Below are 72,089 nucleotides of genomic sequence, written 5' to 3'. Positions count from 1 at the left end.
AACTCTGCTCCACAGAGCGGAGTTTTTTTGCTCGCGCGTGCTTGGCAACATCAAGTTGGTGAGCACGAGAGAGAAAAATCCACCTCCCAGCGAAAAATGTTCCTCATTTGCGATCATCAATGTCAAGTTGGCGAGCGTGAGTGTGGAAAATCAACCTCCCGGTGAGATTTCTCAAAGCGGGCGGTCGGATTTCTAACAGCAGGCAGTCAGATTTCTCATTGCGAGTGGTCGCGTCTGCTCATGACTGCTCGCATTGAGAAACTGTCAGTTCGTGTTGAGAAAGCTGCCGCTCAAGTAAAAAATCTACGTGAGCGGCAGAAAGGAAGCAGCGCCCGATCGAGCTGTGCATTGTGCCGTTTGCAATGAAATGTACAGTGCGGACAAACACTGGCACTGAAAGTCACCGCAAACTGCATTTATCTAAGCACTCGGCTGCTCGCAGAGCTCCGCATGGTGCGGCAGTCTTTTTTTGCACTTCGCTACCATCAGTGCGTGCAGTTGGAAGGTGGGAGCGGAGTCAAATTGCACTCCCAGTTTTCTTGCCACCTTTACCGTATCAGGTGGAGGTGACGTACCCTCTGGCCACCACTCGCCCGGCGAGAATGAGACCTCTTTCCCTAATGGTAAGATCTCAGTTTTATCAGTGTTGCACCTGAGGTGGTTATCCTTCATCCACTGGAGGACCTTGGTAAGGCATCTTTTGAAGTTGAGTTTGGCGTCCTTGGAGTTTTGATCTAGGGATAGGATCATTTGGGTATCGTCTGCGTAGGAAGTAACTTTGATCCCAAATGATGTTATTAATGAGATGAGTGGAGTCATGTAAATGTTAAATAACAGTGGGCTTAGCAAAGAGCCCTGTGGCACTTCTGTTGTGATGGTGCGCAGCACAGATAGGAAAGTTCCAAGGGACACAGCTTGTCTGCGCATGGAAAGGAAGGATTTTAGCCATTCCAAGGCGATGTTCGAGATACCGCTGGATTTGAGTCTTGATAGGAGAATACTGTGTGATATAGTATCAAATGCAGCTGATAGGTCAAGTAGGATCATCACAGCCTTCCTACCTCTGTCAGCTATCATTTTAAGAGTATCCGTAATTTCCAGGAGTGCAGACTCAGTGGAGTGCTTGGGGCGGAAACCGGATTGTTGAGGGTGGAGGATGTTTGCGGCTTCAATGAATTTAGTTAGCTCTCTATGAACACATTTTTTTGTACTTTTTCCTAATAAGGGAAGCAGTGATATGGGGCATAGGTTAGAGAGGAGCGATGGGTCAATATTTGGCTTCTTTTTCAAGGTTTCCACTATAGCTAACTTCCAATCCTCTGGCACTGTCCCTGAGCTTAATGAGGAGTTGACAATCTGGTTTATAATTGGGTTGACTATGTCAACAATCTGGTGAAGATTTGTGGGAGGACAGGCGTCTAGGGGAGAGCCGGATTTGCATGTTATGATTGCTTCGCAAGTTTGATCCAGTCATACTGGTTCGAATGAGCAGATGGAGTGTTTAATGGTGTCATAGTCGTCCTCTGAGGTGGCATGCGTAGAAAAGACAGGATCCATAATGCAGTCTTTTTGGATATCCATGATCTTTTCTTCAAAGAAGCTTGGTATTTGATCGCATAGCCTTTGTGAAGGGGGTAGTTCTTTTTGTAAAGCTTTGGGATTAGTAAAAGACTTTGCATTCTTTTTTGGCTAGTTTGATCTGTGTGTGGTAGAGCTTTCTGCTTATTTTAAATGCTTGCTTCTCTCCTGCATAATAATATTTTCTCCATTTACACTCTTGTTGCTTACATTGATTATGTGCTTGTTTAAGAGTGGGTGTAAACCAAGGGGCTTTCTGGGTTGTTTTCTTTCTATTTCTGTTGGGTTTATCTTGTGGGATGAGTTCATTGCTGACTGGCGTCATCCAACTATGGAAGAGACGTGAGTCTGCAGCAGTGTTCCCCGTAAGGGCAGGTATCTGCGCCTGGGCGGTAATAGCCAACTTGGGATTGCGGGCTAATTGTGTCCATTTACGTCTGGTCTGCTGGACAGTTGATTGTTTGTCAAGGCGATTCGTCAGTGGGAATCTGAGTGTGAGGGGGACTAGGTTATGGTCTGACCATATTTGAGGGGTAGGTGGATCTGCAGAGAGGAGGGTGAAGTTAGAGCAGACCCCATCCAGTTTGTGGCCAGCTCGGTGTGTAGGAGCATCCACCATCTGGGTCAGCCCTAATATTTCTGTTATTTGAAGCAAGTTGTCTACTCCTGGCTCTTTTTTGTCCTCTAGGTGCAGGTTAAAATAACCTAATAAGGTGAAGTTGGCGTATCTCAGTAGGAAGTGACTTAGGGTGTCTCCTAGTGATTCAATGAAAGTGGCACTGTGACCCGATGGGCGGTAGATCAGGGCTCCTGAAAAGGACACAGAGGCATTTAGTGAGATGCAGAAACCAAGACTTTCTGCTCCCTTGAGTGAATTCTAATTAAAAATTACTGCAGTGTAGTGTGTCCCGAAGGATAATGGCAAGACTCCGCCTCCAACGGTGGCAGTGCTACTGCGATATCCGGGTTGCACCACTCTTTCAGCCAGGTCTCGGTGATAAATAAGAAGTCTAGCTGTTGCTCTGTTATTAGATCTCTGATGTCTTGGCAGTGTTTGCACAGTGAGCGGGCGTTGATTAGTCCCCCTTTTAGTTGGGCCATGTTGGTAAGCGCGACTAGTTTGGGAATATTGACTGTGATTGGGATTTCTAATTTGCAGTAGTGACATGAACATGCCCCTTTTAACTTTTCAGGCGCTATCAGGCATTTGCCAGATCCCCCAGTATTAAGAATTTTCAGTGCTGCAGAAGAATACGCAATTTTCGGACCCTTTTGGGCAGCATTTCCTGCCCTTGTCGCGAACTTGGCGGCGACGGGCGCAGACGGGCTTGCCTTTGGCGCGCCTTTTGAGTGACAGCGGCACGCCCGCTGCACGCGTCCAACCCAGCATTGAATTAAAGTAGCTAGCCGGGTGTGGGAAAAGGCTGTGTTCCGGGTTCTCGACCGGAAGTCAGGCAGGTCAGGCCTGGGTGTGTGTCCGCTTCCCTCCAATCAATCGGCGTTAGCCGTGTTGGACCGGGGAAGCAGAGACTATGCTTGAAAGCCAGCCAGAGATAACGGCAGAGGTAATGCGCAAAGGTGCTGAATTTAAATTTTTAAAAGCAAAAATGTGCAATGGTGCTAATTTAAAATAGTTAAAAGCGCGATATACAATAAATCCAATACACGAAAGTGCAGCTAAAAAGTTTTAAATCGATTGTAGCTCAGAAGTCTCAAATGCTTGTTGCTCGGTGAGAGCTTGTCTCACCTCCAGTAAGGTCCAGGGAGGTCGTTGAACAACCGGCGACAACCCGGATCCAGGATCGAATCCTTCAGGCCCCACCGGCGCCGTGGCTGGAGCTAATGCCGTGGAACTCGATGGGGCCCCTTCCCACTTCACGGAGCCCGAGGGCTCACCAGCGGGGCCGTTCCACTCAAATACACAGCGCATGGCCTCGAAAATGTATTTTATTTGAGGGGGAGTCGCTCCGGCTTCTGGAAAGGGGGGGAGGCGCAAAGTTGACTCAGGCTCTAGCTCTGCGGAACCGTGCCTAGAGCGTCGGTGCTCCTTACCTCTCTCATCAACAGACGATAGCCAGGTGAAGATGAAGTCCGCTTGAACTTCTTCTTCTTCCCCAAGTGTCCAGAGGACATTGAGTGGGAAGAAGAGGTCCTAGGGTTCCGGGACTGGTCTAGCGACCTTCTCTTCTTTGATCCGGACCGGGACCTCCGTGGAGTCTCGCTGGTTGGTGTTGACTGCTAGGTCGTGAGAAGCTTTATCGCCAGCTCCCTCAAAGCCTTTGGAGCCATGGCCTGGCAGTCCCAGCATGACTTCGAGTCGTGGTCGTGCTCGAGACACCAGAGACAGATGAGGTGGGGATCAGTGACTGACATCATGCGGAGGCAGGGACGCATGGCTTGAAACCTGTCTTCCTCGAAGAAAACCCTCGCACACAAAGTGGAATTTTTTTTTAATTCAACAAAAGTCAAGAAAAAATCTGCCAAAAAGCGACAGAGGGCTTGGCGCTTAACTGGCATGGAAAGAAAATAACTGACGTCCGCGCGCCTGTGTGGCGCCTATATAGGCACTGCGAGGTCATAACCGACGCTACCGACACCGATGACATCACGCAGAGCCGAATGGAGCCCACCGACACTGCGCGCAAGTGGTATTGCTTAGCAAAACTTTCCCGATCCAGCCTGATGCCTAGGGAATTCAAAGGTAAGGAATGTGCAGTTAGAAGTCTCGATTAGATAGAAGCCTCGGAGCACTACCTTGTCTGGTAAGACGGTCAGGTAAGGAGGCTGAAAAGACAGTGCCTGCAACTTGCTCACCCTCCTGGCAGACGTTATTACCACTAAAATGTCTGCCTTGATGGTGAGCACCCGGAGGGGCCATTTGTGAAGTGGCTCGAATGGTGCATATATCAGATAAGTGAGAACCAAGTTAAGGTCCCACTGGGGCATGATGAAAGGGGAAGGGGGAAAACTAATGTGTACGCAACTTCAAAAATCTACGTACTATATGGCACTTACATAGTGACGGTTGGCCTGGCAGAAAGGGCCGAAAAGTAACCCTTCAAACTGCCCAGAGCAGAGTCCGGCTGGGAAAGAAACAGGGTGAAAAGGAGAATGTCAGAAAGGGAGGTAGACAAAGGGTGAATAGACAGTACTGAACAATATTTAAAAAAAATTGCCATCTGCAGGCATACATCGACTAAGTGGAGGGCTGCATGGCTGCCAGAATATATTCACAGACTTCAGGAGTAAGGTCTAATGCTGTCAATTGTCCCCACTTAATCTCTAGCAAGGAGGCGGAGGGTCGAGAGGTTCGGGTGGAGGACCCTCTTTTGCTGCAGCGACAGAAGATCCTGCGGAAGGGGCAGCCTGATCGGAGAATTTGCAGAAGTTAGGAATAACAAACACTCCGGGCCCAGTCCAGAGCCCCAAGAATGACTTATGCTCATTTGCTCCTGATCTTTTTGAGCCTTCTGGACAGGAGTAGTATGGGTGGAAAAGCATAAAGGAGGCCTGAGTTCCACTCAAGACAAAAAGCATCAACAAGCGAGTGACACCTTGGAAAATATATGGCGCAAAACTGCTGACATTGCCCGTTTTCGACGGAGGCAAGCAGATCTAATCATCACTGAAAGAGTCCTTGCACCACCTCCGGATGGAGATGCCACTCATGACCCTCTAGGTACCAACAATTGACTTTGTCCGCCCTGGGGTTCAGGAAACCTTCCAGGTGTTAAACCACCAGGGATATGCCCAGTTATTCTAGCCAAGTCCAGAGACACAGGACCTCTTAACAGAGGATCCACAACCCCACCCCACCCTGCTTGTTGCAGTACCGCATGGCAGTGGTGTTGTCCGTGTACACCTGAACTAGCCTTCCCTTGAGAGATGGTAAGAAGGCTTTCAATGCTAATCGGATCGCACAAAGCTCCAACAGGTTGATGTGGAGTCCGGCTTCCACCGGGGACCAGAGTCCTCTGATTTCCACCTCCCTCAAATGGCTGCCCCATCCCAGGAGTGATGCATCTTTCACCACTGTGAGATCTGGGTGAGGAAGGGATAGGGGTCTGCCTGTAACCCATTTGCAGTTTGTCAGCCACCACTGCAAATCCTGAGCAGTTTCCTATGAGATCGCGACCAGGTCAGTGAGATTTCCTTGCGCCCATTGGAACTTCAGATTCCACTGCAGTGCCCACATGTGCCATCTGCCATGATTCACTAGTAGGATGCAGGAGGCCATAAGGCCCAGCAGCCTCAGAGTCAATCTCACCGAAATCCAGGATAGAGTCTGAAACATCAGTATCGTAGCTTGAATATGCTGGACTCGCCGTTCAGGAGGATAGGCCCAAAACTGCACCATGTCCAGAACAGCTCTGATGAAAGGGAGCGTATGGGAAGGAGTCAAGAGCGACTTGGGCACTTTGATAGTGAACCCCAGCAAATGCAGAAGCTTTGCCGTAGTCAGGAGGTAGAAGGGGCAATAGGGGAAGACTGGAACCCCTGATCTTAGCAGATGAGCTGCCACCACCGCCATCACTTTTGTGAATACCCGAGGTGCATATGTGAGGCCGAAAGGGAGCACGGCAAACTAAAAGTGCTCATGGCCCACCATAAACCGCAGGTAGCATTGATGGGCAGGCAGGACGGGAATATGGAAGTAAGCATCCTGCAAGTCCAGCCCTATAATCCAGTCCTCTGGGTCCAGGACAGACAGAATCTGAACAAGAGTAAGCATTGTGAACTCCTCTTTTTTGAGGAAGTAGTTGAAGGCTCTGAGGTCGAGGATGGGACGAAGGCCTCCTTCCTTTTGTGGGACCAAAAATAGTGGGAATAGCAACTTCAGCCTACTTCTAGCACCAGAACCCTCTCTATGGCTCCCTTGGCAAAGTTGTGACTTCCTCTCAAAGTAAAGCAAGATGATCCTCCGTCAGCTGATCTTATGTAGGAGGCATGGAGGTAGGGGTAGTCTTGAAGGAGTAGTCCCTTCGGACTGTCTGTAGGACCGACTTGTCTGAGGTGATGTCACGCCAGTGGTGGAGGTGATGGCATATCCTCCCACCAACTGGAAGCTCATGATCTGGAAGGGAGGGAGGTTTGTGTCCTGACCTGACTTCTAGCTGCCTGACCCCCAGGATCAGTGCGAGTCGCACTCACGGGTGCGCAGAGGTGGCGGAACTTGCGCAGTACTCTCGCTTGTATAGGGCCGTGTGGCTGGAGCCCCTTCTGTAGCCACGAAAGGAGCAAAAGGCGGATGCTGGATGGGTTGACATAGAGAGGCCCAAGGACTTGCCCATAGCCCGCGATTCCTTGAAACACTCTAGTGCTGCATATGCCCTGTCTCCAAAGAGACGAGAGCCATCAAAGGCCATGTCCATAAGATTGGCTTGGACATCCCCAGAGAAGCCAGAAGTCCTCAGACAGGCATGGCACCTAACGGCCAGTGTCAAAGAAATCGCTCTGCCTAGTGAGTCTGTTGTGTCAAGGCTACAGCGTATAGTAAACTTTGCTGCATCCCTCCTGTCTGTACCAGCTTGGTAGAGGACAGCTCGGGCCTCCCCTGGGACTTGTGACAGCTCATGCGCAACTGTCTCCCACAGGGCATAGGAGTAATGGCCCAAGACTGCAGTATTTACTGACTGCAATGCTTAGCTGGTGGAAGAAGATAGTTTCTTTCCCAAGCTGTTCAGCATTTTGGATTTCCTATACCGGTGTGTGGAAGGAAATGTGCCACAGGAAGTAGAGGCTTGGACCACCAAGCCCTGTGAGGTTGGGTGGGTTGTGAGGAAGGCTGGGTCGTCCAGTGCAGGGCAGTAACAGCGGGCGATTGTTCCATTCACTGGAGCCCCTGTGCTGGGTTTGGACCAAGTCCCCAGAAGGACATCATAAAGGACTCTTTAAATGGCAGCAGGGGTTCCAAAGTGGAAACTCCAGGTCACAGGACCTCTGTTAAAACAATGTAATGTATGCTATTGTTTGTAATTGCCAAATGGTACACATAGAAAGTACCAAGAAGGCGCTTAAATTAAGAATACCGGAGCATTGTAGAGCTGTTAGATCAGGGTATGTCAGATCTCCCCTGGCTCAGCATATGAAGGATTGTTACCCTGAGAAACTAGCCTTCAAATTTCATGCTATCCAAAGAGTTACTAAGAACCTGAGAGGTGGAGATTTGGTTCTTAAATTCCTAATTATAAAAAAAATAGAAATATAGCAACTATTAGGTTAAATATCAAAGGAATCTGTAGTTACTAGGTCTTTTTCCAATAGGAATAATCTGTATCTTAATTTTTCTCAAAATATGATCCATTTTCCACTTGGACTTCAATGCGACATTGGTGTAAAGAAATACATTAGGTACGTTTATTAAATTAAATATATGACTTGAAGATGTGGTAACTTATTAATGTACTATTCACTAGAAAGGTGTTGCATATAACACTTTGTTTAGGTAGGGTAAATGATAAAAGCTTTTTTTTTCAATACAATTGGGGATTGGTGGATGTATATCTTTTTAATGGTGGAATTGTGTGTTATTAGGTTATAGGAAAACAATTTGCTTTTAATTTGTATTGTATGTAGAGGTGGTAGGATGAGCCTATGTGTGTAAGTTGTAACATTGTCTATACATTGTAAAGAATTAATGATTTATTTTGTATCATGTGTTTTTAGATATGTTTGTAAATGTACATATGTATATTTTCTTTCAATCAATCAATTAATGTTTTTTTGATGTATTGAAGAATAATAAAGAGAATTGTTTTGAGACTTCATACCACAGCTCTCATGTTACTCTGATACTAGAGAAGAGTATATTGATATTGACACCATTGAAGTATGTGTACTTCATGAAAGGAAGTAAGAAGAAACAAAGAGAACACACTCTACAATACAACTGTTGGAATCTTGAGGGACTCTCTTTTGTGGTTTTTTTCTGGTATAATGTATTTATGGTTTTGGAGCAGCTTGACCATTAGAGGGTGAGTGCAGACAACTATTATCTGGTGGAATTAGCACATTTGCAGCTGTCCTTAGTTAGAAGGATAAGTTACTTACCTGTAATCCTAGTTCTCCTCCAGGGGTATACTCATCAAAGTCATAAGCACTGAATGATCCCCGCCCACGTGCGGGACCACGGAGCATATACAGAAATACATATATATGTGTATGTTTAGAGCCCCAAGTACATAGTACTTCCAAAACATAAAACATACATTTATACATGTATATACACATAAATATGCAGCCTATTAAAGATCCAATAGACTAAAATGCCAAAAAACATGAATTTTTATTGCAAGAAAATAATATCACATGTGAATAGTGTAACATAGAACATATACTGCAGTAGTGTTCAATAACAACCCTTTATTTTCATAAAAGAAAAACAGGTAATAGCAGGTAATTTTTTCTTAGGCTGCATAGATGAATAATCATCACAGTATAATAAAAAACTGGCACCTTGCCTTTAAGGCTTCAGAGAACCTAGACACCGTGCCTTTAAGACCTCCAGGAGCCCCTTGCTCCCATCATGCACCACAGGTGACAGTTAGGTCAGTTCTTTTTGTACGGCGTACTAACATGTAGTAACGAGGATTTCAGATGCAAACAACACATTATCGTACTGTTAATGCTCATCCGGGGAGGCGGGAGGGTTGCTTATGACTTTGATGAGTATACCCCTGGAAGAGAACTAGGATTACAGGTAAGTAACTTATCCTTCTCTTCCATGGGGATACTTATCTGTTCCCATGAGGCACAGGGTCAAGACTGATTTGCATTTGGCCATGTCTGAACTGGGGTGGCGTGGTGAGCAAAATAACGATGGATTAAACCCAGATCTGTGACTGGGGGTGAATGTTTTGTCAATGTGCAACATTCCGTCCATCATCTTGTGTGTTTGCTGTTCGCCCTATGTGGGAAGGGTATGACCAGACGTGGGTCCCGTGCTCACTACGCCACCGGAGTCAAGCTATCCAGGCTGAAGAGGGGTGAAACCCCGAAACCGGTCCTAGGATGCTTGATTCCGGTCCAGGGAAGACATGGCTTGGCAGTTCGGGCTGCACTGTTCCCATGAGGCACAGGGTCAAGACTGATTTGCATATGGCCATGTCTGAACTGGGGTGGTGTGGTGAGCAAAATAACGATGGATTAAACCCAGATCTGTGACTGGGGGTGAATGTTTTGGCAATGTGCAACATTCCGTCCATCATCTTGTGTGTTTTGCTGTTCGTCCTATGTGGGAAGGGTATGCCAAGACGTGGGTCCCGTGCTCACTACACCACTGGAGTCAAGCTATCCTGGCTGAAGAGGGGTGAAACCCCAAAACTGGTCCTAGGATGCTTGATTCCGGTCCAGGGAAGACATGGCTTGGCAGTTCGGGCTGGACTGTTCCCATGAGGCACAGGCTCAAGACTGATTTGCATATGGCCATGTCTGAACTGGGGTGGCGTGGTGAGCAAAATAACGATGGATTAAACCCAGATCTGTGACTGGGGGTGAATGTTTTGCCAATGTGCAACATTCCGTCCATCATCTTGTGTGTGATACTTATTAATAGTCATAAGCACTGAATAGAGACGCAAGCCAATACCCACTTCCTCGCGGACGACCACACAATAACAAGAACATTTAACATAGCATCTAATATGTAATCATCCAAACAGATTTCTGAGTGAGGCTTCCCCGAATTGCGCATCCACCTGTGTATCAGAGTCCAAACAGTAAAGGCGCGTTAAAGTATGTACTGAGCGCCATGTGGCTGCTTTACAAATTTCTGCCAAATGCATGTTTCTAAGGAGAGCTGTGGTAGGACCCTTTCCCCTGGTGGAATGGGCCTTAGGCTTACCAAGGAGGACTTTATTGGCCAATTGATAGGACAAGGATATACAAGAGAATATCCACCTAAAGTTAGATCTTTTAGAAGCTGCAGAACCAGTAAATCCATAGTTTATAAACAGTCGGTCTGATTTCCGTTAGCTCTTTATCTTATCTAAGTAGAACTTCAGAACCCTCTTGAGGTCCAAAGAGTGGAGGGACCTTTCTGGAGGATTTGAAGGATTCGGATAGAATGTGGGGGGAATAATTGTCTGATTAATGTGGAAATCCGAGATTACTTTGGGTAAAAAACTTGGATGTGTTCTTAAAACCACTCTGTTTGCATAAAAAACAGTGTAGGGCTCTTTACAGCTTAGCGCCCGGATCTCACTCACTCTGTGAGCAGAGGTGATAGCCACTAGAAAAGTAGCTTTCCATGTCAAATGTTGTAAAGAAGCTCTGTGAATAGGCTTAAATGGGGCACCCATCAAATTCGTTAAAACAATGTTGAGCTCCCAGGGTGGAGAAGGAGCCCTAACTGGAGGATAAAACTTTCTTAATCCCTCGAGAAAATCTTTGCCCACAGGGATTTTGAAGAATGAAATCTGATTTGGGGATTTTCTATACGCTGTTATAGCTACAAGATGAACCTTAATAGAGGAAAATTTAAGGCCAGATTTGGCCAAATGCAGTAAATATGGTAAAAGCACCTGTTCCTGGCCCCAGACGCGATCATCTCCATTGTTAGTGCACCATAAGTAACAACGCTTCCACTTAAAAGCATAGGACTGTCTAGTGGAAGGTCTCTTGGCCTCTTTAAGAATGTTCAGACATTCCGGAGTCAAATCTAGGTGCCGTATTGAAGGACTTCAGGAGCCATGCCATCAATCGTAGGGATGGGAGATTGGGCTGAAACACCTTCCCTTCATTCTTGGATAATAGATCTCGACGGCATGGTAACCTCCTGTGCGGGACTTCCGATAGCTGACGGAGATCCGGATACCACCACTGACGAGGCCATTCCGGGGCTATCAGAATCATTCTGAAATTGGTCCTGTAAAACTTGTTGATCAATGTGGGAATCAACGGAATTAGTGGAAAGGCGTACAGTAATGTCTGTGACCATTTAATCAAAAAGGCATTGCCCCGAGATCCTGGTTGGGGAAACCTGGATGCGAAGACAGGGCATGTTGCATTTACCGCGTCTGCAAACAGGTCGATGTCTGGTGTTCCCCAGTTTCGGAAGATGCTTTGAGTGACTTTGTCGTTTAGAAACCAGTCATGACCTTCGACGTATTTTCTCCTTAAGGTGTCTGCCTGGACATTGAGAGTCCCCGGGAGATGCATTGCCAGAATGTTTAAGTCTCTTGCGAGAAGCCACTTCCAGATGCTCTGAGACTCTAGAGAAAGAGGTCTTGATCGGGTACCCCCCTGTTTGTTTAAGTAATGCATGGTGGTGGTGTTGTCCGTTTGGAGCAGAAGTTACTGAGACTGGAGTGAAGGATACAACGATTTGAGAGCCAAGTGTACTGCTCTCAACTCTAAGAGATTGATATAGTAACTTTGTTCTGTCTCCGACCACAGGCCCTGAACTTGCAAAGCACCCATGTGAGCACCTTATCCCTGGAGTGAAGCATCCGTGACAAGCGTCTGGGTAGGAGGCTCCAGGTGAAAGGGAACTCCCTTCATCAGATTGGATCTCTTAATCCACCATTTGATGGGTTCCTTGGCCGATTGGGAGAGAAGCACCTGATCCTCCCAGCGCCCCGATATCTGCATCCATTGGTCCTCCAGAGATTGCTGCAAAGGACGCATGTTTAATCTGGCGTTTGGTACGATGAAGATGCATGATGCCATTTGTCCCAGCAGTGATGACACTTGCCTGACTGTGGGATACTGTGTGAGAAGAAGGTTGTGAAATTTCTCGGGAATTGAGGATAACCTGTCCTCCGAAGGACACATGCTTGCTTTTGCGGTATCCAGTGAGGAACCCAGGTAGTGGATCTTTTGAGATGGGTTGAAGATTGATTTGTTGTAGTTTACATGGAGACCCAACCTGTTCAGTGGTTGCAGACAGTACGAGAGATGAGTCTGAAGCAGAGCAGGTGACGAGCTCTTCAGGAGACAGTCGTCCAGGTAAGCATATATGAATATCCTTTGCTTCTGAAGAAAAGCTGCCACCTCTGCCATGCACTTCGAAAAAGTTTGGGGGGCTGATTTGAGCCCGAACAGGAGAACCTTGAACTGAAAGTGTTGGGATGGCACTTGGAACTGTAGAAATTTGCGATGTTTTATGGACACTGGAACATGAAAGTATGCGTCCTGTAGGTCTATAGCACACATCCAGTCTCCCTGATGGAGCTGAGGGAATATTTGATGTAAAGCCAACATTCGAAACTTCTCTTTGCAAATGTATTTGTTCCGCAGTCTCAAGTCGAGTATTGGTCTGTATTCTCTGGTAGGACCTCTTTTCTGCACCAGAAAATAGCGAGAATAAATCCCCTGCTCTCTTTGTAGAATAGGGACCTTTTCTAAGGCATGTTTTTGTAGAAGAACGTTTACTTCTGCATGTAACTAGTGGTGTCTTTGAAGAGGCTTTTGCCGCGGAGGAACTGATGGTGGTGGGTATTTGAACCTGAGCAGCCATTCTGCACAATATTCAGAACCCACTTGTCCTTTGTTAGTTTATCCCACTCCTCCAGGTGTAACATAACACTTCCTCCCTCTGGAGTGGTCAATGGGCATGGAGGAAACCATCCATCATTGTTTCGCTGGTTGCTTAGGAGCATTACACTGCTGTTTTCTAGATCCTCTTCCTCATCCAGGTCTTCTTTGCTGGTAATGGGACCTGGATTGATCTTTACCTTGATTTGCCATGTTCCAATGAGGGTTTGAACCCTCTTTTGAAAGGAACGTCGATCATTGGGACTGAACCTACGCCTAAACTCTTTCCGTTTCTCTAAGCCAACAGCTTTCAGTGTCCAAGTCATTCTTCATTTTGAACATTTTGTCATCCGCATGGGAACCCTAACAGAGAGGATCCATTGAATGGAAGGTTCGTGATTTTTCTTTGTTTATCCGGTAAGACGAAGCCATGCTGAAAGTCTCGAGCAAATACCATGCTAGTATCCGTGGGTAGCCAAGTCAGATGTATCCGCGGCTGCACTGATGATCTGATTAGCTACCAGTCCGCCTTCTTGCAGTAGCTTCTCTGTAAATCTCGCCAAAGAGTCCCAGAGAGACATATAGTACCGACCCAGCAGGGCGGAAGCACTAGCCACCTTCATTACCGAAGCAGATGTATTGCACATTCGTTTACCTAGAGAATCCATATTTTCGCTGTCCTTCTCTGGTGGGGCAGTAGAGGAAGATGCAGCCGAATGTGCCTTTCTGGCTGCAGCCACTATGACTTAGTCTGGAAGTAGGTCAGCACGAAGAAAAAGCGGGTCCTGTTCTGGAGCCTTATATTTTTTGGATATCCGTGTGGGAGCTGAACCCACCGTGGCCGGATTCAGGAAGGTCTGCATTGCTGGCTCTAGCAGACCTGGAACCAAGGGAAGCAGAGGCCTTGCTGAACACCTATGATGAAGGGTGTTAAAGATGACTGACGTTGAAACTGGAGGTGGAAACATAGTGATGTTAGTCTTGTTGGCACCCCTGCAGAGAACTTCATTAAAAGTTCCGATATTGTCAATCGGAGACACCCTGGATGGGGGTGTCGTGGATAAAACAGGCAAGTAATCTCTAATGGAAGACCTTGTAGACGTGGTTGATGATGGAGATCTACATCTTCATTTAGGAGTAGGAGAGCGGTGAGATTGTGAGCGCCCTCTTGATCTTGAACGCTGTTTCACTGGGGACCTAGACCCTCTTGGGGACCTGCGTGGAGGGGGTCCCCCAGAGACTCTGGATGGCGAAAGAGACTTGGAGATTTCCGAGCCTGGAACTCTAGGTGGCACTTTTACAGTGTCGTATACTTTCTAGCCATCATGGAGATATGTTAGTAGGAGGAGACATCTCTCCAGGGGCCGGAGATCCCTCCGGTGTGATCTGCATAATGTTGATTCCAGGAGAAGATGACACTTCTCTCGACGTCGACTGCTGTGTTCTCAACGTCGATCTTGGTTCTCTGGTGCGTCTCCTGAGGTGGCGATAAATCTCTCCCTCGACGTCGAGCGATGCCCACGACGACGACCCGGACAATGCCACCACCGACTTCAACTGCTGTGGAGACACACTTGAAGATTCGTGTCTCCGATGTGATGCTCTCGGCGTCGGTCTCTTCGACGGCGACCGTCTTCTCGACATCGAACGCCGGGAAGTGTGTGGTAACTTCGACGCTGACTTCCTCGCCGGTGATCGGGCCCTCGACGTTGACTGCCTGTGGGTCGGAGAGGGAGTCATCGTCGCCGATCCTCTCGATGCTGACCTTCGTGAAGGAGGCTGAGATCTCAACGTCGACCGACGTCTCATCGTCGACGGGTGCTTCTACGTCAACTTTGGTCTGTTTAGTCACCCATATACTTCAAGCCCAAAGTATGCCTCGACGTCTACTTACTTTTTGTCGACGGAGGTTCTCGTCACTTTGACAGCGGTCTGTCCGTGGAGGTCGTAGAGTGACCTTCTCGTTTTCCTGATGCCGATTTTGATGCCGACAGCGAGCACTCTGGAATCTGCTTTCTTCTGGAAGCCCGGAAAGCAGGACGACACCTCTTCTGCTTTCCATGAGAGGAGGGCTTCTTGGGATTTGGGATTACTCTCAAGGCCACTTTTGGTTTTTCCTCTCTCCATTGACGCATGAAGTCTGATCTTTTTTCTGTCACGCAGAGTTCTCTTTGAAAATTGTTGGCAATATTAACACTTCTGTGGTTTGTGTGAAGATGGCATACACATAATACACACAGAGTGAGGGTCAGATTTAGCCATTTTCTTCCCACAGGAAGGACATTTGTTAAATAAAGCTGGCATTTCTGACATAAAAAGATTGTAAAATTGTCAGAAAAGAGTTAGAAAATAATACCAGCAGGGAAAATGTTGAATAAAGTTGTAGAAAACCAATTTCTGACTAGAAAAAGTAAAAAAAGACCGAGTTCAAGCTCCAGGATACTCACAGAAGGAGCCGGAAAAAAGAACTGACCTAACTGTCACCTGTGGTGCATGATGGGAGCAAGGGGCTCCTGGAGGTCTTAAAGGCATGGTGTCTAGGTTCTCTGATGTCTTAAAGGCAAGATGCAATTTTTTCTTTATACTGTGAATATTATTCATCTATGCAGCCTAAGAACAAATTGCCTGCTATTAGCTGTTTTTCTTTTATGAAAATAAAGGGTTGTTGTTGAACACTACTGTAGTATATGTTCTATGTTACACTATTTACATATTATAATATTTTCTTGCAATAGAAATCCATGTAATTTTGGCATTTTAGTCTATTGGATCCATGATAGGCTGCATATTTATGTGTATATACATGTATATATGTATGTTTTGGCAGTACTATGTACTTGTGGTTCTAAACATACACATATATATGTATTTTTGTATATGCTCCGGGGTCCCGTACGTCGGCGGGGATTATTCAGTGCTTATGACTTTGATGAGTATCCCCTGGAAGAGAACTACTCTTACTTCGGGATTATCTGTCAAGACATTGGTCTTGACTGCCACAGGAGGAAGCTGCTGGTTCAAGACATCCGCAGGCCTACGCACCACCATGGCAAAGGACGCTCCCTCCTCTGTAGCCAGGTTAGTAGGGGAAAGCATGCCGGGCTCTGGAAAGGTATCCATGCAACTGGCATCACTCATACCAGTCCATTTCTTCTGTATAAGGCAGGATTTCTAAGGGGGCCTGTTTTCCCTCCCAATCTTCCTCCAATCCTAGCTCATCTGAATATGGCAGAGAATACAACATAGAAACCAAAGGCTCTGTCGGTGCCAGTCTCGGCATTGGTGGATGCCTGGCTGGCTCTGTGACGACAGGAATAAGAATAAGGCAGACCCAGCCGGTAGGCGCCGGTGAAGTCGGGAGTCTCGGCGTTGGATGCGGCGTTGGGAAAGGTCGAGTGGGTACGACTGGCGTCGGACCGGATCCAGGGGTAGGAGCCATGGGCTCAGTGGCCGGAGCCGATGGGGCAGATTTTAATGTGACTCCTTCTGCTGAGCCCGTGGGGTCCAAAGGCGCACCGACGGGGTCTGGCCACCCAAATATGGCGCACATGGCATCATAAAACTCCTTTAACTGGGTTGGGGTTGCTTCTGGTCCCGGATAGGAGGAAAGGCAGAGCTGACCCAGGCAAATGCTCCATAGAATGAGGCCTTGAACAACGGTACGCCTCCACTGCATCGGGTGACCGACAGGGCGAAGTCAAAGCACGCTTTGACATCTTGTGCTTCTTTTGGTGCTTCTTACTTGACCCCTTTGAGGATTTCAAATGGGAGGATGAAGACTTGGAGCCACTGGAGCAGTGCTCGGACCTTCTTCTTGACCGTGAGAGGGAACGATAGCTACGAGGAGACCTCAGAGGTGCCTGACGCTGGGCCGCAAGCAGCTTCAGGGACTGCCCACTCAAAGCTTTAGGAGCCATGGCCCGGCAGTCGGAGCACGACTTCAAGTCGTGGTGGCGCTCCAGGCACCAAAGACACACGAGGTGGGGACCTGTGACCGACATGGCACAGTTACAGGTGTCGCACAGTTTAAAACTCAAAGCCTTTTTAGACATGATGGAATCCTACACCCTGAAAATAATGTTGACAAAAAGTCTGTCAAAAAATGACAGGGGGTAGCTCTCTTCAATGAATCTGCGCTCACTGGCCCGTAAAGATAATTATGTCAGCGCACTGAGGTAGCACCTATGTTGAGGACTCGGATGTCACAATGATGATGCAGACGATATCACGCGGAGTCGACCTATGCCACCTACCAGCGTGCAGGGGTACTGCTCAGGAAAAAATCTTAAGGATCCAGTTTGACACCTGGGAAGTTCAAAGGTAAGGAATCTGTGGCTAGATGTCTCTGTCAGATTCTACTATTTCTATGAGGCACAAAAGCTACTGACTAATAACATGCATAGTTTTTTCAAAGTATACACTATCGCTGCTTTAATTACAATATACAATTTTGTTACAATTATAATAATGAAATTATATTCTAACAGAGTTTATGTTTGCCCAAAGGAGCATTGCTGCTCTCATTGGGCATGCCTTCTTATTAGAGTGATTAAAAGGTTTAAGACTCAAAACAGTTTTTGGAATAAAGATCATTCCCTGTAAAAGAAACTAATTGCATTAAATATGACAGTTTTCCCACTGGTAGTGTAGATTTTGCTACCATTATTCTTTTCTCTTACCTGTTCCATTTGCGATTTATGATTACCATGCTGATCGCTGTCCATGGAAGTTCCCTTATGTTTGGAATGCCGGTCATCTTTTAGTCCCAAGAAGTCAGGTGATTTCTGCTGTAAAATAAAACAACAGCAACGTTAGGCTGCATTTCTGTTGTGGAGGCGTAATCATGAACTGCTCAAACAGAAAACTATAAAATCTCATCGCTCGTTTGACAGATAGGGAGAAACAATAAACCTCTATAAAATTGTATTTTTAAACCAATACAAATAGGTTCTACCAGATCGCCTTCCTGTAACTCCCTGTCTGAGTATTTTCAGAATATTAGAACATCGGAATGTTGAGAGCACCACTGAAGACAGTGGAGCAGGAACGGCCTATCTAAATTGATATAGGCCGGCTGCTTTCAACATTTTAATGTTCTAATACACAGCCTTTGCGTTTCTCTTTCATTTGCTTCTCCAAAATATAGAGAGTGGGCAGTGGAAAGTGAATGGCATAGGCTGTGCTGCAGGTAACATTGAAGCTTTCCAATTCCCTCCTCACATAGCTCACAGAATCACTTGAGCCTTGGAAGGAGGGAAGGGGAATGCTGCTCAGCTAATGGATCTTCCTTAGCCAGATGAACGAGAAAAAGCAGTTTAGCCAAGCCCAAGGAGAACCAGGGGCTGACTTCAGCCCTGTGTCACAGATATTGCCGTGAAGGAACAATAGCTAACAGCTGTGACCCTGCAAGTGGCTGTAGGCTGTTGAACAATCACAGCAACAGCTGTGAAACAGAGGCTTTGGAACCTCTGGCATTTCAACCCCCTCGAGCGCCAAGGGACCTTTGTTTTCATAAATAGGACATTCTGCTATATCCACCAATAAAGGCCCACTACCTTGTCACCATTTTGTAATTTCATGCCTGAGTATGTTCGGATTGTTAATTTATCAAACGGCAGAACAAATTCCTTCTAACAATAAGACACAATATAGCGTGGAGAACAAACCAGGACTCTCTTGGGGGCATATTATCAAGGACTGCGTTAAAAATTATCGCCGGTTTAGCGGCAGAAAACTGCCGCTAAAGCGGCGATAATGGGCTTCATAATATGCCCTGGAAAATTCCAATAGAAGGCCATGTTCACACCAGAACATGGGCTTCTATTGGAATTTTCCAGGGCATATTATCAAGTCCATTATCGCCGCTTTAGCAGCAGTTTTCTGGCGATAATTGTAACGCCGAAAAAACTCTGGTTTAAGCACTTCAGCCTTAATCTGTAGCTTTCACTTTTCAATAATGTATTGCCGCAGTGAGTGTGCAAGGAGAATGTGACATCAGGTTTGCCATATTTTTATTTTTATTTTTTTACAAAAGAGATAGGCAACTTACTTCCCATAGGAGGTCGCAGTAGGAAAGGTTGGGAAACATTAATCATACTAAGCGAAATTGTATTAAACAAAAATGCTTTAAAAATAACAATTTGATTTCTTACCATTATTTTGTTTTAAACTGCGCACTTCACTTCTGACTTACTGTCTAATGAGGATGAACTAAAGTCAAATAATCTGGTAAACTTGGAAAACTCTTTAAAAAGAACAAGATGTTGAACCTCTTCACTTGCACCAAGTTAAATGGAAATACAGAAGTGCTGATACTCACCATTCAGAGAACCAATTGTTGAGAAGTGCGGGTACTCGCTCATTAAAAGTATTGCAGCAGAACTGAAAAGTGCAGGTGCTTTTCCTTTCAAATTAAAAAAGTGCAGGTACTCAGTAGTACATAACCATTTAAAGCATTGGCTGTATTCCTGAACTCTCTCTCTGAAAATTCCTTTTTTACAAAACTCAAACAGTACCATGAAAATCCAATGGACAAACTGTAAAGAAGGGGCTAGATGAAGGGTGGGACTTTAATCTATCTAGAGTTTAATTAGAATAGGGGTTTGCCATGACCTAGCACTTGATATAATTTTACAGCACTAGGACGTAAAAAACAAGTTACTTGTCTGTACACTGTGGTTCTCCAGTACTGATATCTTTTATAGGGTCACATGCTTGAATCTTTCCCGTCGTCATGGTGGGAGTCCCACGGTAACAGTAAAATGGAGTGTCAGAGTTTAAAAACTTAGGGGCATATTCTTTAGGATCCATTGCTGAATTATCTGCACTTTAGCACAGCCAAAGTTGCGATAAATCTATCGCCCCATTTATAAGCCGGTGCAAACAGCCGAAATCACCAGTTTTCCGGAGATAGCATCCTCCAAAAACATCGTCACGGATGCCCCCGGCAACTATCGCCAATGAAATGCAGAGTAGGCATTCCCGAGCAAAAATCCGCGACAGCACCACCCCGAAACATTCTCAACGACCAGCCAGATAGGCGATAAGATCACAAAAGGCGCGCTAGCATTAGGAAATTAACACTTGCTCTGACCTGGTCGACAACCGGCACCAGAAAAGGGAGCCCAGCCCAGAGCCACACCTGAAGAACACCAGATGCCATGGAGCTACTCATCATGCAGCTCGGAGCCCCAACAGGGCCACAACAACCACCACCACCACCGCCAGGACCGCCACCCCTCCCCTCGGGACCACCACAGAGGCAGCACAGACAAAGACAGCGGACCTTCAGGAAACGCACCAGCCTCACAAACTTAACATCAGAACATGTCATTACCCACTACAGACTCAAAATGACAACCATCCTGCGCATCCTGAACATCATTGCCCACAGGCTGACGGCACCAACACAGTGGACAGCAAACATCCCTCCGCAGAAAAATCTGCTGGCTGTGCTGCACCTGTTGGCCTCTGGGACTTTCCAACCAACAACCACCAGAGTCGGAGGAGTCTCACAGCCAGCCCTATCAAAGTTCCTCAAACCAGTCCTGGATGCCATCCTCAGCTTGGTACCCCAGTACCTATACTTCCCCCACACTGCGCAGGAAAAGCTGGAGACCAAGCAAGGCTTCTACGCCACAGCTGCATTCCCGCACGTGTTGGGGCAATTGACTGCACACATGTCCTACTTGTGCTCCCTGCCGACACTGCACACAACTACCGCAACAGAAAGCAAATGCATTGCATCAATGTGCAGGCAATAGTGGACCACCGGGGACTCTTCACCAATGTCGTCGCCAACTACCCAGGGAGTGTGCATGACTCATACATCTTCCAACAGTCGTTCATCAACCGGCGCTTCTAGGATGGCACCTACGGAAAAGCAGTGCTTGTTGGTAAGTACCAAATAAACACAACACACACCTCCAATCCACAATCATGCAACTCACAACTCTGGCAATACACACGTTACAAACCCACATACAACATGCCAAACAACATGCCCACCCACCAGACAAAACAGCACAACTTACTGTGGCAACCTGGCCTAGCCTAGTACATGAGCCATCAACGGCATGGCACCTCAGCCACACAATAGCAGAATGTGGGGAGAGGTGGGAACCAGGCATGTGCGAAGGAAGCAACTGGCCCATGATTGAGACTGTACACAATGCCAAGTGTGGCGTGGATGTGCTGGACAGACTGCAGTCTGCAGACCACAGACATATCCATGTTGACATATAATGCTGTTGTTGGTAGTGTTGTGGACAGTGGACCCAACCATTTCACCACAGCGAGTGGGGAAGATCACAGAAATGTAGCTTGTTACGTCCCCTCTGTAAGCATGTGCAGAGTGGGCTGGCCCGGCATATGCCAGGCTAGCATAGGGGTGTGAATAAAAACCATGTATCTCTGGGTGTGGTTCTTTTCCGGAATGCCCAACGTGTCTGCCAGGGCAGCGCCTCTCACCCACAAGGCCGACGCCGTTTGCGGCCATGCCTGCGATCCTGGGCGCCTGCCGCAGCCCGGGCCCCTGCTCCCAGGACCAGTCTTGTCTGCCCCTGCGCATTCCAGGCCTCACTGTTCACCTGCCGACACCAGCGTGTCTCCAAGATTGCCCACCACGTGCCTGTGCTAGCTCCAAGCCAGAGGCCCCTGACCATGGCAGCCTCCTCAGACCATCACGGCCTCCGCGAGCAAGGCCCGCAGTACTCCTTTTCCATTGACGTACTCCACCCGCATACACAGCGGAAAAGTAGGTTACACATTTGGAACTGAGTTTTGATTACACTATGGCAGAGTATATATTTAAGGCATAATTTAAATCCCTATACTCCCTTTGATATGGTGCCACCAACTCTGTGCATAGCATTCCGACAACACGTGTCTGTGGGCCCCTGAGTACTTCTGCCTTAGGCCTACACACCGGTCCAGCAGGCCTTAGACAAATCCAATCAAGTCCGTCCCAGGCAGGACACAGCATCGTCGCAGGGTGCACACCCGCTCAGCTCTGGTGCCCCCACCTCCGTCAACCAGGAATCTACTCCACATGCCATTCCAACGGCATGTGTTAGATATTCAGGAGGACCTGGCTGCACAGCGGTTGCCCCATGCTGACCGCTGCCTCCGGCACACACTGCGGTCAAGTAGGACACACAATTGGAACTGAGTATTGATTTGTCCATTGCAGAGTTTATATAATCGTACAGGCCTCATCGCAGACTGCATCTCCTCCAGCTCTGGTGCCACTGACTCTGTGCCACGGGAGTCATGGGCACTCTTCAGTTGAACTTTGTTGGCGTCTGAGTCCATGGCCTGGGGGTTGTATTCATCGTGTAGCTGATACTGAAATGGTGGGAAAAAAGGAGACTGTAGCATTCAACTCCTCTATATTGCCTGTCTCTGCTTGCTTCTGCCCTCTGCATCATGCTCTGGATGGACACCCTCCACTGTCCTCCATGACACTCCGCGACATTCTCCTTGGACATCAACGAGGACCAGCTCAGCACTCATGACCCTATCTCAGTGCACCACAAGTCACCGTCCCTTGCGGGTGTGCCTTTGCCGGTTGCAGGGCATCCGGGACCACTAACTCTGTGCAGCTCACGTCATGGACCCTTGCTGTTTGTACTTTAAACTTATGATTGTCTGATCACTGTTGTAGTTGTTGCCAGCACAACCAACCCCTGAGGGGTTGCTTACACTACCCAACACCCATCCAGCACAGGAGTCACTGGACGTGTGACCCTGGCAATGAAAGGGGGGGCGCACGTGCCCATAGCCAGTTCCACAAATTATCTCATTGTGTCCGTGTGGTCATTATGTATGCATGAGGGCCCCTGGCCATACTGTGAGAAGGTGGCCTGATATATGCTGTCCACTAGTTCTAGTGGGCACCTTGTATCAGTCCAAACAACCCCTTATGGTGATAGGTTAAAGACGACCTTTATTGAAAGCTATCCTAGTGGTAGCTATAGAGAGCAGCCTTCAGGCTAAATCTTGAAGGAATGTAAAGCAGCTTGTTTTACCAGTCTATAATCTATTGAATGATCAAATGAAAAGACAACCACACCAGGTATATATTCAAAATATATGTATTTAAGATAAAACACACCCCTCAGGTCGCTTTATGAGACTGGAGTTCGAAGTACTTAGTTTACAAGTTAGCAATTATCACTAATAGCACAAATACACGTTTGGGCCCTAGGGGCGTACCAAACCATATACCAAAAAAGTGGTACAAGAACCACGACTGGGATAGACACTAGGCCTATAGTCTGTAGAATCACTGGGGCCCCAAGGAACCACCCAAGGTAGTGACACAGGGGACCCACGGGGACTGTATGCAGTGTGTAAACACAACCATGGGTTCCCGTTATCTTCTATGGGCAATGTCGCGGTTGGAAATGTAAAGATTATGAACACTTCCAATAGAGTCAGGACCAAACCCTTTTGGACTTAGGAAGTTCTAGGACTAGCACCCACGAGAGCACCGGAGTACTCGAGTTACCTCACCCAGGGAAGCCAGGTGCATAGGTGTCTTTTGGTGTCGGGTCGCGTTGTCGATTTCAATGGGAGCCTGCAAAGAACTGCTGCTGCCGTGAAGAGGAGAAGTGTCCGTAGAGATCCAAGCCTGGATCTAGGATGGAAGAAACCTGAAAGCAGAGGGAACAGAGTCTCGGTCACTAGCCAGTGATCAAGGGCAGGATGGACCAATGCCCACAGATGTTGGGTGCTTCAGGTGAGTTGATGGGTGTCTTGACTCTTCAGCCACGAGGTCCAGGAGGCGTCCACGAAGTCCATGAGCCGGATTCAAGCTGCCCCACAATGTCTGTGGAGTGCTGCGGTGTCGGCGACCAGAATGGACCCAACAAGCCTTGGCAACGACAAGTCACTGGAATTCAGAGAAATGACTGCGGTGCAGACCAGCAAGGTCTGAGGGACTCACCCAGCAAGGGTAAGTCAGGGCACGTCTGGAGCAACCAGGGAAGCCCAATCAGAAAAGGAGTTGCCTTTGTGGGGACCTGCTAGCCAACAGGCTAGTGATCGCGAAGGAGCCTTGAGCGGTCGCACTTGAAGCTGGCCCATGGGTCACTCGTGGAGTGGAGGCCAACAATCTTCGGTGCAGGAGGTGCTCATGGCTGGGGCTACTCGGAGCCCAAAGCACAACTTCGAGAAGGACCAGGAAGATAGTGTTGCTGCAAAAGTTCACAGTGTCAAGGGGTCACCGTTCCACATCACCCACGATAGCCACGGACCTCAGCTTTGCTGTGGACTCAGGGTAGCCTCGGGGAAGTCTGGAAATCTACCTCTGGTGATGCAAAGACTTCGGCGTCCGGCGGGAGCTTCAGCGATGCAGACCGGTCAGTTGCTTCTTTGGTGCCTGCCAAGCAGGGAAGTCACTCCTTGACCCCAAGGGAGATTTCTTCAGTCTTCTAGTCAGGATAGAATGTCGAAGGTCCAGGATATATGTTGCAGAGTTTCGTCCAGGGTAATCTAAAGTCCTAGGGACTGAATTGCTATACTTATAGTAAGTTTAGGGGATGGACTAACTCTAAGTCCCCACCTATGGGTGGGCCTGGAAAGAGGGGTGGTTACACCCATTTCCTTTGTCTAGTTTCGCGCCAGAGCAGGGGCAGGTAGCCCCTGCAACCGGTTTGAACTGGGCTATGCACAGGGACAGCAAACGTGCACCCAGTGCAGGACTTCAAAGCACCAGAGAGTGCTCCCGCCCAGCCCCAATACACATCTGCCTGTCTGGGGAGGTGGTCACACCTCCCTTCGAAAGGGAAGCCTATTGTCCAGGCCTCCCCTGCCGGAGTTTCGGTCAACAACAGGAGGCCAGACCCGTGTCTGTGGCAGAGGCATCCATTTTGTGATACCAGGGCTCAGGAAAGTCCTACCGGGTTTAGCCAGTGTGAACATGTCTCTCCCTCTAGAAGGGTGTAATACTACCCCTGCCACCAGAACTGGCGGGTGGGGGGTAGTATTCCAAAGCGTTTGACACCAAACACGACATGTTTTGATGCAGCCATTCCAAAGTTAGCATTTACTGTGAGGTTATAATGCACTTAAGAGTATATGGTATGGCTGTATCACAGAACATCCATAAGGAAGTATTTCCAAAAGCTGCAGAGGGGCTCAGCTCATGCTTGGGCACCCTCTCACATAAAACCAAGCACTCTGCCTTCAGGATTGTCAAGGCCTGCCATAGGAGTGGCTTATAGGTTTATATGTGTCTGTATATATGTGTGGATATAGGTAGCCTATACCACTGTAAGGGGTGCAAGCACACCCTTACCCAGGCTGCAGTAGCAAACCTGTGGTGCCGTTTTGGATTGCTTCCCAGGGGTGGAATAATATATGCTGCAGCCCCTGGTAGGCCTCTGAGGTACCTATGCCCTAGGTACATAGTATACCATATAGTAGGGGCTTATAAGGCACGCCAGAATCCAATTAGATATGTACCTAATGTACATGGAAACCATTTTAGAGAGGAAGCAGCTAGGCTGTGGTCCTGATTAGCAGGGCCACAGCCAGACTAAGTTCGAAAAACAGTGAAACACCAGCAAAAAGTGGGGGTACCCATGTGAAGCAGATCCTACTCACCTACACATACCACATCACATTGTGCTGTGTACAGCATGCACAACCATGCCACCTCAGGCAGTGGGGTAGACCTGGGACATGTAGCTGTGCTGGACCCCCCTGTGAGTGTAAGTGAGTGGACCGGCGTATGGCAGTATGGCGTAGGGGTGTGGTCATTCGACATGTGACTCTGGGCGTGGTTGAGTTTGGGTCTTGACAAGGAGGTAACTGATGCATGTGTCTGTGGTGTAGTGTCTGCGCCAGCCGTCACGCAATGTGCAATGTTGCCATGTAGCATGCCCACGGATTTTGGCTCGGCCAAGGAGTACATAAGGTTGAGCAAGCCTGCCCGGGGTCCGGGATCATACATGCCAACGTCTGTGTGTGTCGCTATTTCCGCAGCATAAGCCAAAGGTCTACCCTCAACCGCAGGGCGAGTTCAGCCAGGCATGAACTCTACATCTGTGTCCGCCCTGCCCTTACGATAGGCCTACACACACGTGGCCGCCCACCTTCAGTGCACAACATCACTGTGTCGTAGTCAGGCTTGTGGACATGCGCAGACACGCATGACAATGGTGTGCCGTAGGAGTGCAAGTGATGCAACCCCACTGCGCAGACTGGTGAATTGGCTCAGGGGAGAGAGGGGCAGCAGTGAGGCTACATAATACACATTAATGCCGCTCGTCATACGGGAATCACAAGGTCACACATATCACACACCAATGAACCAGTGAGCCTGCCAACACATCATGCATAACCAACTTTTGACTCATGTCTCTCTGCACAGGTGACCAAGGATATGCACTCTGCACTTGGATGATGATGCCCCTCCGAGCCCCGAACACACAAGCCCAGAGGCAATACAATGCGGCCCACAAATGCACCAGGGGGATTGTAGAACGCACATTTGGTGTGTTGAAGTCATGTTTCAGGTGCCTGGACATCACAGGTGGAAGGATCCTGTACAGCCCTGACATCATGTGCAAGATGATCGTTGCATGTTGTGTGTTGCACAACATATGTGTACACAGCAAGGTACCATGGATACCAGTTCCAGAGGCACCAGACGATGATGATGAAGATGAGGCAGGTGGACTACAGCCCACTGCAGCCGCAGCAGGAATAGCCCGCAGGGACACCATCATTGCATATTTCTTCTGATGAACACGTCCCATTGTGACAGTGCTTGGCAATCATGGGACAGTACAGGATAACCACAGGCACAGCATGTGCAAATAAATGCATTCCAAAAAAACATTCCCTAAGTGCATGCCACTCATCTGTTCGGGCACATCACTCAGACATGTGTGAGTGCGACATGTGTTGATGACGATTTTAGGATGTGTTCATGGATGGTGGGTGTGTCACCTCTGTGCGGAGGGGCTGTTTGAGGTGTCACGTATTCAAACTGCCGGTTCTGTGTGTCACAGTTAGTGGGTATCCCACTCTTCGGTGTTCCACGTGTGTCTGGGATCATTTCACTTAGGCTGCCATTTGTGACCTACAGGTGACAACAGGGCTGCTTTTGGGGTCAGTTATGTACCACCATGATGCAGGGATGCCCCCTGTGACTCACGTCCCACAACATGTGCAACATGTACGTAAGCGGGAGTCACTGCTCCTACATTCGTCCACGCTGTCATTATTGATTGATCATGGCAATGCCACGTCTGTGTGAAGGGGGGGTTGCTTGTCCCTCTGCAATGTGAAAGGGCGATGCAGTTTCACTGTGTGTTCCATGCATGTGTTTGCATTGGCGCAGTTTACATGCAGACTACATGTCAATGTACGTTGTGACTGTGAGGAGATGCCTATGTAATGCGGGACAATGGTCATTTGTTATACGTCAAGGATGTGGGGTTGTGCTCGTACATTGTCATCTCACCGTTTTTGTACGCTGCTTTTATGGTGCCTTTTTCCCACATGACGCATGGGAATTGTAGGCCTATTGCTGCTTATCGCTGATTTTTGTATCACGATTGGCATCATCGCAGCTTTTTTTGCATTCGTGTTTCGCATTTTTGCAGCATCGCATTGGTTTTAACGCGGTCATTTGACGTGTTGTGGTGGGTCTATTGCATGGTGCCGCCCTGTTGCGAATCCGATTACTTGACAAGCCAGGATTGTTCTTGATGATTTCAGGTTGACTTGAAAATGAGTATCTGATGATTTCATAACATGAGATTTTTGCTGAAGTACCTGATTACTCCACAAGATGGGATGATTCTAGATGATTTGAAGAAAATCTGAAAATGCTTACTTCACAAGCACTAACACGGTGACATGCTTCCTGGTGTTTTGAGGATTATGTACTAATTACCTGAAGACCATGACTAAGGTTTTGGTTTCACTTTTGTTAGAACATTTTAACCTGTTGGATGGATTCAGAATTATTTGCAGATAACTGCACAATGAAAACCATTTAGGTGGTATATATGTTTTCTGCTATATGCAAATAAGCAACAAATATGCTTCAGAAATCAGAGTGTAAGGTTAATCATTTTATTGGCTTGCATGCACTTTTTTTAACGAAACCTTTGATTTTACATGGGTTGCAAATTGTGTTTGCACCCAATTTAAAGACAGGATGTAGTGAATGAAAATTGTGCTAACTATTCCCTAACAGGCACATGCATCAAAAAGAGAATTTGCGAGTCCTTATTTGCGATTTTTAAGGAATCGCAAATAAAGACTCTCAAAACACGATGCAACAAAAACAATCAGCCTCATGCATCAACCCAAAATCCAGTCGGTAAAATACCGAATCGATAATAGCTCCCGGTATTAAGTTAAAAATACCCAATCCCAATGCATCAACCCAAAAGCAAAAATCGCTATTTAAGGAATCCTTAAATAGCGATTCTTTAAATAGGGATTCCTTAAATACCGATTCCTTAAATAGGGATTCCTTAAATACTGATTCCTTAAATAGCGATTGCATTTAAGGAATCCCAAAGTGAGATTCCTTAAATGCAATGCATCAAAGTTAAAAAATTAGCGATTTCGCTAATAGGGGGAGCAAATTACCATGAAGATGAACTGCATGGTAATTTGCAAAAACTTTGAAAAATGCACTTTTGTGCATTTTTCAAAGTTTCATGTTGCGCACACACATGCCCTTAGAGCATGTGTGTGTGCAACATATGTGCACATATCATTTTCAGGGGTGCTATAGGGTGTCATTTTGACACCCTTGCACCCTTGAAATTGCATGAGCAATTTGCGAGAACCTACTGGTACTCGCTATTTGCTCATGCAATCTCCGATTCATTCCTATGGGCCTGGAGGCCCATAGGAATGATTGGGACGGCATTCCTTAATTGCTACTCGCTATTTGCTAGTAGCAATTAAGGAAAGTTAAGGAATCGCTATTTGAATAGCGATTCCTACATGCATAGCCTTTTGCTATTCCTTATTAGCGAATCCTTATTTTTCGCTAATAAGGAATCGCAAATGCTAATGTTGATGCATATGCCCCAATGCGAGAATATTGCGAATCGCTAAAAATCGCTAAATAAATTGCGATTTCGGCATTTGCGAACTCGCTATTAGCGATTTTGCAATTAGCGAAATCGCAAATACCGAAGTCGCTTTTTGATGCATCCTGATGACATCACAACCAGGAAGTGAGCAGCACCAGCCTCATTTCCAGTGCACAGTGTCAGGGAGAGGAGGGAGCTGGCTCTGGGAGCTGAACAGGAGTGTGACAGAGACAGAAGAACAACTTTTGATATCAAATGGAAGCCTCACAAACAGCAGAGGAGAGCCAAACAGGCAGGAAACGCAAAATTAAATTTGCAGAAAAAGAAATTGACACCCTCATTGAGGGAGTAGTCCACAGCCATGACAAGCTGTTTGGAAAGGCATCATTGAAAGTGGCAGAGCAGGAGAAAAGGAAAATCTGGCTCCGGATCCAAAACAGGGTCAATGCCATTGGGGTGACACACCGCACCATTGAAGAACTCAAAAAACGATGGTACGACTTGCGCAGTCGGGCTAAGGTGCGCATAGCTGACCGCCTGAAGGAGGCAAAGAAGACAGGAGGGGGAACACCAACAGACACTGGGAACACTCCCATGGAGGACTTGATTGAATCCACCATCCAGCCAGAAGCTGTTGTTGGTGTGACCCAGCTGGACACGTCCGGAGCAGCAAACACATCTGAAGGTAAGATGAATGTATGTTTCCTTAGTTTTACAAAATGTAAAGGTAGAACTCGACCACAGTACAGCCCAAGTGCAGACCCTGAACATCCAGTACACAATGCATTCAGTAGGTGAGGGGCATTATGGGAGATGTAGTCAGGTCAAGCAGTTACAATGTCAAATCTCAGAGTAACAACCCAAAAAAGCTTAATAGAGTATAAAATCATTTACAAAGGCAGAAATTTATTACTGTGCAATTAATATCACAGACATGAAATAATACAGTGTTGCACTGTTTCACCTCACAGATGCGCAACGTGTAGAAGATGTGGATAGCGATTCCCCAGACATGCAGGACACCAGCGCAGGTGAACAGATAGACACACCCGTGGTGCAAATAAATCCCTCACGTCCAACAAAGTCACGCAGGGCTACTGTTCCATCCCTAGTCACCATGGAGTGTGATGATGAGGCTGATGCAACACCAGGTGGCAGCCATGGCCAGACAACTTCCATCACACAACCACAACCACAGGTCCCCAGAACTAATCACAGAGCCCGGCGTAGGAGAGGAAGAGCACTCAGGACACAGCAGGAGGAGCAACCAAGTGATGTCTGGGGTGGTCTTGAGGGACAGATGCTCCGTATGCAGCGCCTGCAGACAAAAAACACACGATTAGTACAATTGCAAGTTGGCAAGATGGCTAGCAACATAGCAGTACTGTCAGAAAGTGTGCAGCAACTGAGCAAGGTGATGCATGAGGGAAATGTATCCCAGAAGAGACAGCATCGTCAACTAATGCTGCAATTGAAAATGTTTGCTAAATCAAACAATAGATTGGCCACGACAACTGCACTGCTGGCACGTAGGTCTGTGACCATGCAAACTGAAATGTGCCATTGGAGCGGCGATGTGGCTAAAGCACTGGACCAGGTCACCAATGCAGTTGATTTGCTAAATGCTTCCACAATTGCGGTCAACAATTCCACGCCCGAAGAGGGTAGTGAGGGTGGCTCAAGCCTAAGTAGTGTGGCAGTTCCAGTCCGCACTGCAGGAAGACGCAACACACGCAGCAGTACCCCCGCCGCTTCCAACATAACGGATGACAATGCTGGGTCTGACAGGCGTCTGGGTGTTCGTGGGAAAAAGCGCTAGACTGGCATGTACAAGTGCATTCCACTATGGTGACGTAACCATTTATTTGGATTTGACTTTTCACAGAGTGACAAGTGAATTGACATTTGCAAACCACTTATGTCCATTGCACTGCTCAGATTACAAGTGTGCTTGAACACTCATGGCAATTTTATTTAATTAAAGAATACTTTGATAGCAATATTCAGTTTCTGTGTCATCATTACTCACCTCAGAAATAATTTTGTGTGATGTCAAATCTTCTCCTACGCCCTTCTGCTGCGCTTGCCCCTTGTGCTGCATGGTGTTGTGGCACTTGCTGGTTCCCATCCTCCGAATCGCTGTCAGACACCTCGATGTCCATTCCTCCCCTTGTCGCTATATTGTGCAGCATGGCACATGCCGCTACTATCTTGCAGCATTGTTCAGGGTTGTACTTCAGTGCTCCACCGGTCTTATGTAGACATCTGAATCGGCTCTTCAACAGCCCAAATGTGCGCTCTATGATGTTCCTTGTCGAAATATGTGCTGCATTGTACCTCTGTTGATTGGCAGTTGTGGGATTGAGGTAAGGCGTCATTAGGTAATTACGCAAGGCGTATGCGCTGTCACCTACATGTAATGGAGCAAAGAGTCAGTGGCAGCTTCACATTGACATACGTACAATGACAGTGATAAACTATAACACATATTTACCAAGCAGATGTCCCTCTCCAAATTCTCCCCTGACAAGACGGGTGTGTATGCCACTTTGCCTGAAGATATAAGAGTCATGTGCACTCCCTGGAAATTGCGCAACAATGTCAGTGATAATGTTTTTGGCATTGCAAACAACCTGAATATTGAGGGAATGGTAACATTTCCTATTTCTATATAAATATTCCTGTGTTGCAGGGGGACATATTGCAACGTGGGTGCAATCAATACAACCCAAAACATGTGGGAAACGAGCTATCTGGTAGAACTCCTGTTTGGTTTTTGCAAGGTCAAGCGCGGTGGTAGGGAACTTGATATGAGACCCGATCACGGCCATCATGGCATCAAGGAATGCTTTCAATATTCGTGAAAGTGCGCTTTGTGACACACCTCCCGCAACAGCAATGACCCCCTGAAAACTGCCTGACGCCAGGAGGTGTAGGCAACATAGGACCTGCGCATGCATTGGGATGGCATTGGTCCTACGTGTCTGTCGTTGCATTATGGGGTCCAATTCATTGATTAGGTCATGGATCATTGCTGCATTGAGCCTATACTTGTCGTATATCTCATCCTCTTGCTGGCCTAGCAAAGTTATGCGGACTCTGAAGATGCGCTCATTCATTCGCCTTCGTCTCTGTGCGGCAGCCTGCAGCCTCATCCTCCTCGCCATCAGGTAAATCCCTGCCATTGTGAACAGTGCTGGCTCATTCTGGGTGTGTTTAAATGGGTTTCAGTTGGTTTTCACCTGTCTGTGATTTGCACTCATGATTACCACCTGGTTGTGATCCTTCTTATTTAGCGATCGCTAAATTGCGATTTTCATGGAAATCGCTATTTGCGATTTGTCATGCATCCATTTAGCGAATCGTTGTTTGCGATTCGCTAATTGGGAGACGCTAATACCGATTCGCTATTTGATTCGCAGAATGTTTTGCGATTCCTTATATTTGCGAAAAAATGGTTTTTCGCAAATATACACTTGATGCATTTCAACACTGACTTTTGCGATCGCAAACGGCCTAATTTTGCGATTCGCACCGTTTGCGATCGCAAAAAGGTTTGATGCATGTGCCTGTAAGTGTTTACCAGGTTGCTTGGTCCAAGGTAGCTCAGTAGGTTGATTCCCATACTGCATAGAACTAACTGCAGGCTACTGGTTTGCATATCGACATGGATAGGACCCTTTTATACTTCATTGCACAAAGCGGTTAAAATCAGAACCTTTGGACAATGATAGCGTTTATAACGGCCGCTAAAATTATGGGTATGAAGACCTAAATTCTGTAGCAGGAATGAATATATTATGCAGCAAGCAATGGCAAAAGATGCAACACTTTGTGGCACATTCTGTGGCTATCATTGTTTTGACATTATAACACACATTGATACAGACGGGACCCCAACACTACATAAAATACAAAGATTGTGTAATGAAAGTATAAATATTAAGCAGATCACATTCAAAATATTATACACCAACAAATAATGGTTTTGTCTTTCACAGAACCATTGAAACACCCTTTTATTTACACTTTCATTTTAGCTTCAAGGATACAAAAGGTTCAGTAATACGAAGACAAGCCACTAGTACACTCTTCCTGTACTACTACAACGTGTACCTTTTCTAATCCTGCACAGCTCATATTTTAATTCTCTGTACTTCTATTTCTGATCTATTTGTATCCACCATACCATACAGGACAACATTGTTTAATATATATGTATAATGTGTATGTCTCACTATAAGCACTGTTGGGCTCATATTTACTACTGCTTTGCGCTGGGTTTCCGTCACTTTTGAGATGCAAACCTGGCACAAAATGTTGGGGATAAGATTTAACTTTCAACACAAACCATTGTGTTGGAAATGTTTCCAAAGTAATACACATTTTCACTGTATGTTACTCTGCATGTTATGGAACTTTTGTATGCAAGGTATTCAATTGCAGCTAATTTTCATGAAACATTTACCAGCCAAAGTTATTTTGTGCAGTTTTCATGAAAAGTATGTGAATGGGGAAAAAAAATCATAAGTGCCTAGTGGGTATGAGCGGTGTTTTAAGGACCATAACCCGCGATAGCATTTGTGGGTACTTAGGGAAAGCTATTCAGGCACATAGAAGATCATTTTCTAGGTTACACTGTCTGATGTTGGAAACGGTATCCCTAAAGGAGTTGTTTCTTTAAAGCAAAAGTAGACACCATTGAACATCTGAGTGATATGTAAATATTCCCATTGTCTACACATGTTAACATTTTGGAATGCATAAGAATCGAATTTAGAAAAAATAAGGGTGGGTAGTTAATTTTCTCCTAAACTAGAATGGAGTCAAATAAAGTTTTAAGCTGGAGAAAGCTAAAATATTGCTATTAACTGCAGCAAAAATCAGGAGTCTCCTACCAAAATGTGGAGTGTTCACATAAATGTTTAGCAGATTATGGAGATAGTGCCTACTGCAGTGATGTGTGAGTGTCTGCAAGCTACTTTGTATTTGAAACAAAGAAAATGAACATCTTTGCGCTGAATAAGCATAACATTTAAGCGCTCTGAGCAACTCTGATAAAATATTTAACATTAAGAAAATATCTGAGAAATAGACTATGAAATAGACTTAAAAATAGAAGTCAATCATGCTTTCTGATAAAAATGTGCAACATCTACACTAGCAGGGTGTCCTCATAGACAGTTGTTACCCCGTCAGCCATCTACAACAGCGGTCTTCAAACTTTTTAATGCTACACCCCCCCCATTAAGAAGAAAATAATCAGGCACTCCCATCATTTTTCATAATTAGTAAATTAAATTGTCAATGTTTAAATATGTCAATGGCCACTGAAATTATGCAATTTTGCAGCCGCAGTGTTTTCCAGCATAATTATGGATCTGTCACATTTGCCACGTAATCCATAATCTGCAGATTTTAGCTAAAAAGATATTTTGTTTCTAGTTTAAACAGTTCAGAGTTACCTAAAATGCAGTGACACGAGTTGCCGTGCAGAAGAAGGTCCTTTGCAATAGTTAACTGGTCATCCTTCTGTAGTTTATCGCTATTTTTGGGTGTTGAAACGGTACTAATTAGGTGAAACCTATGTCCCACAGTGAAAACAAGTGTAAAACTGCCAAAATAATTGAGTAATACTATTAGAAAATAAGCTGCATTATGCCGTATAATTTGGCCTTTCTTCACACATAATTTACTCAACCCTGCCACATAATTTGGCTCTCCCCTGCCACATAATTCCAGTGGCTCTGAATATGTCTTAACATATTGAACGCAAAAAGAACAATTGATGGTCAGAATGCAGAACAATGCCATACATTCACCCCAGTACTGATTTGGGCCTAAATCCATTGTTTTTTTGCTCCCCATGCCATTCCAGTTTGAATCCAGCCACATGCAAATCAGTCCTGACCCTGCGCCCAATAAGAACAGTCCAGCCCGAACTGCCAGGACAGGTCCTCTTTGGACTGGAAACAAGCATCCTTGGACCGGCTTCGGAGTTTCACCCCTCATTAGCCAGGATAGATTGACTCCAATGTTATGGAGAGCACAGGACCCACGTCGGGGCATACCCGTCCCACTCGGGGTGGCAAATGCAAAAATTGAGGGACAGAATGCAGAACAATGTCATACATTCACCTCAGTCCAGAGATCTGGGCCTAAATCCATCGTTTTTTCGCTCACCATGTAATCCAGTTCTAACCCAGCCATATGCAAATCAGTCTTGACCCTGTGCCCAATGGAAACAGTCCAGCCCGAACTGCCAGGCCAGGTCCTCCCTGGACTGGAAACAAGCATCCTAAGACCGGTTTCAGGGTTTCACCCCTCATCAGCTTGACTCCAGTGGCATGGATTGCATGGGAACCATGTCTGGGCATACGCATCCCACTCGGGGTAACAAACGCAAAAATAACAATTGATGGACAGAATGCAGAACAATGTCATACATTCACCCCAGTACAGAGATTGGGGCCTAAATCTATAGTTTTATTGCTCCCCATGCCATTCTAGTTTGAACCCAGCCATATGCAAATTAGTCTGCGCCCAATGGGAACAGTCCTGCCCAAACTGCCAGCCAGGTCCTCAGTGGTCTGAAAACAAGCATCCTAGGACCGGTTTTGGAGTTTCAGCCAGGATAGCTTGACTACAGTGGCATGGACAGCACGGGACCCATGTCTGGGCATGCCCGACGCACTTAGGACGAGAAAGCAAAAGACACACAAATGATGAGTGGAATGCAGAACAAATCAAAACATTCACCTCCAGTCAAGAGATCTGGGTTAAAGCCATTGTTCTTTTGCTTACTATGCCAGCCAAGTTTAGACCCAGCAATATGCAAATCAGTCTTGACCCTGTGCCTCATGGGAACAGTCCAGCACGAACTTCCAAGCCAGGTCCTCCTTGGAACGGAAACCAGCATCCTAGGACCAATTTCAGGGTTTTACCCCTCATCAGCCAGGATAGCTTGAATCCAGTGGCACAGTGAGCTCGGGACCCACATGGCTGAGTCTAAATTGGGGTGGAATGGTGAGCAAAAGAACTTCGGGCAGATTTACGAGCCCCGTACGCCATATTTGCCCCACCGTTGCGTCACTTTTGTGACGCAGAGGCGGCGCAAAGCCAGCGCCATGCTGTGGGGTATTTACAACATGACGCATCTACGGAGATGCGTCACATTGTAAAGCCCTGCGCCACATGTGGGCGTTCCGGCGCAGGGGGGGGGGGGCGTTCCGGCGCAGGAACGCCTCCTAAAAGTGGCTGAGTGAAATCTACAAGATTTCACTTAGTCACTTTTACGGCCATGCTGCGTCAAAACCCTGCGCCTGCTTGAAGCAGGCATAAGGATTGACGCAGCATGTTAGGCATAGGGGCACCCCGAGCCTTACTGGAGCTGCGTCGCGCTTGCGACGCAACTCCAGCAATGCGTCACTTTTACGGCAGCAGATGCATCACGCATCTGTCTATTCCTACCCCATGGTGCGCTGCATTGTAAATGCAGCGCATCCATGGTGGCACAAGAGGTGTCTGCCGTGACGCAAAATAACTGGTGCATCCCTACTGATATGCAGGGATGCGCCAGTTATTGTATATCTGCCCCTACGTCTTTAACCCGGATATCTTGACTGGGGATGAATGTTTTGATTTTTTCTGCATTCCGTCCATCATTTGTGTGTCTTAACCATATTTAATTGTACACTTAAATTCTGTTATTCCTTTTAAAAATGCAAAGAAATACATGATTGCCAAACATACTGTTCTGGTCCGCCATGCCTTAGTAAGAGCAAAAGTCCCTTTGCCTTTGACACCTCCTCCAAGTCAGAATATAAATGAGAAAATATGTTAGTTCTGGCCCATTACAGAGTAGCTTACAGCCACTCATTGTTTCATTTAAAACAAAGAACTGTTATCAGCATAATGCCTATCTTGGCCAATGTCTGGCGCCCCAGGGGAGGCCTGTCCCCTAGTTGGAAGACCTGATCTACAACAACGTGCCCTAGAGCAAGTCAATGCTCAGCAACAAACACGAGTTTCTTTTCTGAGGCTCTCCCATTTAGCTTTTCACAACTCTTCGCAGTGTGAATGCTCTGCCAGCATGGAGCTAGCACCACACATGCCCCGCGCCTCCCCTTCTCTTGTGGCAACAACCAAGCATTTTGTTTCACAAAATAATTTTGGCATCAGAACTGTGGGCTAAACTAAAGTCAGGAAAAAAAGGGACATTCTTACAGATTTATATAAGTAAATAAAATAGTGTACACTGCTGTAAAATCTCCCTGGGCCCACGTCTCTAGGTCCGTTCAGCCCGGGTTGGAACCCACTGACACAGCCGACTATTGGCATTTGTGTCATCTGCACTTTGACCTGGAGCAGCCAGGCGTCCTTTAATTATTACCTCGGGCTGCACCCAGCCCTCGGGATACGTGTAATGCACGTAGTGCGTATTGCGGCCGGGTGGCTCACTACATCCCTGGCAACCTTTCTGGAGCCTTTGACTATGCTCAACAGGTGAGTTACTGGCCCTGGTAAAGACACTAAAAAACGGCAAGGCACCAGGAAAGGACAGAATAGCCAACCAAGCCATCAAGATGCTCCCAGATGCTGCAGTGGATCATCTTGCTGAGATATTCAACGTGTGTATGCAGCACCAGTATTTCCCGAATGCCTGGAAAGAAGCAAGAGTCATTGTATTCCCCAAGGCTGGCAAACCACTACGAGATCCTGCAAATTACCGCCCTATAAGTCTGCTATCTGGCCTATCAAAGCTCTTTGAAAAAGTTATCCTTGCCTGTCTTGTGGACTTTGCGACAAGCGAAAACCTCCTCGCCAAAGAACAGTTTGGGTTCCGGAAAGACCACTCAACCAATCACCAACTCTTCAGAATTTGGAACATCATCAGCCATGGATTCAACATCAACAAGTCTACTGGAGTAGTCTTTCTGGATGTAGCCAAAGCATTCGACCGAGTATGGCATGAGGGACTGCTTTACAAACTTATCAAGCTCAAGTTTCCAAGCTACCTGATTAAACTGCTGTCTAGGTACTTGTCAAAACGGACCTTTCACGTGGCGGTACGAGACGAATGCTCAACGTCACGCCCAATCCTTGCTGGAGTGCCTCAGGGATCAATCCTAGGACCATTCCTCTTTAATATATTCACAAACGACATCCCCACGGACCTAAAGAAGACTGATCTTGCTCTTTACGCCGATGATGTTGCAGTCCTCTCCCAATCCTTCAGCGAAAAGGAAGTGGCTAAGAAACTTGGGACATCACTCAGCAGACTCTCCGAATGGTACAGCGACTGGCAGATCACCCTGAACACAAGCAAAACCACAGCAACATTATTCACCAGGAAGCTGAACAGAAAACACCCACCGATCCTCCTCAATGGGGATGAGATCAAATGGGAAAACAGCAGCTCCTACCTGGGGGTGACTCTGGACTCTAAACTCACATGGAGAAACCACATAGAGAAGACCTGCCAGAAAGAAGCAACAAAACTGTCTGCATTATACCCACTCCTGAAGACCAAGTCGATGCCCTTGCAGAGCAAGGTGCGAGTAATCACCGCAATAATTCGACCAACCATGACGTACGCTTCACCAGTTTGGAGTGGCTGCCGCCCGCAGCATCGGAAAGACCTGCAGAGACTACAGAGCAGGGCCTTACGGATTGCAGCAGGTGCTCCAATCTTCACAAGAACAGCAGACCTCCACAGAGACCTAGGCGTTGAGATGTTGAACGACCATCTCCGCAATCTCAACAGGACATTCTACAAAGGATTGGATCAAAAAGATAACCCACTGATCAGGAAACTTGCAGACATTTCTACAAACCCATTTGACCGCTAACCGAGGCCCATCGAAGCGCTAACCTTGTGAAACTGAAACAGCAACACAGCATCCAAAAACTCATCACTGCCTGAGAGCAAATTGCCCCGGCAGGTACCCAAAACTCATCACTGTCAGAAGGCAACCACCGCGGCAGCTATCAAAAGCTCATCACCGCCAGAAGACATTTGGCAGACGAATACAAGACTGCGATAAAACTTGCTGACACTTCCGCAAACCAAATTGACCGCAACCCGCAGCCTATCACAGTGCTGAGCTTGTGATCCAACCTCAACTGTGACAAAGCATCATACATCAATAAGACAACCTAAACAGTGACTAAAAAACTCAAAATGAATGTGGAGTAATGAGGCTATCGCCTCGGTATCCCAAAACTCACCACTGTCAGATGGAATCTGACAGACGAAAACAAGACACACAGATGAGCCTTTGACTAGGGCGAAGGTTTTCCCAGAGGAGGTAGGGAGGGGTAGCCCCTGCTGTTGGCACTTTCATTCCGTCTCGACTGGCTGCCACCCTCTTTCCCTGCAGCCTGCCCTCTATTGTTCGGAGCTTCTGCATCTCTGCAGTTTGGACCTTTCCTCGACGGACTCGGAGCTCCCTCCTGATGGGGAATGTTTATACTTCTGCCGGCTTTCCACTCGGGTTCACCTTTGACACTTTCGTCTGATCCATTGCTGGGCAGTTTCCGGAACTAGGAGACGTTCCTTGACACTTCAGTGGTGCCTCTTTTTGCTGTCACCATGGTCCCTTTTATTCGCACCTCTGCCCAGGCTTCTCTCTCAAATGGGTTCTGGAACTTCCGCCCTGGGTGGAGATCCTTTATTACCAAGTGATCACCAACTTGTAGGGAAGGGCTCAATACACTCCAATCACAGCTCGCTCTCATATTGTTGGCCTTTCTTCGCTCTTGAGCACCTTGTTCATCAAGAGCCGTGGGTTGCCAGTAGGGCCAACAGGCAAGACATCTCGCACTGTATTGCTTTGGGGTGTTTGTCGATAGGCACGTGGGAATTGGTGTAGACTACACTGAGGATTTTCACCCCGCTCTATTCCTATTGGCAAAGCCTTCTTTCGGGTCTTCATGAAATGCTCCACCTTTCCATTTGCCTGTGGCCAGACTGGAGTGATGCAGTGATGCCTGATGTTAAGCTGGTGAAGGTAATCACAGAATCCTTGACCTTGGAAAGGAAGGCTGTAGTCAGTCTGGATCTCTTCTGACAGTCCTAGTAATATAAATATTTTCTCCAGAGTGGATCAGATATAATTGAATGCCATCGAGCAGACCACCTCTATTGCGTGAAATTTGGAGTAACTGTCCATTATGACTAAGGTCATCCTGTTATCAGGAAAACTGCTAAAGTCCATACTGAGTGATCACCACGACTGGGTACAGACCTCCTCGGGGTTAACTAGGGGCAACGGGAGGTCCCCCCCATTATAAAACATGATTGGCAAGTCCTGGGTCTATTTTCGACCAATCGATCCATGCTAGGGAACCGCACCTTGCTTCTTAGCCTTGCTGTTGTTTTGGCAATGCCTTGGTGCCCCTGATGCGCTAGCTCAACTGTCCTGCCCATAAGCTGACGGGGAATGACCATTTGAGGACCCCACAGCACAAGTCCTTCCTTGCTCCCACTGACCTCCTCGCGACATCCCCACAGTTGGGTTAGCGCCTCTTTTTCCTTGTTTGTCAGCCCCCGTGCCCCATCAAGAAAATTCCGCCACCAATGTCCCTTTAAAGCAGCTTTCAACTTCTGTAAGCACCTGTCAGCCTAGATATGTTCCACTATTTCGGACAATGTGAGTGCATGGTACATGCAATCCCCGTAACCACCTTCATGAAATCCTTGGTCCCCAGGTAATCCCCTTGGTCTGATTCTGTCTTTGCCATTACTGGACGTCTCAACAGGTAGTCTGCTGGGTTGTTGATTCCAGGGCGGTAGATCCCCTCAAAGGGGTACTGCTGTAATTGGACAGCCCATCTCTATATTCGTGGAAGACCATTACGGGCTGTTCCCGCAAACAGCGGCACTAGGGGTTTGCGTTCCGTAACTACTTGAAACTCCTGCCCGCAGAGGTAGAGATGGAAATGTTTGCAGGCCCATCAAATGGATAGAGCTTCTCTTTCAATTTGTGCATACAGAGTTTCCACATCCGTCAGGGCCATGCTCGCGTATGCTATGTGGCCCCACTTGTTTTTATTTTTCCTCTGTAGTAGGATGACTCCAAACCCTTCAGGGCTCGTTTCCACTATCAGCTCAGTTGTTCTTGGCTGATCGAGGTAAGCCATAGTGGCATTGTGTAGAAGGGCTTCCTTGACATCAACAAAGGCTATTCCATTCCCATTGGAAATCCTTTTTTGTGAGTACCATCAGAGGCTCTGGGAGTGTGGCAAGCCCGGGAATGATTGGGCGTCCCAAGAAAACTGTGCTCTTCCGAAGGGCTGCCTGGGACAGCAGCTGTCTTGAGGGCCTCGATTTTGCTGGGATCTTCTCGGAGTCCTTCTACCAAGAACCTATAGGCTAAGAATTAAATTTCATTAGTGTAAACTAGCCATTTGCGCCTGTGCAGGGTCAAGCCACAGTCAGATAACGCAAAGTGGCTCTGAGCCGTGTGTGATGACCTTCTATGGTACTGGAGAAGATGAATGTTGTCACTGACATTGATCACACCCAAACCAAACCAGATAGTCTTTCTCTGATCATTTCCTAAAAGACCTCAGCTACTGAGGAAATTTCGAAGCTGAGTCACTTGAAGTAGCGAAGCCCCATATGTGTGGAGAAAGTAGTTCTGTACCGGCTCGACTCCTCCAGTGAAAGTTGGTGCTATCTGGAGTTCAAGTCCAAATTAAAGAACCATTTTGCACCATTTAAATCAGCTACGATCTCATCAATGGTAGGTGGTCTCGGTGAATGGCCTTGTTGGGCAGTCTGATAGCAATGCAAAGTCTTATGGCCCCTGGCTGTTTGAGTTTTGGGACAATTACCATTAGCGATACCCAGGGTGTCGGGCCAGTTACCTTCCCTATTACACCCTCCTTTCTAGCCTGTCCTGTTCCCTCTCCACTTGTGGCCTTAGATGAAACGGCACTCGCCGGTGACGCAGGGTTACTGGCCTTATGGTGTCATTGATGTGAAGTTTCACATATACCCCTTTTCAAGACCCTAGCCCTTGAAAGAGTTGTGGGAATTCGGTGAGTATATTGTCTGCATAGGATTGATGGGCTTGCTTTGCAAAAAATACTAGCCCCAAATCCTCAGCATTGTGACACCCTTGCAGGGTTCCGATGCTGTCTGGAGTTACATGAAATTTGATCTTTGTCTTCACATCACCACTGTTCTTTTCCACTTCAATGACCCCTTGCAGCAGAATGGGATTTGTGCCAACATATGTATATACCCTGACCTTTGTTGGGAGAATCGCAGGTTGTGGGCTCAGCTTCAGGAATTGTTCAAAGTCAATAACATTAACTGAGGCTCCTGTGTCGATGAGAGCTGATATCAGCACCCCATTTACATTGGCTTGGCACATAGGCAGTCTCCTTCTTCTCTGGTTGTTGAGCCTCCTGAACGATATGGTGAACAAGTCTTCGTCCTCATCATCCTCTAGCTGGCCCCCTTCAACTTTTTGATAGGGAGCTGGATTTTCTTCTTGGTCCTCTAGGGACAGGTGATTTATGTTCAGTGTCTTCTTCCCACTGATACATGCGCCAGTTCGGGTAGTGAGAGTGTGACGGACTTTAAAGAAATGGTTGGACCCACTGCACTTCAGACATACTTTTACTTGCACCCAGCACCCTTGTGCCGGGTGGCGGATCAACCATTAACTTCCACACGATCTTTCATTCGTCTTGGGGATTACATTTCCTCTTGACTTTGCGAGGTGCCACCCTATAGTCGCCACTTGTTCTTCCTTGACTTTGGCCGCTCCGTCGGTTGCAAATGTTTTTGAATTGCGAACCAATGGCAACTCAGTTGTGCCTGCACTGTTGTCTGCTGGCTCATGAGATCTTGATATTATGAGCATTTCATCCAACGTGCTACCTGGTAGGCATAGTATTAGCTTATGAAGGTTAGAAGATTTACACCCCTGGATTAGTTGCTGTAGGAAGCTGGGTTTCTGTTGCAGTAACCCCACCACTTTTTGCCAGACTACTGATGCACTTTGACTTGATATGCCATAGGTCCATGCCAATCAGGTTCCCAGGGCCTGTGTTCTTTCCCCAAAGCTGTACCTTGTACCCCCAATTGGGACCTATCTGGCCACATGTCAGTCCCTTGCAAAAGGTGCCATGTGTAGCAAGGGCACTCTGGCCAGGGAAGGCCCCTAAGGGATGCAGCACTTATTGTGCCACCCTTAGAGGCCCTGTACCTTTACATACACACACTGCCATTGCCGGCTGCGTGTTTTGGTGCAGAACAAAGTGAAGAGTCGACATTGGACACATGCGGACGACACATAATTAATCCTCCAGATTGATAACTCCCCTCAAGCCCATGCCCGTGTGCAAAACATACTCAAACACACGGTCAACTGGATGACAGCTAATTCGCCAAAAATCAACCTTGATAAAACTGAGGTCCTCATCATTTCCTCCAAAAGCTATCCCTGGTATGACCTGTTCTGGCCACAAGAGCTTGGCTCCACCCCAACGCCAGTTTCAGTTGTAAAAAGCTTAGGCATCAAGATCGATGCCAACCTCTCCATGGCAAACCAAGTCTCTGTTGTGGTCCGAACATGTGTGGGCTTAATGGGACTGTGGTAAATATTCTTTTTACCTTGACTGAATTTCATACTGAATCTGAAATAAAGTAGAATAGCTCAAAATAACAAGAGGCAGAATCCGTGGTATAAGAGATTTTCTGAATGGGCTTTATTCCAAAATGGCCGACTCGAGTGGCGGCCTTCAGGTTCCGTCACCACGAGGGTTCAGGAAGTGAAGTACAATACTTTATTGACAAGAAGTAACTTTTATAGGTCATACATTATAATGAAATGAATGCAAAAGGCGTAACAATTGATAAGAGGAATGACATAGTGGTACGTAATCGAAACTAGGCGTAATAAGGAGCAGAAAGAAACATGATTGGCTCTGATTATCATGCATAGGTGGATCTATAAGATAATACTTAACATAGATGCGCGCGCAGCAGCATGACGTGTGATTGACGTGCAACTAGGGGGTGACGGGGACTTGACATTTAGCTCTACATGTGGAGACGAGAAGTCTGGGGGGTCAAGTCAACCTAATCCCAAATCATATCTAACATCCTATGTTTAGAGAACTATGTTATCCACAAGAAAAGACTCTCGGACAGAATCTATTCTATACTGACTGTGTGCGTGTACAAGCGTCTAAGTGTCTATATGAGATGCGAGGGGCAGAAAACTTTCCATGGCAACAGGGCTATGAATTACTTGCAGGAGGACGGAGAAGCCGGGCCTTTTGCTTGGCAACTGGAAGAATGTTTACTTAAACTACTAGGCAGGAATGCATCGGCTGAGGGGGAAGCAGATAATTCGAAGGTGAAATACAGCTTCTTGGCAGGCAGGCAAAACTGGCCGAGGCAGGCACCGTTAGCTGCACAGGGAGTAGGACAAAGTTCATGGATACAGATGCGAGCTCAAGCTGAAGCTGTCAGAGACAGAGAGCAGGGAAGGCTTTGAGGACAGAATCGGGCCTACTTGCCTGAACTGTAAAAATGGAGTAACTTAGCCATATAAAGTCGGTGGCCTTTCATACTTAGGAATCGAATATCCAGCCCATTGATGGCGGATCTGACAGAGAACATGTTGGCGGTGGACGCACATATGTTTGCGTTTGGAAACTGGAACTGGAGGGAACATACATGTACTTGTGACATGCACATAGAACCGTTGGGGTCCAAGATAGGGGACATAACTGATCAGGAAAATCCACATTTCCACATTCCCTCCTTGTCCCCTACTTGCCCTTCAAGATATATCAATCTTCATCATTCCATCGATTTGCTCATGGAGCATCATTTCTTCTTCCTTCTTCTTCCGGCATTCTGAACGAGAACTTTGATATGGGATGCATGATGTGGCACACAGACCACAAATCGCTGGTCCACATTGCAGGCATAGACAACAACTGAAGAGCATAAGAAGGCCAATACCTAGGAAGGATAGAACTCTCCATCCCCAGGCTGATATCACACTCCAAAACCACCCGGACCACGTCCAAGTGCCTGGATTCTCGTGTATCTGGCTCACAATCTTATGAAGGCGTGTTATAGCTTTATATACAGATGGCGAATTTTCTGGTATGAATATGCAGCAGCTGGATCCGATGACCCTGCAAGCTCCGCCCCTATCGGCCAGGATGACGTCAAGGACAAGACGATTCTGGAGAATAACAATTCTCATCACTGATTGTTCCTCTGTCAGATTGCCTAGGGCGGCTATAGTCTCGTTTACTACAGCTTCGAGAGTCTTGGTTAGTCTACGTATCAGCTTACTATTTGATATTGTACCTATATAGGGAAAGATACCTTTATTGAAATCTACGTACTTGTCCCATGCCGTCTCAGTATAATCGACAACTGGGAGATCTCTTCGCTCTCTATTGTGTACTAAATGAACATTCCGATAATAATCAGGGGGAGCTAGGAAAACAGGTGGCAGAAGGAATGCTATGTAACAGGTACCATCCCAATCTAGAGGCAGACGCATATATGCCGTCTGACCACATATAAAGTAAGAATGGCGAGAAGCTCTAAATGAAGATTTACCTTGATCACTATATTCTACTGTAGTAACGCATTGGCTATGGCCCATATGTATGGAACCAACTTTTCTTACACATAATTCACCCTTAACTGGAAATACTGACATAGTGGGCAGAATTAGTTCAATTTCGGATTTGACATTCAGAATCATAAGATTAGGTGTAAAATTACCTAATTTATACACTTCGTTTTCTAGATCAGTTCCTGTTCTACTGGGGTGGCCCTCCTTATTAGGATGACAGACTTTGAATAAAACTAGATTCAGATTTCCCCATATCCAATGTTGTTGATAAACTGCTGTGTCTGGGTCTATGGAATTTAGTAAACTAAACCATGCTCCACAGGAGCCATTGTGTGTGAACGGATGTGGAAAGAAAGGCAGAACTCCTTTGTTATTCTGATAGGGAGGGAGTCGGCCACACACCCAACAATTGGTGGCATTACTAGTCTGATGGGAATGATGTAACATACTAATGAAAGTGTTATTGCGCAGCGCAAGTCTATAAGATAATTCATGTGGCGGTAGGTCACTAAAAGAATGTTCAGCAGCAACATTATAAACATGTCTAGAAATAGGATGATATATGTGCAAAATCACACTCGTAATAATTATTAAAACACTCAATAAAAACAAAATTAATAATGTCCTCATACAGTAGCTACGCAGTGATTTACAATACGCCTGTCGTTTCAACATTTCTCGGGTATTTTCTCTACTCAGGTCCAAGGGATACATGTCGGAGACAATTCAACCGCTTCACCTTGGAGAGGACTTAAACAATCAAATTGCTCGACTGTTTGGGCCTAAGCTTTAATTTATAGCACTGAGAGTCATTCTGTTCACCAAAAGGAAGTTTTGAATCAGTCTGTGAGGGAGTGCAGGGCACAGTGTCTATATCCGAGGATAGTCCATGAAATTTCTTAATATGGCTGGAGTGTATCCAGCCCTTGCGGCCCTCAACTTTCACGGCTGTTCTTGTGGTCAGCAGGACTAGCTTCGGTGCTTTCCACCTGGGCTCCAACTGGGTCTTCCGATCAAAATTTCTCACAAACACCAGATCCCCCGGAGCAACGTCATGGGGTTTCACCTCAGTGTTGTCAGGAAAAGCTGCAGCTACCTGTGAACGACAAGATTGTAGTGCAGACATCAAGGAAGCCAAGTAATCTGTCAGCATATTACAATTAACATCAGTTATTTTACGTGGTATAGGCGTCCCCCACATATTTGGTGGTCTTCCGAAGATCACCTCATACGGGGATAGCCCTGTTCGAGAGTGTGCTACCATTCTTATGTAAAATAGTGCAACTGGTAATGCTACTATCCAGTCAACACCTTTCTCCTTACATATTTTAGACAATCTGATTTTCAAAATTTGATTATGTCGTTCCACGAGACCTGCTGCCTCGGGGTGTCGGACACAGTGGAATTTCCACTGATATCCCAACAAAAGTGAGACATGTTTCATTAATTCGGATGAGAAAGGCTGGCCGTTATCTGAATATACAACACGTGGTAAACCGTACCGCGGGAAGAATTCTCGAACTAACTGTTTGGCAGTAGTCGGGGCCGTGTAATCTGATACTGGGTACGCCTCAGTCCATCGGGAGAGAGCGCAGACAACTACCAGAACATATTTGAATCCTCGACATCATTCCATCTGGATATAATCCATTTGGAGCACTTCAAAAGGATGATCAGGAGTCTGGAATCCACCCTGCTCTACGGGAACACTTTTTCCTGGGTTGAACTGACAACATATCATACAGGTACGGACTTTTTGTTTAGCTGCTGCTCGTAAATGTTTGTTGAACCAAATGTGTTGAATGCTATCTAGCATAGCTTTCTCTCCTAAATGCGCTGGGCTGTGAATTGTAGCTATAATGGCTTGGACCATAGAGTCAGGAAGAAACCATACAGATTTCTCCTTCGTCATCCATCCCTGATCTGTCTGGATCCCTCCTAGTTCAGTCCATTTCTTTAATTCTTCTGCAGTAGCATGTGTCTGTATGTCAATTACGTCAAGTGCGGGATCCTTAATTGTCATACACTGTGTTGGTGTCTGAACTATTGGCTTTGTCATGTCTAATGTGCGATTCTGAGCAGTCTGTTTAGCTGTTCTGTCAGCTAAATCATTGCCTTGAGAAATGATATCAGTAACCTTCGTGTGTGCTTTACATTTCATAATCGATATGGCAGTTGGTAGATGTATTGCGTCTAACAAGGCATGAATGAGGGTTCCGTGCTGAATGTGGGCACCATGGGAGGTTAAATAACCTCTCTCTCGCCACAGCACGCCGAAGTCGTGTACAACTCCGAATGCATAACGTGAGTCAGTGTATACATTAACTTTCTTATTTGTGGCTTGAATACAGGCTTGTGTTAGAGCAATAAGTTCTGCTGCTTGGGCTGACAAAGTATCTATACAATTTGTCTCAATAACTTCAGTGTCTGTTGTGACTGCATACGCGGCCACTAAGTCTCCTGTACTTGCTCTCATGCACGATCCGTCTACATACAACGTCAGGTCTGGATCTAACAATGGAACGTCTGTCAAGTCTTGTCTAGGTTTCGTCTTTATTTCAATAATTTCAACACAATCATGAGCTAGTGGGTCTGTTCCAATTACAGGTAATAGTGTAGCAGGATTCAATGTATTACACCGTCGGATCTCTATGTGTGGTTGAAACAATGTCAGTTCATAACCGGTAAGTCTTGCTATGGTCAAGTGTTGTGTTTGTGTTCGGTTCACAAGAACTTCTACTGCATGTGGTACTTGTACTGTCAATGGATGTCCTAACACTATGGCATCGCTTTGTCTGATTGCTAAAGCTGTTGCTGCCACTGATTTCAGGCACGCGGGCAAAGCCTGAGCTACGGGATCTAATGTACTGGAAAAATAAGCACATGGTTTGCGTGATCCTGCTTGATCCTGAGTGAGTACTGACAAAGCAGTACCTTCGCGTTCTGTGACAAAAAGTGTAAAATGTTTGCTATAACATGGTGTTGCTAAAACAGGTGCTTGGCATAAAGCTTCCTTTAGGCTTTCAAAAGCTTGTGTATGTTCCTGAGTCCAAGGGAGAACAGTCGATGTGGCTGCCTCCTGTGTGGTTAACTGAATGAGTGGTTTTGCTAGAAATGCGTACTGAGGGATCCACTGCCTACAATATGAAGTGAGGCCTATGAAAGCCCGCACCTCCTTTTGTGTCTGGGGTATTGACATGTTAGCAATTAACTGGATGCGATCTGGTGTAAGCTGCCTTCCCTCCTTGGACAGCGAGTGACCAAGATAAATAACTCGCTGGACACAGAATTGCAGCTTAGAAGGAGACACCTTGTGCCCCTTGTCGGCTAGAAAATGTAAAACTGTCAGAGAAGCCTTTTCACATTCAGGTTCGCTTCTCGCGGTGATCAGCAGATCATCGACATATTGAAGCAGTGCAGTGTTAACTGGCATGTGGATACTGTCAAGTTCTCGTTTCAGTGCTTGGCTGTAGATGCTGGGGCTTTCTGTGAATCCTTGGGGAGCGCGTGAAAATTTAAAGCTGCGCCCATTTAAACTGAATCCGAACAAATATTGGCTTTCCGGATCTATTGGGACGCTGAAGAAGGCATTCTTGAGATCAATTACAGTAAAGAATGTTGCTTCGGAATCAATTGCTGTCAATAATGATGATATATCGGGGACCACAGGAAATTGTGGCACAATGCACTTGTTTAGTTCACGCAAATCAATAACCAATCGGTATACTGGCGGAGCAGTAGGGTCAGTTCGTTTAAGAATCGGAATTATCGGCGAATTACATACATTGGAGTCTGTTTCTACAACTACTCCTTGGGCAATTAGCTCATCAATGATTTTCAACAAAGCCACTACAGCATCTTGCGGTAACTTGTATTGTCGCATTCGTGGTAACACCACTCCTGCCTTGAGTGTAACTCGGTATGGTGTAATGTTCATGTAACCAACATCAGTAGGGCCTTGTGCCCATAGATGCGCTGGTAAAGTCTGTAGTCGGGGATCCATGTCTCTAGACACATAGTGACCTTTAAAATCACGTAAAAACAACCTTATTCCTCCCGGAGAACAACATATTATGGCTCCTAGGGCTTTCAGAGTTTTAATTCCTAACAGATTTTCTAGGCATGATTTAGTAAGCAATAAATCTGTAGTTCGTGTCAAAGGTCCTATCGTAAGTGGAAGAGGCTGCGATACTTCATTAACAATAGGTTTTCCTGAAAAACCAAGGGAAACATTTTGAGAGCCTGAGAGGGGTGCCCCTGGAACTTCACTACGTTTTATAGTTGTTCGACTTGCCCCTGTATCGAGTAAGAATTTTCTATCTTGACCTAATAATTCACTATGTACATAAGGTCCGTCTTGATCTACAGGAATCTCGATAAGCGGTAAGTCAACTTCCCTCTCTAGGCTGGTTCATGCGTAACGCTGATACTCAGGATATTCATACTGTGCAGTCTGATACATTTGTCGTGTTGTGGTTTGTGTGGCAGTAACAGGCAACGGTGGTGCAGCTGGCACAAACTGTATTGGCTGTTGTGCGGCTGGCATGGCCTGGGAATGCGGCATAGCTCCTTGTTCATTCTGATCTTGTCTGTGTGGCCGTGATCTTTCTTGTGTTTTACCTATGGCGATATTATGTTTTAAAACTGGACAATCGTGTACGTAATGACCTGGCTTTTTGCAATAATTGCATGTCCCTTTTACTGGTCCTGCTGAATCGGACTGTGTCATACCCTTTTTATGTCCTTCAGCCGGTACTGTCTGAGACACTAGCATTTTCATTTTTGTATCTTTCATACGTCTTTGTTCGTGTTCTTGTTCATCTCTAATTCTATTGTGATGATACTGTAACATTTGTAGCATTTGTGACGGAGTGTTACTTTGCCAGGTACTCTCGAATTTCAATATTCTATTCTTTACTGGAGGTAAAGCATTTTCTACTAATTTTGTCACAAATAAATGTGGATACGACTCACTACTTGTTTTTATACCACTATTTATTCCAAAACATTTTTCAAATCGGGCATAATAGTCACTTGTGTCTTCATCATGCTTTTGTTTACAGGCCGTGATTGCACCCCAATCTTCCTTTTTCGTAGTAAATAAACGTGGCAGTACTTGTACTAGTAAACCTGGTAATGCTTTGACTTTATCCCCGAGCCCTGAACCTGCAGCTCGGGCCTTTTCTTCCGTTTCTAATGCTGTCCAATCTATCTTTTGGTCTCCCACTTCCCACTCTTTTTCTTTCAGTTTTTCATAAATGCCAGCAGGTAAGAGCACCTTTAATATCGTCATAATATCAGGATAGGTATACTCTCCCATCAGCAACATGTCCTTAATTTCTCGGTGGAAACCCGCTGGGTCTTTGTCATGACTTGGTACTACTTTCTTCATTTCTAACAATTCAATTTTTGATATGGGTGTGTATACAAATACACGGTGAAACTCATTGTCTTCGCCTTTTATTGGGTGCACTTCTCGTAAGGGATTTTGTCTATCCATATAATACGGCGTTCTTTCTCTGCGGGGCAACGAGAAAGAATCCGGACTTACAAAAAGGACATACTGTTTACGTGACACTAATATTTCCTTAATTAACTTGTTACTAGAACCTCTCCATCTGTTCGTGAGTAGTTCCGTTAATATATCAGGTAAAGGACCAGGGTCAGCATGTTGGCTCTTATATAGTATAAGGAGTTGCTGAATCATATAGATTCCAGCTAAACGTTGTTCATCTGCACTAAGGTTAAAAAACGTGTGTGCTACGGTCTCATCACCGTATTTTTCAGGACTGTCAATCCAGTGAACGGCTGATCTGGCTAATTCTTGCTCATCCATGGAATCGAGGAGATGGTAACCCCTTCGTTCTCGTAGTATTTTATCTGCGGCTTGGAACAAATGTTCAGGAGACTTTAAATTTATTACAGGCGTCGGATACGTTCTGCTATTATTTGGACATTCTGAGTGTATGGGATCAGAAAAGCATCTAGTATTATTACAGGATCTTCCTCTGCCTACGTATGCTATGGTTTCTGACTGTCTTGCGGAATTCCCTGATTCGGATACTTCATCTTGCTCGAACTCGTCTGTTTCCAATCTTTCTTCGTGAATACGTTCTATTTCTCTACGGATTTTTCGGCACATGGCTATTATACAGTTTTTCTTATCGTGTCTCCCTTCTGATATATTCTGGCTCCATCTTGTAAGAATAAGCATTGTATTCGGGTCTACCCCCGGTCGGTCTTGATTTCTGATCACACAGTTTATGAGGAAACGTAACAGTTCCCCCTGTATCTCTACTTTCTGGAATTCCATAGCTCTGTTAATACATTCTGGGTCTCGCCCTGTTTGGACAAAATGATATATTTTATCTAGATGCGTAATCATTCCTGGTAACCTCGCTAAATACTCTGCGGCTCGTCTGATACGTAATGATGCCAGGACCATTTCGTCCTCTTTACCGACCACCGGGTCATATCTACAATCTATAAGGAGTTCCTTAAGCGTACGTTCACTTACGAATTTGGGTGTACGTGAATGCGCTGATTCTTGAAAAACAAGTTTATTTATTCTAGGTGGCGTAAAAGTATTGCTTGCACCTCCCGTGGCCCCTTCAGGGGCGTCGGGTGTGAATGGATTCGTCGAACGTGATACAGCAACTATAGGTGTCGATACCACTGTAGAATCGATTGCGGGGACAGATGCGGAAACAGATGTGCTTGCCGGAGCTCGTGTCGGGACTTGCTGTTGCACGGGGACAGATACCTGATCCTGACGTTGAACCCCTCCGCCAGACGGTCTATGTGGTGTGGGGTTAGCATACTCGGGAGCTGCGTCATCTAGATATGAGGAAAGAAAAACATCTTCTGCGGTTCTGGGATGCCCTTTTGGATGTACCTTAATTGGAAATAATGGGGGTGGCAAGTCTTTTGGCATCTCTGGAACAGCCTTAGGTAGTCCTTCGGCTAGGAGGGGGTACATACCACTCATAAGAGCGTTTCTTTGTCTATCTACTTGTTCTGATTTCACTCGGATACCTTCCTCAATTAATACATTTTCTTGAACTTCCTTTGAACTCTCTTTACTCCTCTCTTTTTGTCTACGTGCTTTTTCTGTACGTCTGTGAGATTCTTTACGCCATAACTCAACAGCGTCTTTCTGTGACTGTCTGACTTTTCTTTTCCATAACTCTTCTTCCACTTTCATGATGCACTCTGCATCCCAGTTTCCCGCTGCGGGCCACCTTTGACTTTCCGGCAATCCCTTGGTATAATCTACCCATAGATCAAGAAACAATATGGCATCTAAGCCATGCTTGTGATACATAAAATGCCCTGGGGTGTCCCTAGGAGGAATAGGAACTGCTTCTTCAAGCACCCCTTTTCTGGTAGTAATCTGTCTTAACTTCGAGAAGAGCGGCATCTTGACAACTGATCTGATACTTACTCTTGAATTCACTTAATACGAAAAACACAATAATGAACGGTGAACAATGAACAATCATTCATACCACAATATGCAAGACATTTGAACACTTTAAACATTAAACATTAAAACATTTTTTTTTTAACCTTTAAAGATGACCAACAATGATGACAGTCTGCATAACTAATCACCAAGCAGAATTCTTGACAATAACTAGATACTTCGGAATACTTGATATACTGCTAAACAGTACATATACACTGCTAAACAGTGCAGACCGGATTTGTGTACCCAAATCCGTCTTGACCGGCACAACCTATGTGCGCGTCAACACGCCTCCCCGGCGATGGTACTCACCGAGTAGCTCCTTGAAACGGAAGGCCTCAGAGAATGAACGGGACTCGATGACTGCGGACAGCGGACCCTCTGGACGTCGGGATTTCGAAAACCTGGTGGGCCTCTGTATACCTCGGATCTTGCTCTCTCAGCTAGGCTCTGGTCGGGATACTTCGCACTTCTCACCGCCTCGTCTGGGTTGATCGCAGCCTCAGTCGCCCCCGCTTGACCGGAGGGAGCTTACAGGAAATCCTGCTGGTACGCGTTTATGGTCCGTCCAGCTGTGGCAGGAGACCGGGCCTGCAACGCACCGCCGGCGCGTGAGATGAGAAAGTGTCCCTGTTCGGGCGCCATTATGTGGTAAATATTCTTTTTACCTTGACTGAATTTCATACTGAATCTGAAATAAAGTAGAATAGCTCAAAATAACAAGAGGCAGAATCCGTGGTATAAGAGATTTTCTGAATGGGCTTTATTCCAAAATGGCCGACTCGAGTGGCGGCCTTCAGGTTCCGTCACCACGAGGGTTCAGGAAGTGAAGTACAATACTTTATTGACAAGAAGTAACTTTTATAGGTCATACATTATAATGAAATGAATGCAAAAGGCGTAACAATTGATAAGAGGAATGACATAGTGGTACGTAATCGAAACTAGGCGTAATAAGGAGCAGAAAGAAACATGATTGGCTCTGATTATCATGCATAGGTGGATCTATAAGATAATACTTAACATAGATGCGCGCGCAGCAGCATGACGTGTGATTGACGTGCAACTAGGGGGTGACGGGGACTTGACATTTAGCTCTACATGTGGAGACGAGAAGTCTGGGGGGTCAAGTCAACCTAATCCCAAATCATATCTAACATCCTATGTTTAGAGAACTATGTTATCCACAAGAAAAGACTCTCGGACAGAATCTATTCTATACTGACTGTGTGCGTGTACAAGCGTCTAAGTGTCTATATGAGATGCGAGGGGCAGAAAACTTTCCATGGCAACAGGGCTATGAATTACTTGCAGGAGGACGGAGAAGCCGGGCCTTTTGCTTGGCAACTGGAAGAATGTTTACTTAAACTACTAGGCAGGAATGCATCGGCTGAGGGGGAAGCAGATAATTCGAAGGTGAAATACAGCTTCTTGGCAGGCAGGCAAAACTGGCCGAGGCAGGCACCGTTAGCTGCACAGGGAGTAGGACAAAGTTCATGGATACAGATGCGAGCTCAAGCTGAAGCTGTCAGAGACAGAGAGCAGGGAAGGCTTTGAGGACAGAATCGGGCCTACTTGCCTGAACTGTAAAAATGGAGTAACTTAGCCATATAAAGTCGGTGGCCTTTCATACTTAGGAATCGAATATCCAGCCCATTGATGGCGGATCTGACAGAGAACATGTTGGCGGTGGACGCACATATGTTTGCGTTTGGAAACTGGAACTGGAGGGAACATACATGTACTTGTGACATGCACATAGAACCGTTGGGGTCCAAGATAGGGGACATAACTGATCAGGAAAATCCACATTTCCACAGGACAGCTGCGGAGACTCGCCCCTCTCCTCTCATCTGCCACACTACAGATGGTCGTGTCGGCAATGATCGTGTCTAGACTGGATTATGGCAATGCCTTAAATATTGGTCTCCCCAAGATACTTATCAGTAAGCTGCAGGTGATCATGAACGACGCAGCTAGGCTGATCTTCAGGCTTCCCAGATGATCACACGCTATTCCCTGTTGCAGCAGCTGCACTGGCTCCCCATTAAAGATAGAGCAAAGTTCAAATGTCTCTGCATCGCCCATAAAGCTGTTCACAGCCAGGCCCTAGTATATATCAAGGAGCGCCTAGGGAACTATGTGCCAGGCGCACACTTCGGTCGTCAGAGGCAGGCCTTTTGGCCTATCCACGGTTCAAACTACATCCAAAGGCTGCAGAGCCTTTTCTGTTTTAATTCCTCAACTATGGAATCAGCTGCCCGAGCATCTACGCTAGGAACCTGCACTCCTCCCCTTCAGGAAACGACTCAAAACTCTTCTGTTTAAGAAGGCTCTGAACACAACATAAAGCCCCTCCAAGTAATGCATCTGTGACTGTTGGTGAGTTTCGACCACTCTCTCGAAGCGCTAAGAGACCTGCCGGTGATTATGCGCTCTACAAATCCCTGTTAACATAACATAACATCCCTCTGTGCCATGACTAAAACCCACTTCCCTGGCATATGTCACCCACCCCTCTAGCTGGGTGCACTATACCAGTGATGAGGGTACAAGCGCATGAGCCCTGTACCCCTATAGTGTCTAAGCCAATTCTTAGACATTGTACGTGCAGTAATTCTATTAAGAGTGTGTGGTGCTGGGTGTTTGTCATTACGAACTACACAGCATCATAATGCCTTTACTGAAAACTGGGAGGTTTGTCATCAAACTTTTCAGCACATTAAACCCACACTGATGCCAGTGTGGGATTTAATGAAAAATGCACTCAGAGGGAATCTTAGAGATGTCCCCTGAAAAACAACCAGCCTCTGGTGAGTTCCCTGACTGGTACACACCAGCCTGACACCACGAGACATGTTTCGGGACCCCTAGAGTGGGAGTCTTCGCTCCCTGAGACCAGAAACAAAGCCTTTTCTGTGCGGAGGTGTTCGCACGTCCCCCAGGCCAGGAAGAGCCATCTGTGGCAGGGGTGTTTCAAAGGCCTGGCAGCCCTTGTAATGCGACCCCCAGCCTCTCCTGCTATCAGGAGCAGACCCCCTTCCTGTCTCCCCTCCTTTTTGGCGGGAAACAGGTGGGAAAAATTAGCCATCCAAGAAGGTGTGCCCACCTCTGCCAACCTCACCCCTCAGGTGGGGGAGGGAAGGTGAAGCCCTCTATTCAGTGCCCGCCATCTTGCAGATGGCAGGCACTCCCCAATCAGGATTAGGGATTTTGCTCACTCCCCCACGTGGGGTGAGCACACAAAGGGTGTAGTCACCCTAAGGTCAGTAGCCCAACGTCTACTTACCTCAAGACCCCTAAAACATCCCCTAAATACAGTTTTTAGGGGCAAGTCCTGAACCAAGAAGTCAAACAAGAAACCAGAAGAAGAAAAGAAGAAGGACCGAACAGCCATGCCGAAGCTAACAAGAGGAGGACGCCTACTGACTTGGTCCCAGCCCTACCGGCCTGTCCCCACCTCGAACCTGAAGAAGCAAAACCCGGTGTGTCCTGTAGCAGCAGCTTCAAGCCCTGCCATCAAAAGAAAAGACTCTGTCTCCCGTGGACACCGGATTTGTTCACCAACAGGCTCCATCAGGATCCACGTGTCTGCACCACTCTGCACCCTTAGCCCACGGCCCAAGTTCGAGTGGCCTAACACCAAAAGGAGGTCACCCCAGCGATCCTGACCCGAGATCCAGTGATCCCTGACCTGCCTCAAACCTCCAGCCGACGCCTGCAGCTTCAGACCGGAAGGTCCCCCAACCGCGACCAGGAGCTGGTAAAGAAGTGCTGACCCTAAAACGCACTCCTGCACCCGATGCCCCACGGCCTTGAGTGGCCCAACTGACGGTGCCTAATCAACCCCCAACATCCCACTTACCTCTTCAAGTGGTGGTCGCACCCAGAAGACCTTCGTCCCCGAGCCTGCAGTGAGTTTGCAAACAGGAGAATCCCCATTGAAAGCTACATGGCGCCCGACGCTAAAACAGCACTCTGCACACAGCCGCCCCAGTGCCGTTGAGGGTGCACCTTTTGTGCTGGCTTGAACCCCCATTTGCCCTGAGCTTAAGTCTAGGAGCTTTGCTCCCATAACCTAGTGGCCTGCTCGTAAGCAGCCACCCACCAAAGGCCCCCTTGTCCCCCATTGGATAACATTAGGCCTCAGCACTCTGCACCCGGCTGCCCTAGTGCCGCTGAGGGTGTAACAAGAGTGCATTCTTGACCCTGGGGGACCCCTGAGTCTAACCCCAGAATACCAAATCCCACAATGGAATACCTACCTTTGAACTGATAACCCTATTTTCCTCCATAGGATAACCTTGACTGTTTTTCTGTGAAAAGTTTCCAAGTGTGGAGTTGGAAAATCAATGAAACCCTTTAAAACTGTAACTAAATAACAAAACTCTTTTACTTACCTGTTTACAGGAGATGTCCCAGCACAGTATCCAGGTATACTGCACTGTGTAAGAAAAGTAATCTGTAAAGAAATCTACTTAACATTCTACAAAAAAGCCAATACAATGTATATGTACAGTATATCAAAAGCATTGCATTACTAGTAGCTCTTCTGTAATAAAATCAAAGTGCATATACAATTGCAATTCAAACTGTTTACAAACTGCATTACTACTGTAAAGTATTTATTGCTTAACTGTGCCAGGCTTGCTTGGTTCTACAAAATAAAATAACTAAAAAATATTTTTATACAAAACCAATTGGTCTGAAGTTCAGTCTTTGAGTGTGTGATATCGTTTGCTGATTAAGTGAGTACAATAAAAGCTCACCACTTCTGTCGGATACAGCCTTACTGCTCGACCACACTACCACAAATAGAGAGTAAGGTGTTATCTACCTTTACCTCTGCCTACCTTTGGGGTTCCACTGGACTCTGTGCACACTATACCTCACTTTGGTATACTATATACAGAGCCAGCTTCCTACAGTTGTGCTCTAATCTCGTCCTGTTTATCAATTCCTGAGCATAAACGTGTCAACCGATTCACCTTCTAGCTGATGCGCTTGTCGCAGTTGAACAATTTGTATGGGCCAGAGCTCCCGACTTTACAACTGGTGAACCAGGTACGAGTCCCAGGGTCTGCTCAACATCCTCTGATTCTGAGCAAATCACGTAATATTCCTGTGCCTACATTTTATTTTAAATAGATCTGACTTTGTGCAATGTAACTGGTGCTGTTGTAAAGAGCTCCAATGCCCATGGGCCAAGTTTTTGCCATACAAAAATGCAAAGGTGTGAGCTTTGGTTTATACTGTGCTCCGATTTTTATTTTACTCTGGGCACTGCTGGTGTAAAGGCCAGCCATGAGTGGAAGTGGGGATGAAGAGACTTCCCTATGGAGACAGCAGAGGACAAACTGGCAAATCAGAGCACAGCAGGGATAGGTCCTAGCCTGGCTGCTTGTGATTCTCCTTACTCCTCCTTTCATTCTGAGTGACCGGCCACGTGGGGAAGCAGGTCGAACCACATACTGTAAGTCCTATGTGATTAAGGCCCTGGATGTTTTGGGTGAGGGGCATTTCAACCCCTCTCCTCTTTTGTACCCTGCCATCCTTTTGCATTGCCCAGGCTTCAGGCTATGACTGATCACAAGGGCAAGACTGATGGTGAGAGCCCTCAACCTCTTTCAGGGCTGAAGCCAGGACATAGATGGGGTTGAAAACAGTCCAGAAGGTGCAAAACTCAAGAGGCCAAGTGCAACAGCCAGAGAGAGCATCTGGCTCAGGTATTGAGGGATGATGAAAGAGTACCAAGAAGTGTGCCGCATGGAAAGCACAAAGATGACATAAGCCCGGGGCGGCTGCTTGTGGTTCCATTTAGACTGCAGTGCGACTCCTGTTGAGAAAGATGGGAACTTGGCTGGAGCCGGTCTGAGGGGGGACTGCAAACTCCATTTCTCCCCCACATACACACTCAGAAACAGCCTGTTGGACGATCTACCATACACTCAGTTAAGGGCATCAGATCTTGTGCCAATCCCCTTTGGCCCTAGGTGTTGATTTCCAAAGATATGGGGGCGGTTAGGCACCTTTCCATAGTCCGTATTTAAGTAACCTTACACCCAAGCTTGCTGGCCAAGCCCTCCATATTGAAGGGGTGCAGTCCTCAGTAGTGGTTAGGGAAGTGGGCCACAAGCAAAACAATGCGAGTGGAAAATGGAGACACTGAGCTGATTCACCACATGCAACTGGTGCAAGAGCAGAAACAGGAGCCCACTTCTAAGTTTCTTCCCCCAAATGATCAAGCTGAGAGATTGGGACTCAACCAGCTCAGTGTGGCACTGCTTGTGTTCCCTTCTGGAAGGGCCTCACCTGGCATATGGGGATGGACTGTTTCAATGAGGACTAGCTTCAGTAATGATTTGTATGAGGAAATGGGTTTATTACATAAAGGGCCTTCTAATGGCAGGCCCTTTGTGTTCTTACTTGAGAGTTGAAGGCTGTCTCAAGCACAGCCACTTGTGTGCAACCATAAACAGTCAGAGCACTGGCCCTGAGGCCTGTTTTGCAGGACTCAGTGCACCATAAGAGTCGAAAAACCAGCAGCATCAGTCCAAAAACTTGGGAGCGATCATGCAAAAAGAGGCATTTCCCTATGCACGCCAGGAGCGTGGAGCAACGATGAGAACTTACCACTTGTGTGACATGCTAAGGTCCTGAGAAGGGTATCCCTTACACCGTAATCAGTTCACAGAGTGGGGAGGATGGGATGATCAAGGAATCTGCGGCAAGATAGAGTCTCAACCAGATAAGGCGTTACTGAAGATAAGTAACTTGTTCATCTGATAGAGTTCAAGTCACAGATTCTTACCTTAGAATAGATACCCAAGCAATACATCCCCGGAGGTGAGACTGAGAAACCAATTATATTAAAAAGTCCTGCAGGACTGAATGAGACTTCTAGCTGCAGATTCTTTACCTTAGAATTGATACCCAAGCAATACCTCCCGGAAGTGGACCTGCAAAACCAATTGTAAGAAGATGGCTTAGTATATGGTGCACACATATTTATGTGAAGCACCTTACACTAATCCAGACAACACTTATGGTGGTTTTAGTGGTTTTAGACAACCATAGAAACCTTTCTAAGTGGTAGCTGTGGAGAGCAGCATTCAACATATCTTCAAGGAGTGCTAAGCAGATTGTTTTACTAGATCTAATCATGTAGAACAAGTTACTTACCTTCGGTAACGATGTATCGGTAGAAACATTAGTTAGTTAGATTCCTCACCTTAGAATATCCCCAGGCGTCAGACTGGATCCGGAAGATTTTTCGTCAGCAATACCCCTTGCGCGTCGCTAGCCGTCGTCTGCGGCTCCGCGTCCGTCGTCGGCGTCGTGCACCGGAATGACGTCGTCGGAATACTTAGACGCCGCCCTCGCGCGCTGACGTCAGTTCTTGTACATAGCCTTCCGTGCCAGGAACGCAGAGCCATGCAAGATACCGACACTGGTGCCAAAAAATTCTAGGGCCCTGAAAGGGATAGCCTTAACCCTAGATGTCAGTTCGCAGAATGGGGAGGAGGGGTGGGTCGGTGAGGAATCTAACTAACTAATGTTTCTTACAGATACATCGTTACCGAAGGTAAGTAACTTGTTCATCTGAAAGAAACACGTTAGTTAGATTCCTCACCTTAGAATAGATACCCAAGCAATACCAACCCCGGTGGTGGGTCTGCGAACCAAGATCACACCAGAAAGTCCTGGAGGACAGAACGGCCAAAGAAGCCATCCCTCCGGACTTGGCTGTCTAGGCAATAATGCCTGGCAAACGTGTGCAGCGAAGCCCACGTTGCCGCCTGACAGATGTCCTGCAAAGGGACCCCCGTCCCAAAGCAGTAGTAGCCGCTGTGGCCCGAGTAGAATGGGCGCGCAGCCCAACAGGCGGTTCCTTTTTTGCCAAGGAATTTCAGATTTTTATACACAAAACGACCCACCGGGAGATGGTCCGTTTGTGTACAGCTTTCCCTTCTTTGCACCCACGTAGCCAACGAAAAGCTGGTCGTCCACTCGGAACTGTTTAGTGCGGTCCGAATAAAAGTAGAGCACATGTTTTGGGTCCAGACGGTGGAGCCGCTCTTCATCTTTGGTAGGATGCGGAGGCGGAAAGAAGGTGGGCAAGGTGACAGATTGCCCAAGATGAAAGGGGGTCACCACTTTCGGTAGAAAGGAAGGACGAGGCCGAAGGACAACCTTGTCCGGATGAACAGATAGAAAAGGAGGCTTGGACGATAGAGCCTGGAGCTCACTCACCCGTCTAGCCGAGGTGATAGCTACCAGGAAAGCAGTCTTAAGAGTTAGAAGACGAAGAGGACAATTGTGAAGAGGCTCAAAGGGAGCGCACATCAGGAATGTCAAGACAAGATTCAAGTCTCATGGAGGCATTACGAAAGGGACAGGAGGGAACGTGTGAGTAATGCTTCTAAGAAAGCGTGACACTACAGGGGACTTGAAAAGAGAGGGCTGATCTGGAAGCCGTAAGAAGGCAGAGAGAGCAGCAAGATAACCTTTCAAGGTGCCCAGGGCAGAGCCCTGCCGGGCCAAGGAAAGAAGAAAGAGGAGAACCTCAGAAAGAGGGTCGGAAAGGGGATCCACAGCCTTTGCTGTGCACCATGCCACAAATTTGTTCCACCGGCAGGCGTATACTGTCTTTGTGGAGGGACGCCTGGCTGCCAGAATGATATCACAGACTTCAGGAGGCAAGTCAAATGGCATCAACTGCCGCCGCTCAATCTCCACGCATGGAGGTGGAGGCTGGACAGATTCGGGTGGAGGACCGTCCCCTGCTGCTGCGACAGAAAATCCTCCCAAAGGGGCAGACGTATCGGAGGATCGGTCAACATACTGAGTAGCTCGGGATACCAGTACCTTCGTGCCCAATCTGGAGCCACCAAGATGACTTGGGCCCGGTCGCGCTTGATCTTCTTCAGCACTCTGGGCAGAAGTGGTATAGGCGGAAAGGCGTACAACAGATCGCAACTCCACTCGCGACGAAAAGCGTCGCCGAGCGAGTGCCGCCTTGGAAATTCCAACGTGCAGAACTGCTGACATTGCGCGTTCTCGTCGGTGGCGAATAGATCTAACCAAGGCTCTCCCCACTACTGAAAGAGACCTTGCACCACCTCGGAGTTCAGACGCCATTCGTGATCCATCATGCACCGGTGGCTGAGTTCGTCTGCTCTGGCGTTCAGAGAGCCCACCAGATGTTGAACCACCAGGGTGATGCCCTGGTGTTCCAGCCATGTCCAGAGGCACAGAGCCTCCTGACAAAGGGTCCACGACCCCACCCCGCCCTGTTTGTTGTAATACCACATGGCGGTGGTGTTGTCCGTGAACACCTGCACGACACTTCCCAGGACAGAGGGAAGGAAGGCTTTCAGTGCAAGTCGGATCGCTCTCAGCTCCAACAAGTTGATGTGGAGGCGAGACTCCGCCGGAGACCAGAGGCCTCTGATCTCTGCCTCTCCCATATGGCCACCCCATCCCAGGAGGGACGCATCTGTCACTACGACATGCTCCGGTAGGGGTAGGGAGAGGCTCTTGCCCGTGACCCAATCGCAGTCCGTGAGCCACCACTGCAACTGCTGTGCAGTGCCCTCTGAGATCAAGACATGGTCGGACAGGTTGCCGTGATGCTGGGCCCACTGAAACTTCAAGTCCCACTGCAGAGCCCGCATGCGCCGCCTGGCGTGATGCACTAGTAGGATGCAGGAGGCCATCAGCCCCAGAAGCCGCAACACTAGTCTGACCGAAACCCAGGATAGAGGCCGAAAGATGGGAATCAGGGCCTGGATATCCCAGACCCGCTGTTCCGGTGGATGAACCTGGAACTGCGCTGAATCGAGAACCGCTCCGATGAAAAGGAGCTTCTGAGAGGGACTCAGGTGTGACTTCGGCACGTTGATGGAAAACCCCAGCAAATGCAGGTGATCCGCCGTAGTCTGGAGGTGGGAGACGACTGCCTGAGGCGAGCCCGCCTTCAACAACCAGTCGTCGAGATAGGGGAAGACTGGAACCCCTGATCTGCGCAGATGAGCTGCGACCACCGCCATCACTTTCGTGAACACCCGAGGGGCACTGGTAAGGCCGAAGGGGAGCACGGTGAACTGAAAGTGCTCCTGACCCACCGTGAACCGCAGGTAACGCCGGTGGGCCGGCAGGACGGGGATGTGGAAATATGCGTCCTGCAAGTCCAACGCTACCATCCAGTCTCCAGGGTCGAGGGCAGCTAGAACCTGAGCCAAAGTTAACATTTTGAACCGTTCCTTCCGGAGGAAGGCATTGACGTTCCGGAGGTCCAAGATAGGGCGTAGGCCCCCTTTGCCCTTCTTGGGAACCAGAAAGTAGTGGGAATAACAACCACGACCTACTTCTGGGCTCGGAACGCGCTCGATGGCCCCCTTGGCCAAGAGGGCCGAAACTTCCTCGTGGAGAAGATTCAAATGATCCCCCGAGATACGGTGGTGCTGCGGTGGCATGGCTGGAGGGGTCGTCTCGAAGGGGAGGGAGTAGCCCCTTTGGACGATTTGCAGCACCCACCTGTCCGACGTGATGGAACGCCAGTGGAGCAGGTGATGGCGAACTCTGCCGCCCACTGGCGTGGAATGGGCCTGAAAGCTCGGACTAGGAAGGCTTTGAGGCGGATGCTGCCGGGGTGGATGTGGACTGACCGCGTCGTCCTCCAGTACCGCCTCGGCGGAAACCACGTCCGCGACCGCGTGCAGGCTGGTTCTGCGGCCGGTGGCTAGGCGGACGTGAGGAGGTGCCCCTTCCTTGGCCACGAAAGGAGCGAAAAGCGGAAGTTTGTGGCCGCGGGGCCGAGAGGCCCAAGGACGTGGACGTAGCCCGGGAGTCCTTAAAGCGAGCCAGCGCACTGTCCGCTTTGTCACCAAAAAGGCGAGCGCCATCAAAAGGCATGTCCATGAGGGTGCTCTGGACATCCCCTGAAAAAGACGTGGACTGCAGCCAGGCGTGACGTCGAAGCGCCACCGTGGTAGAAATCGCCCTACCCAGCGAGTCCGTAGTGTCGAGTCCACATCGGATTGCATGGCGCGCTGCATCTCTCCCATCGGCCAGGGCCGAGGAAAGCCGCGCCCGGGCCTCCTCCGGGCACAGTGGCAGCACGTCCTCCACCGCATCCCACAGAGAGTGGGAATAACGGTCCAAGAGACAGGCGGTGTTCAAAGACCGCAGGCCCAAACTGAGCGAAGAGAACAGCTTCTTACCAAACTGTTCCAGTCTCTTGGAATCCCGGTCCGGAGGAGCGGACGGGAAGGAGAATTGGGAGGTAGAGGCCTGGATAACCAGACTCTCGGGAGTGGGGTGTTGGGACAGGAAACTGGGGTCGCCCGGAGCAGGGCGGTGGCGCCTGGCAACGTTCCTATCCACAGGAGGGACTGTGGAGGGCTTGGACCAGGTGCCCTGCAGAACGTCAGTGAGGGCCTCATTGAATGGCAGCAGAGGCTCAGTGGAGCATGCGGCAGACTGAAGCACCTCAGTGAGGATGTTAGTCCTCACAGCCACGGCAGGCAGCTCAAGCCCAAGGGCTTCGGCCACCTTGCGCAGCACCACAGAAAAAGCTGCACCCTCCTCCGGAGCCACAGTCGGAGGAGAGATGAAGCCAGTGTCTGGTGAGGTATCCAAACCACTGGCCTCCCCCAGTTCATCTGCCCAGTCCTGTGCAAGTTGGCTCTGAAGGGCCATAGGGTCATCAGACCCCTCCCATTCGCCCCCGTCATCCGATTCCTGGTAAACAGGAGGAATGATCGGAGCCGGTCGATAGACAATATGTGTCTCCAGCGGCGTCGGATGCGGCATCGGGCGGCGCCGCATCCGCGTCGGGACCGGACAGGGGCTGAACAGGGGATCGACGTCGACCGGAGCCGGCGTCGGGGGTGGTATCGGTGTCGGCGCCAGCGGAGGAGGCGTAACGAGGTCGACCGGCTCGGGCCCCTCGGGGACCTGCGGCGTCGGGGCCGGAGCCTCCAACGGCGCCGGGGCCGGAGCCGGAGCCGCCGGCATGCGAGGTCGTCCAGTCGAGTCCGCGGGGCCCGAAGGCGCGCCAGCAGGCGGCGACGGCGGGGCCAGCCTCCTCATGGCCGAGAGGAAGGCAGTGACCTCCGCCGGCGTCGCGTCAGTCCCAGGGACCGTCGGGTATGGGGACTTGCGCGGAGCCGCGGGGGTTGAACCACCCGGATCCTCGGCCAAGTCGCGCGACCGGCGAGGGGAGTCCGAAGAGCGGTGTCGCTTCTTGGACTTCTTGGAGTGCCTCGACTTACCCGAAGACTTCGAGCCAGACGAGTGCGGCTCCGCGACCGATCCTTAGAACTCCTCCTGGACCGGGATCGAGAGCGACGCGGAGCCGAGTGGCGAAGCTCGAGAAGCTTGCGGGACCGCTCCCGCCTAGCTTTCGAGGTCAGGGCCATACAGTCGGAGCACAACGCCGCGTCGTGGTGGAGGCCCAAGCAGTACAGGCACCGGCGGTGATGATCAGTCACCGACATCAGTCGGTGACAGTCGTCGCAGGCCTTGAAACCAGGCATCCTACCGGCACCAGAGTCGAGAATTGACCAAAAAGAGTCAAAAAAAGTTAGGAAAAAATTGACTAAAGGGGTAGCTCTCCCGGATCTGCGCTTACTGGCGCGGAAAAAAGAAGAACTGACGTCAGCGCGCGAGGGCGGTGTCTAAGTACTCCGACGACGTCATTCCGGCGCACGACGCCGACGACGGACGCGGAGCCGCAGACAACGCCTAGCGATGCGCAAGGGGTATTGCTGACGAAAAATCTTCCGGATCCAGTCTGACGCCTGGGGATATTCTAAGGTGAGGAATCTAACTAACGTGTTTCTTTCAGATGGGTAGGTTAAATGAAAAAGAACCACACACTGTATATATGAAAATAGTTCTATTTATTACACAACACTCACTAACACATTGGTATATATTCCCTACCCGGAGATATAAACACAAATACACAAGAATACTTCAATTGCAACAGGCAAGTAAGCACAACATACAGTGGTCCCCAGCCGGACAGATTAAATTAGCTAGCAACTCATCTAAGGAACTATATAAAGTTGTTACCAGGCTTGCACATCCACCGCCTGCAATTATTTCAACCAGCCAGGCACTCTGTGAAGAAATGGCTATGTTCTTTCAATCCAAAGTGGAAGCTATTTATAGCACTTTTAAGGACCCTGTCGGCAGTATATCAGCTGATTTGTCCCATGACGTTGAGGCAGGGCCTGGACTAAAATTTAGCATGGATAGTTTTCCTCCAATATCCTACCTAGACACACTTAAGCTTCTCGTGTCTGCCAGATCAGGCTCACCCCACGATCCGTGTCCAGTAGCAATTGCAAAATTGGCCTCTGAACCTTTAGCCGGGACTCTTACACCCCTTTTAAATGCTATGTTCTCCGAAGGGCTTTTCCCTAAACTGTGGAGAACTGCTTCTGTCCTGCCGCTTTTAAAAAAGCCTAGCTTAGATAGTAAAGACCCAAGCAGCTTCCGCCCCATTTCACGCCTCCCTCTGCCCTCCAAATTGGTGGAGAAATACATGAACATTAAATTGAGCTCTTACTTATGTGAAGCTAAGGTTTTGGATCCCACCCAATTTGGGTTTAGAGAAGGACACAGTACTGAAACTGCCCTACTTAAATCCACGGAAGAGATTAGGAGAGGGCTGGACCAGGGAGGAATGGCAGTGTTGACCTTGCTTGATCTCTCCGCTGCCTTCGATATGGTCCATCATGGTGTATTGATGGATCGTTTATGGGATTGCGGAGTGAGAGATAAAGCCTGGTCTCTCCTTAAATCCTTCCTTTCAGACAGATGCCAGACAGTCTCATTGGGTGAGTTTGTTTCCAAACCTTTTTCCCTTCCTTTTGGGGTTCCTCAGGGGTCTTCCCTGAGCCCTACGCTCTTTAATGTTTATGTTTCCTCTATGGCCCCTCTGATTGAATCCTTCGGCTTTTGCTTAACATTTTATGCCGATGATACCCAAATTGTGATCTCCTTGCAACCAGGTCAGGAGAAGGCAACGGGTGAGAGGCTTCATGACTGTATGGGGGCAGTGGGAGGCTGGATGCTGCAAAACTGCTTAAAGTTGAATACTGGCAAAACAGAAGTGATTCGGTTTGGGAACAACGTTAATCTCTGGACTCCTAGTTGGTGGCCAGAGGCCATGGGGACTCTTCCAGTACCCTCCAGAAAAGTTAAGAACCTGGGTGTCGTGCTGGATGAACATCTTGACATGCGTGATCAAGTAAATGCAGTGGTCTCTGCTACCTCTTACCCTCAGGACCATGAGGAAAATGTTGCCCCTTCTGCCGGCTGACTGCAAGCGTACAGTGGTTACGGCCTTGATTATGTCAAGACTTGACTATTGTAACAGTCTTTACTTAAGTATCCATGAGCGCAGTTTGCAAAAACTTCAGATGCTCCAGAATTCAGGTGCCAGGCTGCTTACAGGAGCTCTGAAATTTGCTTCCATCTCGAGCTCAATAAAAAAACGTCACTGGCTGCCTGTAAAAAAGCGAATACTTTTTAAATCCCTTTGTTTGGTTTTTCGAGCACTTCAGTATATAGGCCCATTTTATCTGAAGCATCAATTCCAGTGGTATGTGCCCGGAAGATCGTTACGTTCATTAGGAGCAAAACTCACTGTAGTACCCACCACTAAGAGAGCTAGATGGGGAGGCAGAAGTTTTTCCGTTGGGGCAGCCAAGACCTGGAATGAACTTCCTTTTAGCTTAAGAAATTGCAATGACCTATTTGCTTTTAGGAAAGCGCTCAAAACATGGCTATTTTAATACCTTTGGTCGGAACCTCAGTTAGGAGGACTGTACCAAGCGCCGGGACACCTTTGGGTAGCTGTACGCTATATGGGCCCGATTCACAGAACTAACTTAAGACAAAATCCTAAACGTACTACTTTTGGTATTCACAGAAGTTAGGATTTTGTCTTAAGTTTGTCTTAAGACAAACTTAAGACATACTTAAGACAGTCTTAAGACAGACTTAAGACAGTCTTAAGACAGACTTAAGACAGTCTTAAGACAGACTTAAGACAAACTTAAGACAGACTTAAGACAGACTTAAGACAGACTCAAGTTAGGATTTTGTCTTAAGTTTGTCTTAAGTCTGTCTTAAGTCTGTCTTAACTTTGTCTTAAGTCTGTCTTAAGACTGTCTTAAGTCTGTCTTAAGACTGTCTTAAGTTTGTCTTAAGACAAGCTTAAGACAAAATCCTAACTTCTGTGAATACCAAAAGTAGTAAGTTTAGGATTTTGTCTTAAGTTAGTTCTGTGAATCGGCCCCTATAAGTTTTACTAACATAACATAACATAACATAACAAACCATATCTTAGGAAAGTGGAATGCATACTGCAACCAAAGCCGTGATTTGGAACAGGAGACTCAAGGACCCACCCAAGGTAAGTACCCAGAAACCCCACGGAGGCTGTATGCAGAGTGGAAACACAGCTGCGTGTTCAGTAGAAGTCAATATGGAAGTCGCGGTTGCAGTTTGGAAGAAAGAGGACCCTTCCCAGTGGACCCTGAAGAAACCCTGTGAAAGACAGAAAGTTGGAGAGTCACCCCACCCGTGGATACACCAGGATACCTACACCTGGGAAGCCGGGAGCATAGGTGCGAAGTGATGTCAGAAACTGCCGTAGACAACAATGGAGAACTTCAGGAAAGATGCCGCTGGAGAAGGCTATGCCAGAGTACGGAGGAATCCAAGGTCGGATTTTTGAAGAGGAGAACCTGTAAGCAGAGGGGACAGTGTCTATGCCACTCGGAAATGACCAGGAGGCATGGAAGAGCATTGCCCAGCGATGACGGACGGTACAAGTGAGTTGACAGTGACATTGTCGCTGCAGCTGTGAGGACCAGGCGGCGCTGCGGAAGACCAGTAGCCATGCACGAGTTGTCCCACATTGGAAGAAGAGAACCAGGGGGTTGGTGCCCACAGGAGCATCAACAAGCTTTGCCAGCTGCAAAAGGATACAAAAGCGAAGATGGAGCAACACTGGGACCAGCAAAGTCTAAGGGACTCCCCACAAGCAGGTGAGTCAGAGCAGTCACCAATCTAGCAGGGGAGCTCACTGAAGGAGACGAAGACCCTCAAGAGGACACACAGGCCAAAGGCACAGGAGTACCAAGAGGACCTCGAGCAGCTCACCAAGAAGGAAGGCCCACGGTGCAGAGAATGCAGTGAATTTGGCAGGAATAGATGCTGGAGGCTGGAGCTTCTAGTAGCCCGAAGTTCTCTGGAGTGCAGAGCCAACAAACCTTAGCAACGCCAAGTTGACGCGGTGTGCATGGGTTTGGTGCCAGCGGTTCTGATAAAGTGTACTGCCCTCAAAATTGCAAAGAGGGTAGGTCAGGCCTCAAGGGAGTTGCAGAACCTCAACTTTTATTACTGAGCCTTTCGAAGTTTGTGGGACGTCAGGAGCAGCAGAACAGTCAGCTTCGTTGCAGGGCCTACAGATGCCGGGGAGTGACTCCTTCACTCCAAGGGAGATTACTTTGGATGTTCTTGATGCCCACCTGTCTGTTGAAGATCCTGGAAGAAGCACAGACACTGACAATGAAGAAGATTTGCAGAACTGTGAGAACAGGAACAGCAGGACTCTTTCTTGATTCGGTCTTGTTTCCAAGCAGAGTCCAGTGAAGTCCAAGTGTCCAGACGGTCGAAGAGTGACTTGGTTTCACACTTGAGTCTTGTCCCACGGTGAATCTGAGGACCCACCCACAGGTAAGCCCTGAAAAACCCTAGGAAAGAGGTTAGGATGACTCAGTGGTCCCTCCCATAGGAGGGACTGGACAGAGGGGAGGATACTTCAAGAACAAAATAACATTTCTAGGCAGTAAACATGAATAATAGAATTATGAATCAATGTCAAAATTCTAATTAGTTAAAACAGTGTACTCTCACTAAGAACAAAAATTAGTTTAAATCATTTTATTTATATTCAGTAAAACATCCGACAATATGTACAAAAAAGCGAAAAGACTAGCAACAACATAAGATAGACATTACTGACACAAAACAGAGTTTCCAACAAAATACATGGTGACAAGAACAGGATACTACATATAATGGCTTATAAAACAGAAAAAGGGAGGGAAAGGTGGTAGTTTCGGTAGAGAGATGTAATTTTCTACGCGCGTTTCGGCATTGAGATGCCTTCTTCAGGAAAAAAGCCAAGATAATTCTGTGTCCCTGATGGACATGTAAAGAAGGAAATTTCCTCAGGATACAGAGAGCAATCTACAAATGTGGAGAAGAGATGCTGAATATCCAGGATCTTGAGATACACGGTAAAACCCACGACAGAAGGGTCCTAGTGTTGGATCTATATGGAGTCTTGGGCAGCCAAACTCAGGATTTCTTGGCAAACTCTAGTTCCATGGTAGTGAATAAATCAATCATGGATGGCGCTTAGTCCTAAGTCGCCAGAGTAACCATAGTGTACATCAAGGGGCATGAGCAGTAAAATCTTGCTTGAGGCTGTGTAAATAGCAACATAAATCTTTATGTAGAGATGCGGGGGATAAAGGGATAAAGTCGTCACTGCACTACTCTATACTTGTAAAGAATAATTCGATGTGTGTGGACATTCGCCTCTCTGTAATCAAGACCCGACACGGGCAGAGGGGAGGATACTCCCATGTCTTATGTCCAGTTTCACGAGAGTAGAAGCCAATGGCTCCCTGAACTGGTTCAAACTGGAGTATGCAAGGAGGGCACCAAATGTGCCCTTCAAAGCAGTCGGGTGGCACTGGGAAGCGCCCTCACCCCAGCCCAATACATTAAGTCTTGTCTGGGGAGGTGGTAACCCCTCCCTGCGACAGGAAAGCTATTGTTCTACCTTCCCCTGCTCAAGCTTGGTTCAGCAGCAGGAGGGGAAAATCATGTCTGTGGTCGGCAGCAGCACTAGCTTGCTCTCAGAATTTGAGAGGCTGTAACTGGGAGTACAGGGGGTACACTAAGGGAGCCCCCTACTACATGGATCATACTTCCAACACTGGAATCGGGGTTGGGGTATGATTCCAACATGTTTCATACCAAACATGACTGGGTTCAGTGCAGCCAATATATAGTTAGACATCTTGTAATAACTGATGTCCACCATATGTATTAAGATGTCTGACTTCACTTACAAAGCTTGGAGAATCGACTCGGGGGTTTGTAGGGTGTCCTGCTCAGGCAGGGGCACTCTCACACTTATAACCAAGCACCTGGCCCTCAGGAGTTAAAGGCCTGCCAGTGGGGTGACTTATACATTTTAAGTGTAGCGGCCTTAGATATAAGGAAACTTATATCTGTTGTGAGGGGTACTAGTACCCACTCATACAGGCTGCAATGCCAGGCCTGGAGTCACAGTTTGAGTGGCCTCTCGTGGGTGGCACAATACATGCTGCAGCCCATGGGAGACCCTTTGTGTACCTATGCCTTGGGTACCTTAGTACCATATACTAGGGACTTACAAGGCTACACCATTAGCCAATTAGGGAGGTACAGAAGTACTTTCCATAGTCAGTTGAGGAAGGAAGCACAATGACTGGGGTCCTATTAGCAGGATCCCATTCAGATTAGTCAAAAATCATACTGACACCATTAAAAAGTGGGGGTAACCATGAAAACAGATTCTACTTTCCTACACAAACCCCCCAAACGAAAGGAAATGAGACTAACCGTGCCCAGTTGAGTCTTCATTTTCTAATTGGAAATATCTGGAGAGTCCATTTGCTCTGGCATGGTTACTCCCAGGACTATACTCCACAGAAAAGTCCATACCCTGTATGGAAATGGATCACCTTAACAGTTTGGGATTTTCACCCTTTATTTGTTTTA

This window comes from Triturus cristatus, chromosome 4_1, assembly GCF_964204655.1.
Source record: "Triturus cristatus chromosome 4_1, aTriCri1.1, whole genome shotgun sequence".
Classification (NCBI taxonomy): domain Eukaryota; kingdom Metazoa; phylum Chordata; class Amphibia; order Caudata; family Salamandridae; genus Triturus; species Triturus cristatus.
The sequence above is the reverse complement of the archived record's forward strand: the minus strand, read 5'-3'. Positions refer to the sequence as shown.